This window comes from Phyllobates terribilis, unplaced genomic scaffold (assembly GCF_046119375.1).
Source record: "Phyllobates terribilis strain yellow unplaced genomic scaffold, ASM4611937v1 Scaffold_1__5_contigs__length_1240528914, whole genome shotgun sequence".
In the NCBI taxonomy this organism is placed as follows: Eukaryota; Metazoa; Chordata; class Amphibia; order Anura; family Dendrobatidae; genus Phyllobates; species Phyllobates terribilis.
The window spans coordinates 324250476-324322564 of NW_027362761.1; positions in this window are offsets into that span (position 1 = coordinate 324250476).

The following is a 72089-nucleotide window of genomic DNA, read 5'->3' on the forward strand; positions in this document are numbered from 1 at the left end:
CCGTGGGACTTGAAGTGGGGTACAATAGGGTCATTATACTGTGCATGTGGAGGTTAATGTGGAGGAATGCACCATAGGGGTATCATACTGTTTGGGGGGCACTTTTGTTGGCATCATACTTTATGGGGCAATGAAAGAGGAATCAACGACTTCAGAAGGAGGAAAATTACTATGTAAAGGCTGGAAAGTTATGAGATCTGCTCTTCTGTGACACAGACAAATATTTATTTTTTGGGGGGGGCCCAATTAGAGCTTCTGCTATGGGGCCAAATGACTTCTATGTACGCCCCTGCATGGGTAGTTTTATTCTATTCATCCAAATGTATATTTGAGACATAGCCCATAATTGTGATATAAAGCTTTTAGTCACTCTGTGCTTAGTTCTTGAATTGTCTGATTAAAAATGGCAAACTAGGATTTCCACATCAAATATAGAACAGCACCATTTATTTTTTTATAAATCAAAATACCCTTCTAATCTTGGTTTAATTGTTAGTTTTTTTACTTCTACAGTATGTAGACAGCAACAGCATCAGTGTTAATTATTCCATGAAGATCTTCTGTCATTATAATCCAAGCCATTACTTCTTTTCTGTATTATTCTGATTTACTGTTTTCTGTATGGCAGACACAATGCATTCAAATGATGTTATTGTGCTCTGCATTCATTGTCTCAGCTCCAATGCTTTGGCTGTACAGAGTCACTGCGTCAAACAAATGGGATTGGTTTATTTTGCTAAATCCCACAAGATTCTAAAGACTTATTAAATTTCCCCTCGGCTCCCTCCATACTAAATCTATGCATCATAGATAATATTCATTTGCTTGTATTGTGTTGTATCTTTTCAATTTCCAAGATACACTTCCTCTCCTGTGGAGAGCAGTACATGCTGATGGAATAAATATAACGACAACTAGATGTAGTCACAGTGGGAGAATTGTAAGCAATGGGTTCTGTGCGCCTTTGTTTCTGGTGAGCTGGATCATTTTTATTCCTCGCTCTTTATCTCTCCACCTTGTGTAACCCTCACCTTCCTGAGCTCAATGTGGGATGCTTTCCAAAAGCTGTGAAAGGAACAACTCTTGGTACAAATGAAATAAATCACAGTTGTTATGTTTGTAGGCTTGAGGGCTTCATTTCGTTTCACAACCAGCCCACAGAGGTGACTGTACAGTCTGTTCTCCTAATATGTATGCAATATTGCCTTTATGCGGTGCAGCCAGCAAAGAAATAACATTAGTTAAAATGTTGTAGAAAGCTTTATTTTACTTTATCGTGACATTGTTTCAATCTTTCACAGTGTGCGCCACTTGACAGGTCTTGAACCCTCTTCTCTCCTGTCTGCTTCACACTCTCGAATCCCTGTCAACGCCCGGTTCCGGCCCAGTGCACTCCCTGCTTCCATTTCCCCACAACTCATTTACAAGCCAAAGCAGCTTCTGGCTGTCATTTCACCCGTGTGATATTCCATTACAGCAGCATTCTCTTTACCAGAACTCTGCAGTTGATTTTCAGAGCTGACATAATTTCAGATCCCAAAAAAATTGTTATTCCTAACAATTAGGCTACCATTTTCAGGTATGAAGCATAATGTCCTAGTAACACATTTGTATCTTCTCTTCAGAAAAAAAGCTAATTAATATATGTAAAATGATAAACAGCAGATTATGACACTTTTTTAATATCAGGTTGGTGTGAGCTTTATTGATGTTTGACTTCTAACTGTGGCATATTAAAGGGAACCTGTCTTGTAAAATAACACTATTAACCTGCAGATATGGGGTTATTTCTCCTGGCAGTGTTCAGCTTCCAGTCACCGCTCTGTGTTTTGAGTGTGGAAGCTGTAACTGCACCCCGGCACTGACTGACAACACACTGAGCATTAGAGCTTATCATTAGAGCTGGTTGTCAGTCAGTCCCGGGGCATGGTTACATCCACCCTTCTCTATATACAGAGCGGTGACTGAGACCATCCCAACACCACTGCTATGACTGGAAGCCAAAAGCTGCCAGGGGGTTAAAGTCATTTGCCCCCAGCAGAGGAGCTCTCAGTGCTGGCACCACACTGTGTCAGAAAGCTTTAAACCTGCAGATTAACCCCATATCTGCAGGTTAATAGTGTTATTTTACATGACAGGTTCTCTTTAAACACAGATTGCTTGATTAAATTGTTGCATAGTTGGTGACTATATCAGCTCTTAAAGGGTTAAACACTAAAGTTGGCTAAATTTGTAAAAATTTATATGCAGCTATTTACTACTTGCAAAATATTATATTTTTGTTATATTTTTGCTATTTTCTCATTGGCCAATGACCAGCTAATGTTTTTTAATGTTTTTCATGTTAAATTTGTTTGCATGCACATTAATTTTTCTATTTGCACAATTTTCCTGTAATGCTATTAATATTTGGAGAGTTGAGGGGATTTTTTAAATTAATGAAAATTTATACTAATTGAAAGGGCTGTCTGGTCTAAATTGATAAGTCTGTAGTCATTCTGTGTGACTGCAGACTTAGGAATCTCCCCAGCGCACGCACTGTATGCTGCAAGGATTCGCGGCTTCTGAGACAGGACCGGCGTGTACATACATACAGTTCTGATTCTTCAAAGGGGGTTGTGGCAGCACCTACATTTCCTGAAATTTCCCTCTTTTTTAAAACCAAAGACAGTCTCACTGACACACAACATGTGATGTAATGCATTTCAACTGGAGACAACTCTGGATCATTTTCTTCCTGTAAGGTAGAGTTGAACCAGTCCTTCTCAGTAGGACTCCAGAACAGTAACAAGCCAAGTCCTTTAATCCAGTACTAGTCCATCGGATTTGTCTGGTCCTTATTGGTAAGGACCCCGGAACAGAACAAAATAGTCCATTTATTTGGAGATAGTCCATAGAACAGTCTTTTGGACAGGAGCACAGTTAGTTAGTTTTGGATATGGCTCAGTCAATAATTGAGGGTGTAGGACCCTCCAGTCACTTTAGCGCCTTTTACTCCAGCAAGAAAAGGTGCAACAGGCGCAACAAAACAAGGGGGGACAATAATAGTTCGGCCTCCCTTGGCCATCAGGGACATAGAAATCCGTTATCTCCATACTGCTCAGAGCCCCGGGCTATTGGACCAAAGGTCCGCTGGACTTCGCTACCCTGGAGCCTCAAACTACTCCAGGTACATGGGTGTGCAACAGGCAGTTTTCTGTTCACCTAGGTTACTTCTTCAGACTTTTCTCAGACTCAGGTTTTTCTGGGCCCCTCTCATGGGTGGATTAAGAGTAGCAAGGGCCCCGGGCAGTTTAGAAGGCGCGGGCCCCCTTCCCCACACCTGATGTATCACATGTCACATGATCCCCTGTGATAGATCATGTGATAGTTCACATGAAATTAATTTGGCACAATGTTAATTATAATAATTTTTTTTAGGCTGTGTGCCCACGATGCGTCTTTAAGCATTTCCGCAGCGGCAATTCCACTGCAGAAACGCTTAAAAAACGCTTGGTAGAAGGTCTGCCATGTTCCCCAATGATAATCCGCATGTGCTGTGCACATGCTGCGGAAATTTCCGCTGCGGATTATCATTGCAGAAAAATCCACAGCATTACCAATTATTTTGCGGAAACGCAACGTTTTCGCCGCCATTGACTTGCATTGGAGCGCATGGAATCCGCATCAATGTGCGGATGGTACCCGGGTCTGGAGAGGAGGAGACTCTCCTTCTTACGCGGGTACCATAGAACCTGTAAAAAAAGAATAAAATAAAAAATAAATATTATACTTACCTTCTGATGGCCCCCGGTGTCTTTATCCGATGCGTCCTGGCTTTCCGGCAGCTCGCGATGGTCTAAAAAGGACCTGCCGTGACGCCATTTAGTCATGTGACGGGGCACGCGACCGCTGACGTCGGCAGGCAATCAGAAAGTAATTATATATTTATTTTTTATTTTTTACCATTCTTTTACGGTCACACTATATAAATCCATGCTGGTTGCATGGATTTATATAGTGTGACCAAGTTGTCAAGCACTTTCCAAGTGATGCTAAAAATCGCTTGGAAAGCGCTTGTCAACCCGCATGCGGAAATGCATGTGAAGAACGCTTCACATCCGCATGTCCCTGGCAGGAAAAATGCATGTAAAATCCGCATGCGTTTTTTCTGCCATGGAGATGCAGAAACGCTCAAAAAAAATCCGGAGCATTTCTGCATCGTGGGCACATAGCCTTACATTAATTGCATGACTCAATATTGAGCACACATAGTCATTTATACACGGCGGGAGGCAGCACGGCACCATCTATACACAGCGGGAGGCCGCACGGTGCCATCAATACACAGCAGGAGGCTGCACGTAGCCATCTATAGAAAGCAGGAGGCCGCACGTAGCCATCTATACACAGCGGGAGGCCACACGTAGCCATCAATACACAGCAAGAGGTCGCATGTAGCCATCAATACACAGCGGGAGGCCGCAGGTAGCCATCTATACACAGCAGGAGGCCGCACGTAGCCATCTATACACAGCAGGAGGCCACAGGTAGCCATCTATACACAGCAGGAGGCCGCACGTAGCCATCTATATACAGCGGGAGGCCGCACGCAGCCATCTATACACAGTGGGAGACTGCAGGGCGCCATCTATACACAGCGGGAGGCCGCACATAGCCATCTATATACAGCGGGAGGCCGCACGTAGCCATCTATACACAGCGGGAGGCCGCACAGCGCCATCTACACACAGCAGAAGGCCACATGTAGCCATCTATACACAGCAGGAGGCCGCGCGTAGCCATCTATACACAGCAGGAGGCCACATGTAGCCATCTATACACAGCAGGAGGCCGCACGGCGCCATCTATACATAGCAGAAGGCGGCACGTAGCCATCTATGCACAGCAGGAGGCCACACGTAGCCATCTATACACAGTAGGAGGCTGCACGGCGCCATCTATACACAGCGGGAGGCCGCACGTAGCCATCTATACACAGCAGAAGGCCGCACGTAGTCATCTATCATCTATACACAGCAGGAGGCTGCACGGCGCCATCTATACACAGCAGGAGGCCTCACAGTGCCCCCCCAGAGATAGCGGGAGGCCGCACGCAGTCACGCACACACAATCATATACAGACATATACATACACGCATAAACACATTTGAAACTCAAAAATACATATAAACAGACATCACACAACGATATCTGCCTGCACACACACATACACACACTCACACACACTCTCACACACTCTCACTCACTCTCACACACTCTCACACACTCTCACACACTCTCACACACTCACCATCCCCCGGCTCGGCTTCAGTCCTCCTGCTCTTCTCCGGTTCAGCAGTGCAGGCCGGGGACGCACTGCGTGACGTCACAGCTAGGAGACACGGCCGCACACAGGGCCGTGTCTCCTAGCAGTGATGCGGCCGGGCCAGCACAGGGAAGTTAACAGCTGCAGTGCTGGCCCGGCCGAAGAAGAAGTAGCGGCAGTGCGCTGCTGCTGGGGGAGCGGTCCAGGGGGCCCCCCCATTGTCTGCCGGTATGTGCTGCGGCGCCGCACATATAATTAGGGAAATCTGGCCATAGACACCCCGGGGCCCCAGGCAGTAGCCCAAATTGACCTCATTATAATCCGCCTATGGCCCCTCTTCTCTCATATACATGGCAGAGTGGGCACCTTGAGGCACCTATACGGTGGCTGGGCTGGTCACTGTTAGTGGCAGTGCCTGGTTAACCTCTCCTGCAGCCCCCAACTCTTCACGATGGGTACAGAGGGTTGGCTTTTCCTCTTTAGGAGCCCATCTCAAGTGTACCCTTGGACACAGGGGTACTGGGGCCTCAGTGATTGGGACACTTCTGTCAGCAGCAGGGCTTCACCTTTTGGACCTTTTCCTGGTCATCAACCCCCATCAACACGCAGGAGACAACCACCGCATTTCATGATCTGGGTCCATCTTCTTTAAGGAAGTTCAAGATGGGCACAGGAGAGGGCAAGTAATCCCATATAATGGATTGGCAATTCACATAAATTATGTGACTGGTATGTTCTTCCTCAATGAAGCCATGCCCCTGCTCTTTGTTGAAGGACAGGGCCATCCCTTGCTTCAACCATTGAGCCAAACGTTCTGCTTCAGGGCTGTCAATCCAGGCTTTTGCCCACTCTTTCCTCCTTTTCTTCTCCTCTACCACTTCAGCAATCCACTGTTCCATAGCAGTAACTCTTGCTCTAGGGGGGAAGTGGTAGACAGTGGTGGGATACTCACTGGTAGTTCTGCCCCTCTTCTCTCATATACAAGGCACAGTGGGTACCTTGAGGCACCTATACGTTGGCTGGGCTGGTCACTGCTAGTGGCAGTGCCTGGTTAACCTCTCCTGCAGCCCCCAACACTTCATGATGGGTACAGAGGGTCGGCTTTACCTCTTTAAGAGCTCATCCGAAGTGTACCCTTGGACACAGGGGTACTGGGACCTCAGTGATTTGGACTCCTCTGTCAGCAGCATGGGCTTCACCGTTTTGGGCCTTTTCCTGGTCATCAACCACCATCAACACTCAGGAGACAACCACCGCATACCATCCTCTGGGTCCATCTTCTTTAAGGAAGTTCAAGTTGTGCATAGGAGAGGGCAAGTAGTCCCATATAATGGAGTGGCAATTCACATAAATTATGTGCCTGGTATATTCTTCCTCAATGAAGCCATGCCCCTGCTCTTTGTGGAAGGACAGGGCCATCCCTCGCTTCAATCGGTGAGCCAAATGTTCTCCTTCAGGGCTGTCAATCCAGGCTTTTGCCCACTCTTTCCTCCTTTTCTTCTCCTCTACCACTTCAGCAATCCACCGTTCAATGGCAGTAACTCTTGCTTTAGTGGGGACAGTGGTAGGCGGTGGTGGGATACTCACTGGTAGCTCTGCCCATAGGGTAACTAGTCTCCTCGCCCTTCCTTGGGCCACAAACCAGGCTGTGGTGAGAGGCTCAGCTTCTGACTCCTCAGAGGACCATGTAGGCTTCTCCACCAGACCACCCAGCCTCACCTCACTTTCAGGCCATAGACCTCAAACCTTTCCTGCCCCACGATCGTTCGGAACATTGGGCAACAGTATATCCCCCAGAGGCGCCTATATGCCTCTAGCTAAATGTGTAATCATTTCCTTCATGGTGTACCTTTCCAGTTGATTTTCCACTTGCTCTAATAGCTGGTGCAGCTAACTGCATCCTCCTCTGATGCCCCCATTAACGCCAGCTTCAGTCACGTGCCCCATCTTTGCCTGGGTCGCTTTTGGATACACGAAGGATGAAGGTATGTAACAGCCTTCGCTTCCCGGTTCACTGAGGTTGCTCCACTGGCCCTAGGGCTTGACTTCTCCACTGGATTCACGTCTTTATCCGGCTCCCACTTGCAGCACAAGGTTGCAAAATCCTCCAACATATCTGTAACTGCCGGTGAATACTCCAATATTATTACACCTCTCACTCTCACAGCACAGCGATGTTTATTCTCCGGCTCCCAGCAGAATAATGTCACCAAACTTCTCGTCGCTGCGCACTTCCTGGCATCGCTCCACCTTTCCATGGGCTAGGATTTCTTTGTTGCATCATACCGTTTCTCTAACACCTCTGCTTGTTTTCTTTCATCACATCCTGATGGGCAGGCCTTTTCCTTCCATCTCACCTTTCTTGGACGGGCACTTTCCATAACGGCTGGCTACTCTCTACATGACACTCCCTTCTTGAGGTGGAAGCTGTTAAGGACTGGACGATTCTTCGTGCCCCTTCGCATCCTCTATGCCCAGGTCCTTCTCTCTGTGTTGCATCATCAACCTCCATCTTTGAGTCTACTCTTGGTGCCACTTAATTCGCTATTTTCTATGTACTGTACGTAAGTCTTCCTCGCTTTCCTCTTCCATTGCGAGACTCAATCCTGCTGAGTACGCCAAGTATTACATGGAGCGGAATGGTAGTCATTGGCTAGGTACTCATCTTCCACACCCTGGCATGCTACGTGAAAATGGGTGTCCTGGCTGGGTGTGTGGACTTGTGTTACTTTGGAGATATGCTTCTGCAGACCACATGGTGCCATTGTATTCGGCTGGCCAAGACCAGATGTTAAGGAGTTAAGTGAGGGAGACCACAGTTCAAAACTAAACTTCTTTTTTCCTGAAGAATAATATATTAGCAACTGTATACAGCAGATATTAGGTATGAATCTTCATGGACGTTTATTTTTTTTATCAGAAACTTTTAGTGAAAAAACAAGGCAATAACAAAAAAAACATTACAGCTGTATTTTTGGCAATATATGGAAAAATATAATGCCAGAAATGTTATAAACCATATAAAGAGGCAAATACCCTATTTCCCAAAAATTATATACCCCCCCCCTTCTGTGGTGTGAAAAATACTACTATAGATCAATAACCTACCGTATAATAGTAGTACAAGAGAACCTTTAGCAGGTGTGGCCCGAACAGCCTAAACAGGGGTCAAACATGTCTCACAGGGCTAGTGTCATGCCCCCGGGGGCCTTACTGTTTGGGGACAGTATATATATGTCACGGTGGCTGGCCCAGGGCGGACAGTGCACAAAAGGGGTAGCGATTACTAATAAAGTTCAGAGAAATTCGTGACGCCACCTGTGGTGTCTGGTGAAGGTCACCAGCGCTGCAGCAGTCCTCTGAGGCAGGTGACAAGGCAGCTAAAGATGGTACAGCTCCCCATAGGTGGAGCAGGCCTCAGGGCAGTGTACATAGATAGATGGTGGGTGCGCTGGGCGTTGTTGTGCAGGTAGGGAATGCAGCAGGAGTAACGGACAGAGACAGGGGGTTTTGCTTCGTTACCTTTACTGGTACAGCTGGTAGATACGATTCAGGGTACTCTAGGTGAAGGGCGCACTTTTGGACTTCTCCCCGGGGAGCGGGTATAAGGCCTCCTGATCCGTGTCTGCCTCTGTGTAAGCTCCTGGCCAGCCTGCAACTGTGCCTAGCTTATGTGTCTTGCTTTTTCTACTCCACCTGTTGCTCTGAAGTAGGACCTCTGGTTGGTAACCACTTTCCCTGGACGTCGGGGCCTTCGTGGTTCCTGGTCCTGTATGTGTCTAGCTTCAGGTTTGCCAGGGACTTGTAGTCCTCCTGGGATTCCGGTTATCCCCACTGGGTGTAAAGGGTCCCTGTAGGCTCAGACCCGGTGTTCGGTGTATATATCGGGGTGAGCTTGTTATGCTCCTCTGCCCCCTTAATCACTCCTTCCTTCCTCTCGCCTTCGGCCACGCTCACTAGGCTTCAGTGCTGCTGGAGGCCTAGCTTGCCTCACACAGCAGCCTACGTGCTGCTCTCACTCTGTCTGAGCACACTGACTGACTGAAAACTATCCCCACTGCCTGGCTCCACCTTCCCTTTATATATCCCTATCAGGGCTCCCTCTGCTGGTATGAGGTGGAAGGTGGAGGTGTTTGCATGTAGTGAGGGCCTCTTGTGGAGAAATCCATCCGTGCACCCTTCTGGGTTCTGTGGCACCATGTGCAGCAGGGCGCCACACTAGCACATTACTAATCACACCTCTTCTAATATATACCTTTTTCTCCATCAAAACAGTGTTGTTTTTACCTTGAATTATTTCTTCTATTGGAGGAGGATCATTCGCCAGCTAATATTTAGTGATAGACCTCCTGGTGTGATAGAGTATTTTAGCCATGGTTATCTGTATCTGTGAGGATCCTCCCATATCTTCCTCCAGGCCCAACACATATTTTGCGGTTAAGTAAGATCTGATTATTAAAAATATCTTTAACTAGTCTGCCAATATATCCTCATAATCCCAACAGTCTAGGACACCTCCAGGACATGTGCATTAGGTCCGCATTTTCCTCCCCACAACGCAGGCAGTGATCATCAGCCTTGAGTCCCATTCTATAAATTATTCTAGTGCTCCTGTAAATTCTATGTATAAGAAACAGTTGTGACCTTCTGTGCTCTGTGTTAATTGAAACTACTCTAATGGACTCCAGTGCATCATCCCATTCCTCTGTGAAAATGCTACCCACATCTGTCTCACATTTAGCCTGAACTAATGCCATTGGGTCCCCCAGATTTTTTATCAGCAGGGAGTTATATAGTAGTGAAATTTTTCCCTTATTAGACTTAGCTTGTACAACAAAATCCACCAACCCATTAGATGAGATGGAGATATCAGAGATAGCCTCCTGCACCCTTATTGCATGTCTTAATTATATGTACTTAAAAAACTCATTATTACCCAAATTAAATCCCTGTTTCAAGTGATCAAAGAAGCAAAAAAGTCCACCAGAAAACAACTAATACACAAATTTCAACACTTTCTTCTCCATTCCTCAAAACCCTCCAGATGCTGCAGTTCCCTCAAATTAGGGTTATTCCAAATGGGTGTGTACTTCGAGCAATCTTTCATTCCAAGCCATTTTTGGCAGGTCCACCAAATCTTATGTACTAGATTGAGGGTGGGGTAGAGTTTCGAGTTACCTTTAAATTTGTGTGACTCTAACAGTGTTAATAAATTATCTACCCCTCCCCCTAGACATCTAAGTATACCACCCCATCCTCCTGAGTTCCCTCTAAAGCCTAACCTCTCTAAAGTGTTGAAATTGGGGTGCTTAGTAGTATGCCCAGACATGGGGCAATGCTAGCCCCCCCTGATTTTTCATTAGCTGGAGCTCCTTCAAATTTATTCTGGGGGATCCCTTGTTTCCACACAAGATCTCTGAATATGTTATGCATTTTTCTTAACCAATACTTGGGGATCAAGGTTGGGGAAGGAGGAGGAGAGGTGAGTATTGTATTTTTTTATGGTGAGTGCATTATACTGTATTAAGGACTAAGGGGAGTGCATCATATTATATAGAGGCCTATGGGGAGTGCATGATACTATATAGAGTCCTATGGGTAGTGCATTATACTTTATGGAGACCTATGGGGAGTGCATTATATTATATAGAGGCCTATGGGTAGTGCATAATACTATATAGAGACCTATGGGGAGTGCATGATACTATATAGAGGCCTATGGGTAGTGCATTATACTACATAGAGGCCTATAGGGAGGGCATTATATTATATGAAGGAATATGGGGAGTGCGTTATACTGTATGAAGGCCTATGGGGAGTGCATTATACTATATGGAGGCCTATGGGGAGTGCACTATGCTAAGTGGAGGCATTTGGGGAGTACATTATACTATATGGAGACCTATGGGGAGTGCATTATACTGTATGGAGGCCTATACGGAGAAAATTACACTGTATGGAAGCTTATGGGGAGTGCACTATATTGTATGGAGGCCTATGGGGAGTGCATTATACTGTATGGAGGCCTATGGGGAGTAAATTATACTGTATGGAGGATGATGGGAAGCATTATGCTATATAGAGGCCTATGAGGAGTCCATTATGTTGTATAGAGGCCTATGGTGAGTGAATTACAGTACAGACCAAAAGTTTGGAAACACCTTCTCATTTAACGATATTTCCGTATTTTCATGACTTTGAAAATTGTACATTCACACTGAAGGCATCAAAACTATGAATTAACACATGTGGGATTATATACTTAACAAAAAAGTGTGAAACAACTGAAAATATGTCTTATATTCTAGGTTCTTCAAAGTAGCCACCTTTTGCTTTGATGACTGCTTTGCACACTCTTGGCATTCTCTTGATGAGCTTCAAGAGGTAGTCACCGGAAATGGTCTTCCAACAATCTTGAAGAAGTTCCCCGAGATGCTTAGCACTTGTTGGCCCTTTTGCCTTCACTCTGCGGTCCAGCTCACCCCAAACCATCTCGATTTGGTTCAGGTCTGGTGACTGTGGAGGCCAGGTCATCTGGCGTAGCACCCCATCACTCTCCCTCTTGGTCAAATAGCCCTTACACAGCCTGGAGGTGTGTTTGGGGTCATTGTCCTGTTGAAAAATAAATGATGGTCCAACTAAACCCAAACCGAATGGAATAGTATGCCGCTGCAAGATGCTGTGGTAGCCATGCTGGTTCAGTATGCCTTCAATTTTGAGTAAATCCCCATCAGTGTCACCAACAAAGCACCCCCACACCATCACACCTCCTCCTCCATGCTTCACGGTGGGAACCAGGCATGTAGAGTCCATCTGTTCACCTTTTCTGCGTCGCAAAAAGACACGGTGGTTGGAACCAAAGATCTCAAATTTGGACTCATCAGACCAAAGCACAGATTTCCACTGGTCTAATGTCCATTTCTTGTGTTCTTTAGCCCAAACAAGTCTCTTCTGCTTGTTTCCTGTCCTTAGCAGTGGTTTCCTAGCAGCTATTTTACCATGAAGGCCTGCTGCACAAAGTCTCCTCTTAACAGTTGTTGAAGAGATGTGTCTGCTGCTTGAACTCTGTGTGGGATTGACCTGGTCTCTAATCTGAGCTGCTGTTAACCTGCGATTTCTGAGGCTGGTGACTCGGATAAACTTATCCTCAGAAGCAGAGGAGACTCTTGGTCTTCCTTTCCTGGGGCGGTCCTCATGTGTAGAGATGAGCGGTGTTCGACTAGAACTGTTCGCCAATCTCAAATTCGAGCTGTTTTGGGTGGTGTTCGAGTTGTTCGACGAACCCGAACGATTTGCAAAAAATTCGACTGTTCGAGGTTATGTTCGATAACTGTTCGTGCACCAAAAGCGTGTCCTGCATGTCTGGCGCTATTTAGAGCACCAATCATGCAGGGATTGTCTGCCACTCACTGTAATGCCACAGCCATGGTGGTTGTGGCATTACAGTGATTGCCCAAATCGATGGGAACAGTGCTCACAGTGAAACATGAAAAGCCGGCAATTCAGCAGCGGCATACACCGGTACCCGACAATTTAGAACCGAAAGAATAGAGCTTCACACATAGATTAGATAGATAGAAACATGTCAGTCACACATATAAGAAGCACAGTGACAGTGTTGCTTACTGTACTTGTCATTTAGTGTAAAGGATTTATCAAAAAAAATAATAGTGTTTTCATGCACCGTCTCTTTAAAAAAGCCGGCCGGCAATTCAGCATCTGTACCCGACAATTTAGAACAGAAAGAATAGAGCTTCACACATAGATTAGGTAGATAGAAACATGTCAGTCACATATATATGAAGTACTGTGACAGTGTTGCTTACTGTACTTGTCATTTACTGCAAAGGATTTATTAAAAAAAATAATAGTGTTTTCATGCACCGTCTCTTTAAAAAAGCCGGCCGGCAATTCAGCATCTGTACCCGACAATTTATAACAGACAGAATAGAGCTTCACACATAGATTAGATAGATAGAAACATGTCAGTCACATATATAATAAGTACAGTGACAGTGTTGGTTACTGTACTTGTCATTTACTATTAAAATAAAGGATTTATTATTAAAAAAAATTGGCGTGGGGTTCCCCGTAATTTTAGTCTCTAGCGGAGGTTAAGCAGACAGCTGGGGCAGATGTTTGAAGCCTGGGAAGGGGGTAATACCCACGGAGCTTCCCAGGCGACTAATATCAGCCCCCAGCTGAATACCTAGCCTTTACTAGCTATTAAAATGGAGGACCCCCCCAAAAAAAATGACGTGGGGTCCCCCCTAATTTAATAGCTAGCAAAGGCTAGGCAGACAGCTGGGGGCTGATATTAATAGCCCAGGAAGGGAGCCATGAATATTGGCCCACTCCCAGGCTAGAAACACCAGCCGTCAGCCGCCCCAGAAATGGCGCATCCATAGGATGCGCCAATTCTGGCACTTAGCCTCGCTCTTCCACGCTGCCCTGGTGCGGTGGCAGGGGGTAATAGGGTTGGGGTTGATGTCAGCTTATAATGCCAGCTGACATCAAGCCCAGGTTAGTAATGGAGAGGCGTCTATAAGACACCCCCATTACTAAACCCATAGTCAAAGTTAAAAGAAAACACAAACACCCAGAATAAAGTCCTTTAATTGAAATAAAGACACAATTCTTTATTGTTCTAAATTAAACCATACTTACCATCACGCCCATTCCAGCTGAAGCCAACGATCTCCTGCAATAAAAGAAAAATAATAAAGCAACCTCATCCTTACCTTTCCATGGTTCCCACGACAGCTTCAGCTCTGCTACATCGAGATGACAGGCTGGACCGCAGCAGAACGCTGCCATCCAGCCTGTCATCCCGCAGACACTGAGAAGCGCAGGCTTGCTTGCGCTACTCAGTGTCTGGCTGTGACGGCATCCAGATGAGCCGAGGTCATGTCCAATGAACTCGGCTCACCTCATGCACGTCACTGACAGCGTGGGAAAATTCTCACGCTGAAGCGCTGAGTGCAGGAGAATTTTCCCACGCTGTCAGTGACGTACATGAGGTGAGCCGGGTTCATTGTCGGCTCATCTGGATGCCGTCACAGTCAGACACTGAGGAGCGCAAGCATGCCTGCGCTTCTCAGTGTCTGCGGGATGACAGGCTGGATGGCAGCGTTCTGCTGCGGTCCAGCCTGTCATCTCGATGTAGCAGAGCTGAAGCTGTCCTGGGAACCATGGAAAGGTAAGGATGAGGTTGCTTTATTATTTTTCTTTTATTGCAGGAGATCGTTGGCTTCAGCTGGAATGGGCGTGATGGTAAGTATGGTTTAATTTAGAACAATAAAGAATTGTGTCTTTATTTCAATTAAAGGACTTTATTCTGGGTGTTTGTGTTTTTTTTTTTTTACTTTGACTATGGGGTTAGTAATGGGGGTGTCTTATTGACGCCTCTCCATTACTAACCTGGGCTTGATGTCAGCTGGCATTATAAGCTGACATCAACCCCAACCCTATTACCCCCTGCCACCGCACCAGGGCAGCGTGGAAGAGCGAGGCTAAGTGCCAGAATTGGCGCATCCTATGGATGCGCCATTTCTGGGGCGGCTGACGGCTGGTGTTTCTAGCCTGGGAGGGGGCCAATATTCATGGCTCCCTTCCTGGGCTATTAATATCAGCCCCCAGCTGTCTGCCTAGCCTTTGCTAGCTATTAAATTAGGGGGGACCCCACGTCATTTTTTTGGGGGGGGTCCTCCATTTTAATAGCTAGTAAAGGCTAGGTATTCAGCTGGGGGCTGATATTAGTAGCCTGGGAAGCTCCGTGGGTATTACCCCCTTCCCAGGCTTCAAACATCTGCCCCAGCTGTCTGCTTAACCTCCGCTAGAGACTAAAATTACGGGGAACCCCACGCCAATTTTTTTTAATAATAAATCCTTTATTTTAATACTAAATGACAAGTACAGTAACCAACGCTGTCACTGTACTTATTATATATGTGACTGACATGTTTCTATCTATCTAATCTATGTGTGAAGCTCTATTCTGTCTGTTATAAATTGTCGGGTACAGATGCTGAATTGCCGGCCGGCTTTTTTAAAGAGACGGTGCATGAAAACACTATTATTTTTTTTAATAAATCCTTTGCAGTAAATGACAAGTACAGTAAGCAACACTGTCACAGTACTTCATATATATGTGACTGACATGTTTCTATCTATCTAATCTATGTGTGAAGCTCTATTCTGTCTGTTATAAATTGTCGGGTACCGCTGCTGAATTGCCGGCCGGCTTTTTTAAAGAGACGGTGCACGAAAACACTATTATATTTTTTAATAAATCCTTTACACTAAATGACAAGTACAGTAAGCAACACTGTCACTGTACTTCATATATATGTGACTGACATGTTTCTATCTATCTAATCTATGTGTGATGCTCTATTCCTTCATGTCTAAATTGTCGGGTACCGGTGTATGCCGCTACTGAATTGCCGGCCGGCTTTTTTAAAGAAAGCGTCTTCTGAGCAGTTTGTCAGCTTTTGGACACCTTTGAAGGTGTTTTCTATGTGTTCCTATGTGTTTTTGTTTGCCTGCCATTGGTTTTAACGGTGTTCGACGGTGTTCTAAGGTGTTCGACGAACAGTTCGACGAACAGTTCCTCGAACATCCCGGTGTTCGACGAACCGAACCGAACCCGAACACTACGGGGGTGGCTCAACACTACTCATGTGAGCCAGTTTCTTTGTAGCGCTTGATGGTTTTTGCAACTGCACTTGGGGACACTTTCAAAGTTTGCCCAATTTTTCGGACTGACTGACCTTCATTTCTTAAAGTAATGATGGCCACTCGTTTTTCTTTACTTAGCTGCTTTTTTCTTGCCATAATACAAATTCTAACAGTCTATTCAGTAAGACTATCAGCTGTATATCCACCTGACTTCTGCACAACACAACTGATGGTCCCAACCCCATTTATAAGGCAAGAAATCCCACTTATTAAACCTTACAGGGCACACCTGTGAAGTGAAAACCATTTCTTGAAGCTCATCAAGAGAATGCCAAGAGTGTGCAAAGCAGTCATCAACGAAAAAAGTGGCTACTTTTAAGAACCTAGAATATAAGACATATATTCAGTTGTTTCACACTTTTTTGTTAAGTATATAATTCCACATGTGTTATTTCATAGTTTTGATGCCTTCAGTGTGAATGTACAATTTTTATAGGCATGAAAATACAGAAAAATCTTTAAATGCGGTGTGTCAAAACTTTTGGTCTGTACTGTATACTATATGGAGGCCTATCGGGAGTGCATTATATTATATAGAGGACTATGGGATGCATTATACTGTATGGAGGCCTAAGGGGAGTACATTATACTGTATGGAGGACTATGGGAAGCATTATGCTATATGGAGGCCTATGGGGAGTCCATTATATTGTATAGAGGCCAATAGGGAGTGTATTATACTACACTGTGTGCAGAATTATTAGGCAAGTTGTATTTTAGAGGATTATTTTTATTATTGATCAACAACTATGTTCTCAATCAACCCAAAAGACTCATAAATATCCAAGCTTAATATTTTTGGAAGTTGGAGTGGGGTTTTTTTAGATTTGGTTATCTTAGGAGGATATCTGTTTGTGCAGGTAACTATTACTGTGCAGAATTATTAGGCAACTTAATAAAAACCAAATATAATCCCATCTCACTTGTTTATTTTCACCAGGTAAACCAATATCAGTGCACAAAATTTAGAAATAAACATTTCTGACATGCAAAAAACAAAAAAAATAGTGATCAATATAGCCACCTTTCTTTATGATGACACTCAACAGCTTTCCATCCATAGATTCTGTCAGTTGCTTGATCTGTTTTCGATCAGCATTGCGTGCAGCAGCCACCACAGCCTCCCAGACACTGTTCCGAGAGGTGTACTGTTTTCCCTCCCTGTAGATTTCACATTTTATGATGGACCACAGGTTCTCTATGGGGTTCAGATCAGGTGAACAAGGGGGCCATATCATTATTTTTTCTTCTTTTAGACCTTTACTGGCTAGCCATGCTGTGGAGTAGTTGGATGCATGTGATGGATCATTGTCCTGCATGAAAATCATGTTTTTCTTGAACGATACTGACTTCTTCCTGTACCACTGCTTGAAGAAGTTGTCTTCCAGAAACTGGCAGTAGGTCTGGGAGTTGAGCTTCACTCCATCCTCAACCCGAAAAGGTCCCACAAGTTCATCTTTGATGATATTAGCCCATACCAGTATCCCACCTCCACCTTGCTGGCGTCTGAGTCGGAGTGGAGCTCTCTGCCCTTTACTGATCCAGCCTCTGGCCCATCCATCTGACCCATCAAGAGTCACTCTCATTTCATCAGTCCATATAACCTTTGAAAAATCAGTGTTAAGATATATCTTGGCCCATTCTTGACGTTTTATCTTATGTTTCTTGTTCAAAGGTGGTCGTTTTTCAGCCTTCCTTACCTTGGCATGTTCCTGAGTATCGCACACCTTGTGCTTTTTGATACTCCAGTAACATTGCAGCTCTGAAATATGGCAAAACTGGTGGCAAATGGTATCTTGGCAGCTTCACGCTTGATTTTCCTCAATTCATGGGCAGTTATTTTGCGCCTTATTTGGCCAACACGCTTCTTGCGACCCTGTTGGCTATTTGCCATGAAACGCTTGATTGTTCAGTGATCACGCTTCAAAAGTTTGGAAATTTCAAGACTGCTGCTTCCCTCTGCAAGACATTTCACAATTTTGGACTTTTCAGAGCCCGTCAAATCTCTCTTCTGGCCCATTTTGCCAAAGGAAAGGAAGTTGCCTAATAATTAAGCACACCTTATATAGGGTGTTGATGTCATTAGTCAACACCCCTCCTTATTACAGAAATGCACATCACCAGATTTACTTTACTGGTAGTTGGCTCTCAAGCCTATGCAGCTTGGAGTAGGACAACATGTATAAAAAGTATCATGTGATCAAAATATTCATTTTCCTAATAATTCTGCACACAGTGTATATGGAGGCCTATGGGGAGTGCATTATATTATATGGAGGAATATGGGATGCATTATACTATATGGAGGCCTATGGGGAGTGCATTATACTATATAGAGGTCTATGAGGAGTGCAATATACTAAATGGAGGACTATGGGGTGCATTATACTATATGAATACTATTTAGGGGGTCATCATACAGTGAGGGGATAACAGTGAAGGAGCCATCATACAGTGTGGGAGCTAATGTGGGGTCTTTGTACAGTGTAGGGCCATCATACAGTGTTGGAGCCATCAAACAGTTTGGGGGCTACTAAGGGGTCAGTTTACTGCGTGGGGGCATTAAATTGTGTATAGGAGAGCATCATACTGTGTAGAGGGGAGCTGTACAGGGGGGAGACTTGGGACATTATTAAATATTAATTGGGCACTTGTTGTTATAGGGGCACTCTGGTTATTGTCACTGTTAAAGGGGCACATAGAGGGCATTATTACTTTCTAGGGGGCAAAATGTGAGCTCTGTTTTCTATGGCACTTGCACATGGCATTACTATATTCCAGAGGTTTATTCTACCATCTAGAGGGCACACAGTATCACACAGCAGGTGCAGTAATAAAGACACATATGGTAGCAGTGGCTCAGTATAGGGGTATCAGTAGGATGAGGAGTTTGTGCAGGTCGCGAATAGATGAGGATGGGCCTGAAATGTGAGAAGTCAGATGTGTGTTTGTTGGAATCTCTGCCGATGAGTCCTGGCTAGAGAAGTCGTCATGTCAATCTTGGCCAGAAGGAAAAGACGGGAAAAGTGAACAGCTTCATCAGAAAGGACATCAGCAGTAACTTACTATATATAACTGTACATTAATCTCTTATATGTTCAGCAGAACAGGAATCTACCACTATATGGTCCCCATATGGAGGTAATTTCAGTGTTCGTCTTTTTATATAGTTACTTTTAGTAACAGCGCTGTCATCTGCTAAGGTTCTCCTACATCCACTATTGGAGTGCGCCATCATAGTTACCTAGGGGCCCACTCAGAAGCTTCATACCCCTTGAACCAAAATCTTAGCTACACCTCTGCAGGGCTGACAGCAGTGGTTTACTCAATGCACTTACTTTACCCCTGATCATGAGTACTAAAGGGCTAAGATTAAGAGGAATATACTCCTGCAATTGTCTGAATGTAAATCCCCAAATATTTAAACTTCTGTACCACTGGTATATTAGACAACCCTTCCCACAAAGAAGTTTCTCTGGTATCCAAAGGCAGTAAGGCTGACTTTGACCAATTCATAGTGAGACCCGAGAAATTCCCAAACCTTTCAATTACATCCATTAAGATTGGGATGGAGCTATCTGATTTATTCACAAACAAAAGCAGGTCATCCGCATACAAAGCAATCATCTCTTTTATGTTCCCATATTTACATCCCTCTATCCCGGGTTGTTTTCTAATGATACAGGCCAGTGGCTCAATTGCAATAGCAAAAAGCAGGGGTGAAAGGGGACAACCCTGTATGGTACCCCTAAATAACTCAAAACTCTCTGAAGTTTTCACATTTGCTCTTACTTTAGCACTGGGAGACTTGTACAAAAGTTCTATCCAGTTAATAAAGTTGGGACCAAAATCCATCTCCTTTAAGACAGCCCACATATTTCTTTCCACAATATTAAACGCCTTAGTTGCATCTAAGGAGGCAATAGACTTGCTCCTGGAGACGACTGCGCCAACTACAGGTTTACAAATACCCTACGCAGATTAATGGCTGTGGATTTGGAGGGCATAATCCCGGCCTAATCAGGATGAATAATTGAGGTAATGACCATACTCAGCCGCATTGCCAGAATTTTCACCAGGATTTTAACATCAGATGTTAGTAATTACATACCGTAGGTTTTGTAGTTCTTTCTTTTTTCCTTCTTTCGGAATAGCCACAATTATCGCCACCCGTAGGAATCTAGGAAGTCCCCCAGTGGTGAATACATCATTATTAATCATGTCCAGGAACTGTTGCCACAGTACCTCCTCGAACTGTTTATATATTTCAATAGGAAGGCCATCTGACCCAGGGGCCTTGTCATTAGGCATCTTCCCAAAGGCCTGCTGCACCTCTTCCAGTAAAATTGGTCTTTCCAAGAACTCCCTATCTTTATCTCTTAACCCCGGAAGATCTATCCCATCCAAATACTCCTGCGGATAAGTAGCCCTAGATGAGTACAGATTAATATAGAAATCCTGGAGAATATTCAGTATTTTATCAGTTTGAGGGCATACCCTCCCTACATCGTCCTTTAACTGATAAATATAGGCTTTATCCCTCCGAGCGCTAGCCAAGTTATCTAGTAGACACCCAGTTGTCTCACTCTCCTCATAGAACTGATGCTTTAAAAACATGTGTTAATTATCAGCTTGCTCAAGCTGAAAAAGCCACAACTCCTTTTGGTCCTCCTTCCATTGTGCCATATTTTCTGGGCTGCAAAATAATAAATGATATGCACTAAGGTACCGATAAAAAACTTGATATAAATTGTAAATATGAAGACTGAGCTGAAGATGTGAATCTGACAGGGCCTGCTGCACTGAAAAGATAAAGTATATTTCTGTGCAGATAGACGTTCTTATGCCTGATGGTAATGGATAGTGGTCAGTAGTCCAACAATGATTTCCACAAGTGTATAGTCATAGAGTTCTGTTCCACTTTAGACATATGATGGTCCTAAGTGGGAAAGATACCGTAAGTGATTAAAGGTGATAATTATTCCACTGAGTTACAGATGAGTCTTTTTCTGTCCTGTCCCAGTCAATAAATGAGAGATTCCCTGGTATGGGAGCATGGTAAAAAAAACTGACAGCCGCAGTTATGCACCGCCCTATCCACGATGTGAATAAAAGCTGCAAACTCGTGGTGCCAAGGTAGATCAGCGTGCCAGCTGGTTAGGCTGATCCAGGCTTCCCATAAAGTTGACACGGCTCTAAGCTTCAGTGACGTCACAAGCCATGTAACAATGGGTGTCCGCAATCCAACACAGACCTCCTTCCTCAGGGATTACCATTATACAGTGCACTGCTAGCTTTTATAGAAGGGTATCGATAGTGATTAGTAGATCTCTTAATCACTACCATTTAATTATCTACAAATGCAATTAGCTCTATTTCGTTATTTAACCCCAGGCATACTCATGCTGACTTGGCACAATATAATCTTGCAGGCACGCACACCAGGAGCAGTACCTGTGATCTGGGGGGTTTTAGGACCCAGAGGAGTTTACCGCCTTACACTCCTATGTGCCGCACCTCGCTTTTCAGGTGGCCCCGCACAGACCAGGATGCGTATCTCCCTCTGCGCCTGAGGTAAGTATCGAAGGTCCTCTTCTCCTGTTGTAAGTCTCTCTTCTTCTTCAGCATGCCGAGGCCCAATGCCTTAAATGGCCGCCCTCTCCACACAGGATGTCACATTGCCAGGATCCCTCTGTTGCAGCACTGCTCTTCCTGACCTTGAAGTCTGTTACCGACCACACTGACCATTTCTGCCCCTCCACCACCATCAGGGATCGCTTTGTTCAGGTAGGATGGGTTTTAGCTCAGGATTTTGAACCAGGATGCTGGGAGCCCTCTCTATATACTGCCACTCAGGGCCAGAGCATAGCCACTCCCCCATGAATGTTTCTTTAGTAACACACATCACACATGTTTCCTTCCTTGCTGAAATTGCTCTGCTCTTCTCAGTGCCTCTCTCTCTACTATCAACACAACCCAGCAAACTAACTTGGCGCTCCTATTTTCCTCAACATCACTAAAGTCCAGTCAGCAAGAGTCATAGACTTTATTCATTGCGATGCATCTCTCTCTTTCTCTGTAGGAGTGTGTGTGTCCTAATATGGTGACCATTTGGTATAGATGCTTTCTAACTAGATCGCTGTCTAAATTCACTTCCTTTTTGCTCCCCTTACCTGTAGTCTTCTGTTACCTCTCAATTAAAACTCCACACCATCCTGATGGGCTTCTTAGTCCAGACCTCAGTCCTCTTTCTTTCCTTTCACTTTTTTTAGGCTTCCTGTCTGCAATTTGGCTCCCCTCTGCATCTTTCCTCTCCTCAGAATATTACTATCTGGGTCTTTAGACTCCCTTTTGCCACACGAACACCCATTACATGTGGATTTGCCATATTCCGACCTGAGGTCTGCTACAGCTGCAAGCTGGGACCTATCTGAATACCTACCAGGAAGTTGTCTCCTGTATCCCTATGTAGCTCCTCCCATCCTGGGCTAGTCCAAACTCTTAGCTCTATCTATACCTACCAACTAACTGTTGCTGGGCAGAACACAACCTCATCACATGACAATACAAATCATTAGGCATGCAGTACAGTACATGTGCAAAACTACAGAATGCATCATATAATAATAATAATCTTTATTTATATAGCGCCAACATATTCCGCAGCACTTTACAATTCAGAGGCTCATATACAACAGTCATAAGTAACAGTTAAAGCTAAAGAAAACATAAAGACGACCCTGCTCATAAGAGCTTACAATCTGCAATGAGGTGGGGGTGACACAAAGTACGGGTGCTTCTCTACAATGATGGTCCAGCCATCTTGACGGAATGAGATATAGATAAAGGCTGCCTGAGCTAGACCCTAGAGATGAGCGATTATGTTCGAAAAACGATCACCAATTTCAAATTCGGCACAAATATGGCACATTCGGATTTATGATCGGACACACGAGCATTTTTTCTTAAAATCTACAAATTCAGTAAAAAGTTGGTAAAAGTGCGGGAAATTATTGCGTTGCCACTAAAGTATTTTTAGCACTTTGGCTAGGTTAGTGGTGGTGTATGATGAGAAGGGTAGGGGGGCATGTTTGATGAGGGTAGGGGGTGGGGAGACCTCAGAGGAGCGGCATGCTTGTAATCTTTATTTTTTTTCCCCTTACTTTATCTGTGCCAATCAGGGTGCAGGAACCATCCACAATGTCCAGACACAAGGGCTTGTGCCATTGGCTGCTAAATCACATGTCCCTCTCTATATAAAGAGCAGACATGTTGTTTTAGCGCCATTTTGTCAGTGGAACAGCACAGAGAGGAATGCTCCTTGTCTGCTCCTGGATTCATTAGAGATTTTAGCTAGTTAGCTAGGCGGTTGCTTCTAAGTCACTTAGTTTAGATAGCTAGTGTCCTGTGTGGCTGTGAAATCGACCTTTCAGCAGATTTTTTTTTCTTGTGCCATTAGTGAGGTCCAGACAAAGACAGCAGGGCACATTTCATAGAAGTCTGTTGTGCACTGCTTCTATTGTACTCTATGCATGAGTGCACCTTTAAAAATCTATTTTTTTCTGTGACTAACGTGATTCAGCACACCATATCTCACCTTCTCATTTTGTGGTGGTGAAATTCAGCTGTATGCAGAGTTCATGCAGAGTAAACAAAAATATTTTTCTCTGTTCCTTACGTAATACAGCATGCCATATGCCACCTTGTCATTTTGTGGCGGTGAAATTCAGCTGTATGCAGAGCTCATGCAGAGTGAAAAAATAAATTTTTTTCATTTGCTAACATGATTCAGCACGCCATATCTCATCTTGTCATTTAGTGCTGCTGAAATTCAGCTGTGTGCAGAGCTGTTGCAGAGTAAAAAAATCTTTTTCAGTTGCTAATGTGATAAATCAAGCCATATCTCACCTTGTCATTTAGTGCCGCTGAAATTCATCTGTGTGCAGAGCTGTTGCAGAATAAAAAAAAAATGTTTTTGGTTGCTAATGTGATACAGCAAGCCATATCTCACCTTGTCATTTAGTGCCACTGAAATTCAGCTGTATGCAGAGTAAAACAACGTATTTTTTTCAGTTGATAACATGATCCAGCACGCCATATCTCTCCTTGTCATTCAGTGGCACTGAAATTCTGCTGTGTGCAGAGCTGTGCAGAGTAAAAAATCAAATTTTTTGTTGATAATAGCGTGCTCTTTCCACACTATCTGAGCAACATGAGTGGGAAAAAGTGAGGTCATGGTGGAAGTGGGAATAGGCTTGGTGTTCAAGGTTTACGTGGGGTAGGTGGTAATGTTAGAGAAAGCACTAGTGAACCAACACCGTCATGTCCTATCCAAACACAACTGACAACTTCTGTTACTGGACGGGCTACTCCACTCCCTTTCTTTGGCAGTCGCACAGTGGTATGCATTGTTGATGAGGGCCAGAAAGAGCATCTGTTCCAGTGGATGGCAAGCGTTGCTTCAAGTGGCCTCTCCTCTTCTTCCTCCACCTCCAAGTCACACAAAGTACAGTCCACAGACGTGGCACCCCAATTACCCTTGCTTCCCTCGCATCACAACTCTCCAACCACCCAACTGACTGTAGGGAAATAAGGAACCACAGATGGGTGAGTCTGTAGAGCTGTTCACACATGCTATCCCATGGGCATCAGAACTGTACTCCAAAGATTCACAGAGTCAAGAGGAGGAAATCATCTGCACCAATGCCCAAAATTTTTTTAGGTTGGATCCGGGGCAGGATGAAGTAGGGTCTGAGCAGCATTCTGACCCTCGTCACCAGATGTTAACCCGCGGGGGAGGTGATCCTGATGAGACTCAGATGCCTGAGGCTCACGCGGACTGTACTGTGCTGTCAGGGCAGGAAGAGGAGGAGGTTGATTCTCAGGGCGAGGAATGGGATAACACAGAAGATGATGATGAGATTGTAGATCCCACTTGGTGTGAACCCAGAGGTATGCAGCTGAGTAGGTCATATGAGGAGGTGGAGGAGGAAGAAGACGAGGAGGTTATGTTGCACCCTAGGGTGCAGACATGGAGCGATGCAACCACAACGAGCACTGTATCCTTAGCCACAACTGTGGCTGTGGCCAGCAGTGGTCGCAGGTCTGCAGCTCGCAGGTGCGGCAAGGGTTTCTTAGCCTAGGCCTTTTTTGACACTGCAAAGGATGAGCCAACTGAAGTTATCTGCCAACTTTGCAAAAAAACTCAGCAGAGGGAAATAGTGCAATAATTTGACGACTACATGCATGAACCTTCAAATGTGCATTCAACATGCGTTACTCTGGCAATCTCACTGCGAAAAAATGGGGACCAGCGGATCTCAACAACCATCAGCCGCTCCATTATTATTATTTATTATTATAGCGCTATTTATTCCATGGTGCTTTACATGTGAAAAAGGGGTATACATAGCAAATACACTTACAATAATCTTGAACAAAATGAGTCAGCGGCTGGTACAGGAGGAGAGAGGACCCTGCTCGCGAGGGCTCGCAATCTACAAGGGATGGGAGAGGATAGAGTAGGTTAGGGTAGAGCTGATTGTGCAGCGGTATAGTGGAGTGGTGGTTACTGCAGGTTGTACGCTTGTCGGAAGAGGTGGGTCTTCAGGTTCCTTTTGAAAGTTTCCACGGTAGGTGAGAGTCTGATATGTTGGGGTAGAGAGTTCCAGAGTAGGGGGAATGCACGGGAGAAATATTGTATATGATTGTGGGAAGAGGAGATAAGAGGGGAGTAGAGAAGGAGATCTTGTGAGGATCTGAGGTTGCGCGCAGGTAAGTACCAGGAGACTAGGTCACAGATGTATGGAGGAGACAGGTTGTGAATGGCTTTGTATGCCAAGGTTAGGGTCTTGAACTTGAGTCTCTGGGTAATGGGGAGCCAGTGAGGGGAGAGGCTGGGGTGTAGCAAGGGGACAAGTGGATTAATCGGGTAGCAGAGTTTAGGATAGATTGGAGGGGTGTGAGAGTGTTAGAAGGGAGGCCACAGAGCAGGAAGTTGCATTAGTCGAGGCGGGAGATGATGAGGGAATGCACAAGTGTTTTTGCAGGGTCTTTGCTGAGGAATGTGTGGATCAGGGAGATATTTCTGAGTAGGAGTCGGCATGAAGTGGAGAGTGTTTGGATATGTGATTTGAAGGAGAGATCAGAGTCCAGGGTTACACCGAGGCAGTGAGCTTGTGTTACTGGGGAGAGTGGGCAGTCATTAACTTTGGTGGATAGGTCAGGTGGGGGGGTTGAGTGAGGTGGGGGAAAGATGATGAATTCAGTTTTATCCATGTTAAGTTTTAGAAATCTGGCAGAGAAGAAGGATGAAATAGCGGACAGACATTGTGGGATAAGGAGTTGATATCGGGTCCAGAGAGGTGCTGATGTTATCAGCATAGAGGTGATACTGAAAGCCGTGAGACTTTATGTGCTGTCCCAGGCCAAGCTGTAGATGGAGAAGAGCAGGGGTCCTAGAACTGAACTTTGGGGGTCAGCGACAGATAGGGGGCGAGATGGGGAGGTGGTGTGTGCGTGGGAGACGCTGAATGTCCGGTCTGTTAGGTATGAAGAGATCCAAGATAGGGCCAAGTCTGTGATGCCAAGAGAAGAGAGAGTCTGTAATAAGAGGGAATGGTCTACTGCGTCAAAGGCAGATGACAGGTCCAGGAGGAGGAGGACAGAGTAGTGCCGCTTGGATTTGGTGGTTAGTAGGTCGTTGGTAACTTTAGTCAGGGCAGTTTCAGTGGAGTGGTGCAGTCAGAAGCCTGATTTTAAGTGGTCGAAGAGGGAGCAGGAGGAGAGGTGGAAGGACAGTTCAAGATGGACGTGTTGTTCCATTAGTTTTGAGGCATAGGGGAGGAATGATATGGGGCGATAGCTAGACAGAGAGGATGGGTCAAGGGAGGGCGTTTGAGGATGGGTGTGGTTGAGGCATGTTTGAAACATGAGGGGAAGACACCAGTTGTTAGTAACTGGTTGAAGTGGTGGGTTAGGGTTGGGATAAAGACTGTGGTAAGGTTAGAGATGAGGTGGGATGGGATTGGGTCGAGTTCACAGGTGGTGGTGAGGTGTGATTTGGGGAGTAAAGAGGAAAGTTGATCTTCTGTAATGGTGGAGAAGCTGGTTTTGGAGGAGGAAGGTTAGGTAGATATGAGAAGGGGCTGTGGGGACTTAAGGCAAAAGTTTTATCTGATGTTGTCAATCTGATGTAAGAATGAGACAATGTCTTTTGCTGAGATGAGAGGAGAGGAAGGAGGCGGTGGGGGATGGAGGAGAGACTTGAAAGTGTTGAATAGCTGTTTAGGGTTGTGAGACAGGGAGGATATGAGAGATAAGAACCACATCTGCTGCTTCTTCCTCCCCCACTGTTACCATGCCAAGTATTGTCACACAGGTCTTGGACCGCAGAGTCTCCGGTTCTTTATCCGCTCCAGTTAGGCTGAGTGAGAGCCCATCAGCTGTAATGGAAGCGGACATGCCCTGCTGTTTTTGACCGATCTCAGAGAATGAGCACATCACAACTTTATCAATCCACCGTAACATCTCCACCTGCACCTCACTCATGGTCCAGCAGTTTGTCCAGCTCACTGTACTCCGCCCTCTCTCAGCACTACAGCCAGCACTCGGTCCCGCATTTGTGGTCATGTAAAAGATTGTTTTCTCCTACACATGTCACGGGTGTGTCAGAAGTGATAGACAGTCACCCTGCAGTTGGTTGACATTTTGTTGGGACCTGTCCTTCAATTCCTAAACAAAAAAAGACTAGATTAACTCTTGGTAGTCTGGAGTTGGATAAACAAGGGGTGCATTTGTTGCCAACCTGCAGTTCCCGCTTTGTCCTGACTGCAGTGGTGGTGCTAGAGAGCAAAACTTAGAAAATTTCTGTGTTTGTTGATAGTGGAGCCGGAGTCAGCATGGTTGATGCTGAGTTTGTGAAAACTCATGGCCTTGCTTGCTGTACTTTAGCTAAACCTATTTCCATCTTCGCCATCGACTCGATGTCACTTGCACGGAAAGCATTTACTCAGATTGTAGATAATGTAAAACTGAGGGTGGGGTCAGTCCATTGTGAAATAATTCCTTGCTATGTCCTGGACAATCTTACCACACCTATTATTTTTGGTATTCATTGGCTTGTTAAACATAATCCATTGGTGGATTTGCAAGCCAGGGAGATTATTGAATGGGGAGATTACTGCCATGAGAACTGTTTAGATATTTCCCTTGCTACAGTCTCTACAGAAATATTACCTGCTTTTCTGTCTGACTTTGAGGATGTTTTTTCTGAGAGGGGATATCAGGATTTACCTCCTCATCGTGCATATGACGGTCCTATTAACCTGACCCCCAGAGCTATACTACCGAAGTCCAGACTGTATAATCTTTCTGGCCCTGAGAGACAAGCCATGAAGGATTTCATTGCGGAAAGTCTGGAGAATGGACATATCAGACCCTCATCTTCGCCCATGGCAGCAGGGTTCTTCTTTGTGAAGAAAAAAGATGACCGTCTATGTCCCTGTTTAAATTTCTGGGAATTAAATCAAATTACCATCCGTGATCCATACCCTCTTCTTGTGATTCCTGATTTGTTCAGCCAGGTTGTAGGAGCTAAGGTGTTCTCCAAGTTGGATTTAAGGGGAGCCTACAATCTGATTAGAATCAGAGAAGGGAACGAATGAAAAACAGCGTTCAATACCCCGGGAGGACATTTTGAAAGTCTGGTTATACCTTTTGGTTTGACCAATGCACCTACAGTTTTCCAGCATTTCATAAATTATATTTTCCATCATTTGGTGGGGAGGTTTATGGTGGTATGTCTGGATGATATTTTGGTTTACTCACCTGATTTTGAGACACATCGGGGGAATGTTAATCAGGTGCTCCAGATATCAAGGGATAACAAACTTTATGCCAAACTGGAAAAATGTGTTTTCGCTGTTCAGAAGGTGCAGTTTTTGGGATACTTGTTTTCATCTTCGGGTTTTCGGATGTATCCGGAGAAGATCCGTGCAGTCCTTGATCCCGATCGTCCCCAGAACCTGAAGGCTCTACAACATTTTCTGGGCTTTACTAATTTTTACCGGAAATTCATCCAAAATTACTCTGTAATTGTGAAATCCCTTACTGACATGACTAGGAAGGGGTCTGATTTTTCCAAATGGTCAGATGCCTCCCTCCAGGCTTTTTCTTCCTTAAAGAATCATTTTGCCACTGCACCTATACTCAGTCAACCCGATGTTTCCCAACCCTTTATTGTGGAGGTTGATGCTTCGGATGTCGGGGTTGGGGCTGTGTTGTCTCAAGGTCCATCCCCTGGTAAATGGCGTCCATGCGCCTTCTTTTCAAAAAAATTGTCCTCAGCTGAGAGAAATTATGACGTGGGTAATAGAGAACTTTTGGCGATCAAATTTGGCATTCGAAGAATGGCGACATTGGTTGGACGGGGCTGTCCATCCTATTACTCTTATTACTGACCATAGGAACCTGTCATATCTCCAGTCAGCTAAACGTCTCAACCCTAGGCAAGCCAGATGGTCCCTGTTTTTTACTAGGTTCAATTGTGTTGTCATTTTCTGTCCAGGGGACAAAAATGTCAAAGCTGATGCTTTGTCCTGGAGATTCCCTGGTGGTGGTGACCATGAGAACCCTGCCCCGATATTACAGAAAGGGGTAGTCATTTCAGCACTGTATCCTGAACTGGAGGGTGAGGTGTTGGAGGCTCAGGGGGACGCCCATGCCTCCTGCCCTTCAGTAAGGTTATTTGTACCATCTAATCTGCGATACAAAGTAATTAAGGAGCATCATAACTCTATGCTTGCTGGGCATCTAGGTGGTAAGTCAACTGCGGCCCTTCCCTCTTGCCGTTTTTGATGGCCGCAGTCGGATCGGGATGTGATTGAACACGTAGCTGCCTGTAGTACTTGCGCGCATTCTAAGGTTTCGCATACCCGTCCGTCTGGTACTCTTCTTTCACTACCTATCCCTAGTAGGCCATGGACACACTAGTCCATGGATTTTATTACTGACCTACCAGTTTCTGCAGGCAAAATGGTGGTTTTGGTGGTAGTAGATAGGTTCAGTAAAATGGTTCACTTTGTCGCATTACCTGCACTTCCAAATGCCAAGACACTTGCTCAGGTGTTCACAAATGAGATTGTGAAGCTTCACGCGCTTCCCTCCGATGTGGTGTCAGATCAGGGTACCCAGTTTGTTTCCAGGTTCTGGAAGGCATTATGTTTTCGACAGGGGGTGCAGCTGTCCTTTTCCTCTGCCTTCCACCCTCAATCGAATGGACAGACCAAGCGTGTCAATCAGAATTTGGAGACCTACCTCAGGTGTTTCATTTCTGTAAATCAGGAGGATTGGGCATCCTACTTACCGCTGGCAGAATTCGCCATTAATAATCATAGTCAAGAATCCACTGGCAGGTCACCGTTCTTCGGTGCATACGGTTATCACCCACAATTTGGTACCTTTAGTGGGGGAAGAGCTTCCGGAGTTCCTGAGGAGGAACGGTTTGCTTTGTCGCTCTCCTCGGCATGGCAGGGTGTTCTGAGTAATTTAAAGATCATGGGAGACAGGTAGAAACGTATGACTGACAGAAAACGCTTGCCAGGTCCGGACCTGAATGTGAATGACTTTGTGTGGTTGTCTACCAGGAATATAAGATTGAAAGTTCCTTCTTGGAAAATGGGACCTAGGTTTATTGGTCCCTATAAAATAACCGCTGTCATTAACCCATCAGCGTTTCGTCTTGAACTTCCTCAGGCCCTTAAGGTCCAAAACGTGTTCCACGGGTCCTTACTTCAGAAGTATGTGGAACCTCTTGAGCCCTCACCTCTTCCACTGCCCCCAGTAATGGTTGATGGTAATCTGGAGTTCCAGATTTCGAGGATTGTAGATTCTCGTCTCCAACGTCGTTCTCTGCAATACTTGGTGCACTGGAAGGACTATGGTCCAGAGGAGAGGATGTGAGTTTCAGCATCAGAGGTGAATGCTCCCAGGTTGGTTCATTCATTTCACACTTCTTATCCTGAGAAACCCGGTCCTGAGTGTCCGGAGGCCACTCGTAGAGGGGAGGGTACTGTTATGGGTGTGTCAGAAGTGACAGCCAGTCACCCTGCAGTTGGTAGCAGGAGATCTCTTTGTTTGGCATTACAGACAACTTCTTAGAAGCTGTATCTCTAGGACCCAGCGGCTACCTTCCTCTGGCTAATTAACACCCTGGCCTGGGTTTATAAATACCTGCTGTGTGGCAGAGGGAGGTACCGGCGATATTCAATACTCCTTGTGAAGACTTGAGCAAGAGCAGTACTTCTTCCTCTCTTGTGCTAGAGAACGTGTGCGCATTTGCCTTGAGTCAACTAAAGCTAAGCAATTTTCCCTTGTTTGTCCCCTCTTGTTGTCTTTAGTGTTCAGTGGGGATCGACTAGTGGTCATCCACTCCCTTCCCTAGCCTGAGCCTAACGCCAGGGAAAGAAGGGCGAGGTACGCATTCGGGTGATTGGTAAAGAACTAATATAGGGACGTTAGTGGGGACAGGGTGATATGAGATCAGCCTAAGAGGTGTCTACTCTCCCCTTTCCCTAGAGTCTGGGCTCCCTTTTCCTCTTCCCTTTGTGTTGCATTTAGTCTTTCCCACACATTGCGTGACAACACATGACAAAGCTAAGAGGTTGAACTCCACCATCTCCAATCTGTTGGCCACAGAAATGCTGCCTTTCCGCCTGGTAGATACAGATGGCTTCCAAAAACTGATGGCCATAGCAGTCCCCAGTACCAGTTGCCAAGTCCCCATTACTTCTCTAAGAAAGCTATTCCTGCTCTACACCAGCATGTCACAGACAACATCATCCTTGACTAAATCTATTTTAGTCTGTCAGAGTGCATTTCACCACAGACACCTGGATGAGTAAGCATGGCCAAGAGAGTTACATCTTTCTGACTGGGCACTGGGTTACTCTGGTGGCTGAGGGGGCAGGTGTGGAAGGGGCTACTCCACAAGTCTTGGAATCCCTAAGACTTGCAGAACAAACCTCTGTATTTCACACTTCTCCACGGCTTCTGCCTCCTCCACCTCCTCTAAGGCCTCCACCTGCGCACTCAACCTCTGCCTTAACGTTCCAATAGTGCAGGGCGAATCCATACCACCTCCGTACTGTGCAGCCAGGGCTCACCACAATCAGGCAGTGTTAAAATGAATATCACATATAGTAAAAGGAAAGCCAGCTCACCCAGTACTTATAATCCAGCTTGCACGGAACCAGGTGGATCCACACCAGAATATGCTCAAAAAAAAAAAAAAGAGATTGTTGTTCCAGCGTCTGGTAAAATAATTCTTTCTTTATTTTTCGTCCATTAAAAACTTGCAAAAATTACAATGGTTACATAGACAGGGTAGGGTAGCAAGACGCGTTTCGAACACTCACTTGCGTTCTTTATCACTGCTTAGCTACACATTGAAAAGGATTTTCTAAAATAATAAAAATGTGTCAATGAAAACAGTTGGAACAAATCACATGTTAGTGATACATAGTTTCTCTCTTCAGATTAAAACCCTTTGGGCTTCTTGAATCCAGATTAAGTATCCAATATGCTTCTTTTGTCAATAATTTGGATTTTATATCTCCACCTCTTGCATGTGGAAAAAGTTTTTCAATACCTAAAACTTGAAAAGAAGACATGTCATGATTGTGCTCAATAATAAAATGCTTTTCAATAGCAGAAACATTTCTACTGGTGTTATTTGAATTAAGTATGTCATTATAATGTTCATTAAACCTAGTTAATTTACGTGTAGTGCAACCTATATAAAATTTATCGCATATAGTACAATTCATTTTGTATACCATGTTCTCTGAATCACAATTAATATACTGTCTGATTTTATATTCATTTGAATGATCAGAAAAACAGAACTGCACAGTGTGTATGAACACATGCGACATTTCAGTGAACCACATTTAAACTGCCCTTTTCGCAGTGCTTTTTTATGTCTGAATCAGAAAAGAATGTTGGAGAAAGTGAGTCACCTAGTGAAGGTGCCTTTTTTGCCACAACATTACAGCCTTTTTTCAAAATGCATGCTAATGTTTCATCTTCAAAAAGTATTGGTAGATGTTTGGAAAACAATTTTTTTATTTCTGAAAATTGTGCACTATATTGCAGAGAGATGACAGGTTTACTTTTCAAAAAATCATTTTTTACTTTTGTTTTAGGATGTAATAGATCAGTCCGTTTTTTTTCAGAAATTAATTTTTTACCCCTGTCCAATACCCATTGGGGATAACTCCGTTGTTTTAATCTTTTTGAGGTTGATATTACTTCATTTTCAACAACTATGGGATCAGAACAATTTCTGACAATTCTTGTGAACTCACCTACTGGTATGGCTTTAGCTACATGCTGTGGTTGACTACTAGAAAAATGCATGATGGAATTACCTGCAGATGGTTTGCGATGAATAGCAGTGGATAGAATTTCACCTGGAATGCCCATAAGAATCAAATCTAGGAACACCAAAACTTTTGAACTATAAGAAACAGTAAAGCCAAATTAAATGAATTGTCATTCAAAAATGTAACAAATCCTGGAATGGCAGACTCATCTCCTTGCCAGATGAATACCATATCATCAATAAATCTACCATACCAGTACAAACTAGGTATATAAGGATTACTGTCTAGAGATGAGCGGTGTTCGACTCGAACTGTTCGCCAATCTCAAATTCGAGCTGTTTTGGGTGGTGTTCGAGTTGTTCGACGAACTCGAACGATTTGCAAAAAATTCGGCTGTTCGAGGTTATGTTCGATAACTGTTCGTACACCAAAAGCGTAACTGGATTTTTTCACAGTAATACTGTTAATCAATGTTAATAGACAGTTTCAGTGTAGAGTGGGCGGGGGGAGGGGCAGGGGATGGATCTCTGTAAAAATAATGTCGACCTCCATTTTTTTTTCTTTCCCGCATTTACAGTGGGGCAGAGCAGTCTATCAGCCTATCAGCAGCGCACACACGCAGCGAAGTGCTTTTTTTTCACACAAGCAAGGGCATGTGTCATTGGCTGTGTATGTCACATGTCCTTGCCCTATACTTTCTCACTGCTGCAGATGAGTGTTAGACGGCACCGCTGCTGCTGTGGGCGCTATACAGTATAACTGTGTGAATTGCGAGCGAATTTCCAGTTACATAGAGAGATAGGTTTAAGGAGTAGGGACTAGTTCTAATTACAGCCCTTTTGAGGGCTAGGTTACAGCAGTTCATAGAACTTTTTGGCAGGCAGGTCTGTGCCAGTGCTGTGCTAGTGTTTTTCACAGCATTTGGCGAAATGTAGCTCAGCCAATCCTTTTGGGCCTGTAGCAGTGTCTGTTAGTCATTGGAGTAGCCTATCTGTGTTGCAAGCTACACCACCTGTGTATCTAATACCAATTTTTTACTGCATCTAAGCCAGCCAATCCTTTTGGGCCTGTAGTAGTGTCTGGTAGTCAGTGGAGTAGCCAATCTGAAGCAAGCTATACCACCTGTGTATCTAATAACAATTTTTTACTGCATCTAACCCAGTAAATCCTTTTGGGCATAATAGCAGTGTCTCGTTGTCAGCGGAGTAGCCCACCTGTGAAGGAAGCTACACCACCTGTGTATCTAATTCTAATTTTTTACTGCATCTAACCCAGAAAATCTTTTTGGGCCTAGTAGCAGTGTCTGGTAGCCAGCGGAGTAGCCCATCTGTGAAGGAAGCTACACCGCCTGTGTATCTAATTCTAATTTTTTACTGCATCTAACCCAGGAAATCCTTTTGGGCCTAGTAGCAGTGTCTTGAAGTCAGTGGAGTAGCCCATCTGTAGCAAGCTACACCACCTGTGTATCTAATAACAATTTTTTACTGCATCTAACCCAGTAAATCCTTTTGGGCATAGTAGCAGTGTCTCGTAGTCAGCGGAGTAGCCCACCTGTGAAGGAAGCTACACCGCCTGTGTTTCTAATTCTAATTTTTTACTGCATCTAACCCAGGAAATCTTTTTCGGCCTAGTAGAAGTGTCTCGTAGTCAGTGGAGTAGCCCACCTGTGAAGGAAGCTACACCGCCTGTGTATCTAATTCTAATTTTTTACTGCATCTAACCCAGGAAATCTTTTTGGGCCTAGTAGCAGTGTATGGTAGTCAGCGGAGTAGCCCTCCTGTGAAGGAAGCTACACCGCCTGTATATCTAATTATAATTTTTTACTGCATCTAACCCAGGAAATCCTTTTGAGCCTAGTAGCAGTGTCTGGTAGTCAGTTGAGTAGCCCATCTGAAGCAAGCTACACCACCTGTGTATCTAATAACAATTTTTTACTGCATCTAGCCCAGGCAATACTTTGGGCCTAGTAGCAGTGTCTGCTAGTCAGCGGAGTAGCCCAGCTGTTAAGCAAGCTACACCGCCTGTAGATCTAATTACAAATTTTTAACTGCATCTAGCCCAGGTAATACTTTGGGCCTAGTAGCAGTGTGTTAGGAGGGTGGTTGCAAACAACTTTATTATAATGGAACGCAACCGACCCCGGGGTCCGCGATGCAGCCTGGTGGACTGCTGCTGAACACTTTCCGGGTGAAAAGGAAAGCAACCAACTTAAATGATAAACCCTTCCGTGTTACTGCACACGGGAACGGGTATAGCAATTTGCACAATCTCCATTAGCAGCACGAGAGATGTGCGGTGAAAAACCTGTAGACCTGTTTCTGCACAGGGACGACACTGGCGGCGCAAGGATGCGTGTGTGACTACGCCGACGGGTACACGTGCCTCCAGCCGGCGTGCTACCGGACTGAAGGGTACTACTCCATGTGGCTGATGGGCGATAGCTGTGGATAGGACGTCTGCAGGCTGCTCGGGGTGTTAGGCGACCCTTTTGGCAGAGCCAGATTGCTAGACGAAGCTACCTGCCTATTTCAACTAGCCTGCCTATTTCCACTAAACCTGCCTATGGAAACTACGTGGAACACCGTCGTCCACACAACAGCATCACATGCTCTATGATCAGAGAGCGTCGCCATGTTTGTGGACAGGCCTTTTAAAGACTAAGCCCTGCCCACCGTCGCACCATTGGTGACGGCACCCGTGGACTCCAAGAGCCCTGTCGCCCTCCGCAACCTATGCTTAACATTGCTAGGCACAAATACCCGAGAGACAATCTGTGCATCTCGTGGACCAGGTAGGCGTTGAGGCTGACGACGATGCTGAGCAGCATCAGCCCCAGCTGGACCGGAATGGGAGACCACAGAAGGTTCTAGACCCATTTAGAATCGAGCAACAGCCTGACGCCTAACACAGTGTCTGCTAGTCTGCAGTGTAGACCATCTGTTAAGCAATCTACACCGCCTGTAGATCTAATTACAAATTTTTAACTGCATCTGGCCCAGGCAATACTTTGGGCCTAGTAGCAGTGTCTGCTAGTCAGCGGAGTAGCCCAGCTGTTTTGCAAGCTACACCGCCTGTAGATCTAATTACAAATTTTTAACTGCATCTAGCCCAGGCAATACTTTGGGCCTAGTAGCAGTGTCTGCTAGTCAGCGCAGTAGCCCAGCTGTTAAGCAAGCTACACCGCCAGTAGATCTAATTACAAATTTTTTAACTGCATCTAGCCCAGGCAATACTTTGGGCCTAGTAGCAGTGTCTGCTAGTCAGCGGAGTAGCCCAGCTGTTAAGCAAGCTACACTACCTGTGCTTTGGACACTTAATTTTTTCAAAGGAAATGTTTCGGGTCTGCGGGACACTCAGTCAAGAGCATCGGGGAGGCGCCCCAAGGCAAAGTGGCTGGGACTGGCAGCAGCACGCCTTGCGGTGGACCGCCAAGCTCGATCCTTATAAAAGCTTTTTGACTGCATCAGCTTTAGTGGATGCTACTGGAGCTGGAATTACCACGGCTGCTGGCACCAGACTTGCCCTCCAATAGATCCTTGTTAAAGGATTTAAAGTGTACTCATTCAAATTACAGAGCCAATTTAAATTGCAGAGCTTAGACCTGCCTCCACCGCGGGGGGTCTCGACCCACCAGCGGACGGGCACCAGTATTTGGAGAAGGGGACTGGCCGTCAGGGTCCACCGCGGCTCTGGCACAAACCCGGTGACACGGAGGTCGCGTGGGCAGGAACGGCCTGGCCATGTCGGCTTCGCACTCCAGCGTAGTCCCTCTGCCCGCTCGCGCCCGTAACCTTAAAGGGATGCGCAAGCGGATTTTCTTCCCAGGGCTGTTCCCCGCCCAGCAGGAACATGGGGGAGCTCTGGTCGGCCTTCCATCATACTCCTTTACCTCCCTTGCCCTCTTATCTTCTTCCTTTCTCCATCTAACTCCTTGGCTCTGTGGTGTCCGCTCTCCCTCCAGCTCTCTCCTTCTCACAGGTGGATTGCCGCGTGTATTCACACTGTGGCGAATCTTTTGGGCCCAGGCATAAGAAGTCCTTGAGGTAATGGATAATATGTGCCCCCTTAGAAAAGCCCATGACGACCCATTGGAGGAAGCAACTAAACGCCTCAAATAGTGAGCAGGATATGGAGCACCCCAAGGGCAAACAGCGATCAATATAGTATGATCCTTCCCAGAAGCAGCCCAATAGGCGGACATTATTCGGAGGCACAGGTAGTAAGTAACCGGAACGCCCCCTCAGTGTCTGTTTTGGCCATTAGGGTGCCCCTTCCCAACTTCTTGACCCGCCTGATTGCCTTGTCAAAGGAGGTACAGTATATAGTACTGTACTTGGTTCCGCATCGATGTTGTCGTTTACTGACCTGCCCCTTGGATATGACAAATGGTGGATTAGTCCGAATGTATTGGGTTCCATTTTTGGCATGACTCCCAACGGGGATACCACTACGTCTTGTAAGGAAAGTATTCTGAATGGAACCGCCATTCTACCTAAAGATATATATTTTTTTTATTTTCTTGTCACGACGTCTGGGTGTTGGTAGGCTGACTTTAAATTTTTACTCCAGCCTTTCTTGATTTTAGAAGGGCATGACATGCCTATATCTGTGTCTCCTCCTCCTTTTACTCTTCCACCTCTTTTCTTTTTACATGACAATATGTACTTGTCACTTTTCCATGTGTTAGTTGTGTCTTCTGAGCAGTTTGTCAGCTTTTGGACACCTTTGAAGGTGTTTTCTATGTGTTTTCTATGTGTTTCTATGTGTTTTGTTTGCCTGCCATTGGTTTTAACGGTGTTCGACGGTGTTCGACGAACCGTTCGGCGAACATGCTGGTGTTCGACGAACCGAACCTAACCGAACCCGAACACTAGGGGGGTGGCTCAACACTATTACTGTCTGAATACAAAAAACAATGTTCCCAATATGACATCGTCAAATTTGCCAAAGAAGGTGAGAAACGAGCACCAATTGAGACACCTTGGATCTGTAAATAAAAAATTCAGTCAAAAACAAAATAATTATGATTTAATAAAAAATTGGTCACATCTAATATATATTCTTGCATTACATCAGGATACGGACTGTACTTTTCCAAATGGAATCTCAATGCTTCCATAGCTATATAACATGGTGTACAAGTATATAAATAATTAACATCACAGCCTATCCAGGTGTAATTTGATGACCATCTTTTGTTTGACGACTGATCTAAAATATCCTTGGTGTCTTTGATATATCCAGGCACGTGCTGTACCAAAGGTTGTAAGATCGAATCTAACCACTCACCGAGACGTTCATTACATGATCCAATTCCATTGATTATTGGTCGCATTGGGGGTGGAAGGATGTCTTTATTAGTGTTGAGCCACCCCCGTAGTGTTCGAGTTCAGTTCGGTTCGTCGAACACCCGTATGTTCGCCGAACTGTTCGTCCAACTGTTCGTCGAACACCTTTGAACACCGTTAAAACCAATGGCAGGCAAACAAAAACACATAGGAACACATAGAAAACACCTTCAAAGGTGTCCAAAAGCTGACAAACTGTTTAGAAGACACAACTACCACATGGAAAAATGACAAGTACATATAGTCATGCGAAAAGAAAAGAGGTGGAGGAGTAAAAGGAGGGGGAGACACAGATATAGGCATGTCATGCCCTTCTAAAACCAAAAAAGTGTGAAGCCGACACGGCCAGTCCATTTCTGCCCGTGCGACCTCCGTGTCGCCGGGTTTGTGCCAGAGCTGCGGTGGACCCTGACGGCCATCCCCCCTCTCCCAATACTGGTGCCTGTCCGCTGGTGGGTCGAGCGAGCCCCCCTGCAGTGGAGGCAGGTCTAAGCTTTTTAATTTAAATTGTCTCTCTAATTTGAATGAGTACACTTTAAATCCTTTTACAAGGATCTATTGGAGGGCAAGTCTGATGCCAGCAGCTGCGGGACTTCCTGTTTGGTCAGTGGGAGGATTGCTGCTGAGGAATAAGGACGTGTTCCTGTGGAGCTCCCGGGCCGAAAGGCCTTTTGTTTACTCAGAGGGCCCCTCTTTTTTGTCCCAGGAGAGGGAGGTTTTTTTTTGGACTACAGTAGGGGCTTGTCCCCGTCTCCCACCCCTCGGTTGATACCGGGGGTGGGAGTCCTGCTTTGTTTTTTCTGTTTTTTGTTTACTTTACAGCAAACTCTATTTGAACTTTTATTTAACTAAGTCCTGGCCATGAAGGGCAGCTCCCTCAGGGCCAAGCGGGCTAAAGAGGCCAAGGCTAAGCAAGCCAGGCAGGCACAAAAGGCCAAGGCCGGGCCACAGGCGGATGAGATCTCTCCTCCCGGAGAGGAGCCCGGTGCTTGCCGGGGCCCAGCAGCCGTCCATAAGGACTGGGGAGTCCAGGCTGAGGGGGAGCCAATTTCCACCTACAGCTCCCGCCTGGGCCTCTACCTCGGTGAGCACAGGGAGGCAATGAAGTCCCTGAAGCGGCTCAGAGAGGAGCTGCGGTGCGCCCAGCTGGCGGTGAAAAATGCTCCCCGTGGCCCAAGGATGGGCCTGTCAGCGAGGGTGAATGAGCTGAAAAGCTCGATAAAGATCCTGGAGGACCGGAAAAGCCAAATTGTCGCCAATGCGGGGCCCTTCCAAGAAAAACTGAGAAATGATGAACGTTTCATGGGCATGACCACCACCACCGCCGCCGCCGCCAGAGGGGCGCCAGAGGGGTCTGGCTGCCCAACCCAGGCAGAGGAGGAAGAGGAGGCCGAGGAGTCTGGTGTGGTGGAGGAGGAGGAGGCGAACTTGGACAGCCTGCCTGGGGACCTGGTAAGTGCACAACAGCACCAGGTCACACACAGTGGGGAGTTAAAACCTCACCAAATTGCGCTCCCATCGGACGCCAGTAGTGGGGAGGAGGAGGTGGATGATGGGAGTAGTGATAGCAGTGACGGGGGGGGGGTGCCTCATGCGCCAGATCCGGCAGCTCGAATCCCCGGGAGTGGATTTCTCCCAGTTTTCATTTGGGGACGAGGGCTGTCCGGATGAGGCATCAAGGAAGAAGAAAAAAAAGGGGAAGAACAAGATTTTGGCAGAGGAAAAGTACGTTTATCTCCCCCTTGCTGGGTCCCCCCGGTCCCACTGTGTGCCCACTTCCCACCCCGGCCTGGGTTCTGAGGTGGGCCCAGTGCATGGGGGCGGGAAGAGTAATGTCATCAGGGTTAAGGCAATCGTCCATGCTGAGTGTAGCATGGGGGAGGGCAAAGTACCAAACAGAAGGATGATGCCGGAGGTCCGGCTGACCCGGACCCCCACCTCAGTGGGAGGGGGTGTGCCTTTGGGACCCCCGGCGTATGTATTATCTGCTGGGTCTGCGGGGGCCCTGGGGCAAGAGTGATGGGTCGGCTGTGATAGCTGTCGCTGTCCTACCCCCGCCCGCACCATTGGCGGGGGGGGGGCGACCAGCTGGGGCCCCCTGCGAGCCCACTTCCTGGGGCTATGGGGGCCTTGGCGCCGGTATCGGCAAAGGGCGGAAGGAATGCCGCGGCTGGGGTGCAGCTGGCGGTATCCCGGAAAGCACCACCGGCGGTGGCGGCGGTGACATCGGGGTCCCCTGTGTGCCTGCCACCATCGGGGGCTATAGGGGCCTCGGCGCCGGCAGTGAGTGAGGGCGGGTGTGTGGGGGTGGCAACTGTGGCTATACAGCCGGCCGTGTCCCAGTCTACCACCTTAACAGGGGGCACAGTGCCGCCGGGGTCTACAGGGGTTCCGGTGCCAGTTGTCATACCCAAAAAAGCAATAAAAGCAATAAAAACATCTAAAGTAACCACATCTAAAGCAACAACAGCAAAAACATCTGAAGCCCCGCCCCCAGCCGGGGGGGGGGGGAGTGTCGCGTAGTCGGGGGCTCCTGCTGGCAGTGTCTCACCTGGGTCAGTGGGGTCCTTGGCGGTGGCTGGTCCCCCCAGGGGAAGCTTTCAGCGGGCAGAGATGGAGGAGCAATGCTCTGCAGCAGCTCCCATTGTTGCTGCAAGCCAGGCTAAGGGAGGGGGCGTGTCCGGCTCGAGTGGCAGCAGTGAGGGCTGTGGAAGCACAGCACACATCCCGCCTACACCAAAGCCCAGGCTCCATAGAGGAACTACAGCTGGCCTCAATCAGGTCAGTGAAAGTAAAGGGAACTGTATGAATAGCAAAGGAGGGGGCAATGGAAAGGGGTCTGGAGTGACTGCTACAGGGTCAGTGATAGGGAAAAAACTGGATGTGATGGGGGGGAGGGGAAAACTGCAGGGCCAGGGTGTGAATGGTGCCAATGGTGTGAATGGTGTAAATGGAGCAAGTGGTGAGAATGGTGATTGTGTGGAAATGGAGGAATGGCCACCTCTGGGAGGTGGCAGTGTGAGTGGTGAGGCTGGCTGTGTGGGTGGAGAGGCTGGTGGGGCCAATGGTGTGAATGGTGGTGTGGGGCCCAGTCCATCGCCCCCGCAGGTGGTGCCGGCGTTGGTAACGCTGGCATGAATTATTCTGGTGCAGTGTCGGGGCCCTCCTCACCCCCAGGCTCAGATGGCGGAGATTTCCACCGCCGTTTCGTACAGGCCCTGAGGCATGGGGAACGGTCGATCAATGTAGAGGGGAGGAATGTGGACCTGTCCTTTTGGCTGGATAAGCATGGACAGGCCGCCTTCCAAGAGAAAAGGGGGGGTGAGACCATATGGTCTCTCCCTACAGCTGGGCGAGGGGTGTCCAGAAGGAATGTGGTCCGTCTTCGGTGGAGGGGCGATGAAGCGTGCCCCACATAGTTACATAGTTTATAAGGCCGAAAAAAGACAAGCTTCCATCCAGTTCAGCCTATTTCTTGTGCACTGCAGCCCACAAGATCTAGGGTGGTGAAGCTCCTTCTGGAGATGGGTTTCAGGGCGGGTGACATCATTGCCCTGATACATCCTTTTGGTGCCCCTTTTTTTGATGTCCGTTTCGTTCGGCCGGAGGGCATGGAGCTGTTCTGGTAGAATTACGAGCTGGCAAAGGAAAAGCCTGACTGGCGGGGTCTCGTCGCGGAGGCGATATCCCGCCAGAATGGGCCAAAGAGAGTGACTGTGCTGACGTGTAACGAGTCACTTTCTGGGGTCGACATAATGACCTTGCTCAGCCGGCATGGTGAGATCACAGAGCCGCCCAAGAAAATCATGGACGAGGGCATCTGGTAAGGGGGCAGGACCTTCATGGTGCGATTGAAGAGGTCTGGCGGCACTGTCACCCACATCCCTTCCTCGGCTTTCCTTGGGAGGGATAGGATCCTGGTCTTCTACCAGGGTCAGCCGAAGGTGTGCCACAGGTGCGGTGACCCCACGCACTTTATTGCAGCATGCAGGGTGCAGAAATGCACTTTGTGTGGTGGGGTGGGACATCTCGCTGCCTCCTGTGGTACAGTTAGGTGTCACCAGTGTGATGCCGTCGGGCATCCGTTCAGCCGCTGCCCTCGTTCTTTCGCCAATGCCGTCTTTGGTCAGGCGGAGGCTGGCCATGTCGGGGTAAGCCCTGGCAGTGCGCCCTCTGCTGAGCCGGAGGCTGGTGAAAGCGGAGGGGCTGAGGGGCCAGTGAAGAACAGTAAGATCCGGGGCCCCTCTTGCCAGCGGAGGCAGGTGGGGCACCTGGTGGGTAAAGGGCAGGGGGATCCTCAGGCAACTGGGGTGATGACTGTCCCCCCTCCGGGTGCCTCAGCAGGGGCCACTGAGGCCCTGGGGGAGGAAGCACTGAACGAGGAGACCAGGAGGATGGAGAGGGAGGAGGCGGCTGTGCTTTCGGATTCCTCCCAATATGAAAGTTTTGGTGAGGACGAGGAAGCGCAGCCTACAGCAAAGGGTGACAGTAAAACCCAGGTAAAGTGGCGTAAGAGGAAAAAGAACAAAGGGAAGGGGGTTATAAAATCTGCCCCCCCCCCCGACCAGGGTGGTGCCGACGGAGGGCTCCGCGATCTCCCCTCTGGTCCCAGTCTCCAACCGGTTCACAGCCCTTGAGGACCCTGATGTGGCGGGGTTCAAGGGCAAAGAGCCGGGGGTGCCACCTGAGGGGCCTGTGGGGGGTGGCGAAGTTCCTCCCTCGGGGGGAATACCGTCTTCCTCTGGGGGAGGGGCTGCCCCTGGACTTGGGGGTAAGGAGGGCCGAGGGGGCTCTATGGATGTATCGGTGTGCCTCAAGCGCCGGGAGCGGGAGGATAGGGTTTTTTTCTCAGAGGGTGAGGGGGGTGGTGGTGGGAAAAAGAAGGCCATCTAATTCGATCACCCAATGGCTGCACCCGCCCCATTGACGCTGGCGTCCATTAATGTCGCCAGCATAAAATCAGATGCGGCTAGATTCACGGCCTTTGACTTTCTCACCCGATTTGAGGCTGAAATTTTATTTTTGCAGGAGACCAGAGTAACGGACATGGGGGCCATTCACAAGGCAAGGAGTGAGTGGAGGTGTGGGCCCTCATACTGGTCTCTTGCGGCCGAGCCGTATAGTGGGGTGGTGGTCCTTTTTAAGACCGCAGCGGTAGAATGCCGGAGGGTTATTGAAGTAGAAATGGGGAGGTGCTTGGTCCTAGACATCTTCATGGGGGGACAGGAGCTTCGGCTCATAAACATCTATGGTCCCCAATCAAAGTGGGACCGTAAGTGTCTCCTCTTGAAGGTCAAGCCCTATCTTTTTACTAGTCGGCAGGTGGTCTTTGGAGGGGACTTCAACACTGTCACAAGATTACGTGACCGGGGAGGCTCCAATGGCCGGCTGGCTTACGATAGCATGACCCTGAATAGTATAGCTAGTGATGCTCGCCTGGTGGATGTCCACATCCGGTACACCCCGGGTCACAGTGGTATCACCTATTATAGGGGAAGTTGTAGGTCTAGAATAGACAGGTTTTTTTTTAAGGAGGAAGCCGTCTCCTCAGCAGTGTCCGCTGTCGAGGTGGAATTCTCCGACCACTGTTTAATTTTCTTTTCCTTGAATGTTTCAGAGACCCCCCAGATGGGGAGAGGACTGTGGAAGCTGAATTCATCCCTGCTGGAGGAGGTGGAGGTGAGACAATCTTTTGAGGACTTTCTTCAGAGCCAGGTACCATTAGTGGATCTGTGTAGCGCTAAGTCTGAGTGGTGGGAGATGTTCAAAGATCGGGTTGCTAGTTTTTTCCGCCAGCTCTCCAGCCTCAGGAGCCTTAACAGGTACCGCCTGTACCAGAGCCTGAGGAGGAAACTCGAGCAGCTTGTCTCGACTGGAGGTGACCGCGAGGAAATCTCCAGAGTGAAGTCTTTGCTCAAGAGGAGTCAGTATGATAGGCACACATCTTTTTTTTTTAGAGGGATTTCGGGAAGTACCGCTCGCCTGACCCCTACAGAAACTGTAAGATGTCAGTGAATCGAAAAGTAGTGACTGGCCTGATTGATGGTACGGGTTCCCTGAACAGATCCAAATCAGTGATCCTGGAAGTCGTCAGGTCCTTCTACTCATGCCTCTTGGGAAAGAGGGAGCTAGATCGAGACGTGTCATCGGCTTTCCTGGCTGAAGCCGTTCCTGAGCCAGGGGATGACCCCTCTCTTGGTGTTTTGACTGAGGCAATCAGGGAAGAGGAAGTGAGACTGGCCATTGATGAGCTTCGGCTCAAGAAATCGCCAGGTCCAGACGGCTTAACGTCTGAATTTTACAAGACTTTTAGGGACTCTTTGGTCCCCCTCTTAGCGGAGGTGTTTAATGAGTGCCTCTCCTCGGGTACTCTTCCCCGTTCAATGAGGAGGTCGGCCCTGATTATCCTGTCAAAGGGTAAGGACTAGTCCCGTATTGAGAACTGGCGTCCCATAGCGCTTCTCAATACGGACCGGAAGGTGCTGGCAAAAGTGCTTTTCAATCGGTTGGTGAAATTTGCACCCGGGCTCCTTTCGGGGTCCCAGCATTGCTCTGTTCCAGGCCGCAGCACATTTAGTGCTGTACTCGGTGTCTGAGAGGCAGTGGAGCAGGGTAGGGCTGGCCTCTGGAAGGGGTTCTTGCTGTCCCTGGATCAGACGAAGGCTTTTGATCGGGTGAACCACGACTACCTCTGGTCCATCCTTTTGAGCTACGGTCTGCCTGGGGCGTTCGTAAATTGGTTAAAGGCATTATATGCAGGGGCTGAGACGTTCCCACTGGTGAATAGTTGGTCTGGCCGACCTTTAGAGGTGGGATCTGGGGTTCGCCAGGGCTGTCCGTTGAGCCCGCTGTTATACGTGTTTGCCATCGACCATTTCTTAAGGAGGATCGAGGGTGGACCGTTGGCGGGAGTCCGGATGGACCGGGCGGCCCCGGAGGCCACCTTGAGGGCAGTGGCATACGCCGATGATGTCTCCCTGTTTGTATCCTCGAGAGAGGAGGCGGACTGGGTGATGTCTGAAGTGGTCCGTTACTCAGAAGCATCTGGGTCAATGATCAACCAGGAAAAGTGTGAGAGTCTCTGGCTGGGAGGGGGAGACCCTGGTTTTGGTCTCCCGGACACCCTCCCAGAACCCCAAGCCACAGCAAGGATCTTAGGCATCGAGTTCGGCCCAGGGGATTACCCCCTAAAAAATTGGGAGGGCAGGCTGAATATTGCCGCCCAAAAGGTGGACCAGTGGAAGGGTTGGACCTTGACCCTCAGGGAGCGGGTGAACCTGATCAAGGGTTACCTTTTGCCTTTGCTGAGCTATTTGGGCAGCATTTGCATTTTGCCAGAATCTCTTTGGACAAAGGTCTACGGCCTGTTTTTCCAGATGTTATGGGGAAACAGGCTCAACCTAATCAAGAGGGAGGTCACGTACCGTACGAGGAGACTAGGCGGGTTGGATATGGTCAACCCGGTGGTATTCCTAGTGAATGCCTTCCTTAAGACCAACATTGCCAACCTCTGGCCGGAGAAGGCTCCTCAGTGGGTATTCTCCTGCAGGGGATGGCTTCAGCCCTTCTTCCAGGAATGGGAGGCAGGGGGGCGAGTGAAGGATCTGCGCACGCCACACGGGCACCTCCCGGCTTATGCTGCCCTGGTTTTGAAGGTAATCCGCCAGTGGGGTCTGGGAATGTGGGAGATCAGAGCCATGCCGAGGAAATTCCTTGACAGGAGGGTTCTGTTGACCCGTTTCCAGAAGCCTCTGGTCCTCAAAGATTGCCCAGGTCGGGATCTGGAGGGGGGGCTAAGGTTGCTGAATTCTACCCGGATCCCCTTGAAGTTTTGGGACTTGGCCTGGCGCTGCTTTCACGGGAAGCTGTATGTAAGGGGCAACCTGAAGTACAGGAATTCCGATGATCGGGGTTGCCCCCGTGAGGAATGCTGCGACGTGCTGGAAAGCATGGAGCACTTCCTTCTCCAGTGCCCCTTTAATACAGGGGTCTACAAAGGGGTGGGTGCTTCCATTGGCTGGCCTAGGCTGGCGCGCCTCTCCTGTCCTGAGTGGGTGTATGGTGCATTTGGGTCCCTTGGTGGCCGAGATCGGTGCACGTTATTCTTAGTCAGCATAGTGGTTAGGTTTTACACGTGGAATGCACGCTGTCTAGTGTCTACCCAGCAGAAAACCCTCACCATGGATGAGGTGGTTAGGAACATTCTGGGTGACCTTGGAAAAGTGTGCTCGCTGGAGTTCGACAGGCTGGGCGCGAGGAAGGCCTCCCCCCTCTGGAGGGGTCTCACCTTCGACGTGTCCTGAGGGACAGGTAACTTTTTTTTTTCTTTTATGGTTTTCAGATGAAGGGGCAGGTATGAAGAAAGTAGTGAGAGATAACCATAGGGTCAGTTAGGGACAGAGGAGGGATAGGTAGTTTAGGCACGTGGTGAGGCAGATAGAGCAATAGGGGCAGGGAGGGACAGATAGGGACAGGTTTTTATGTTTAGGGACAGTTTTCAGATAGCAAGGGAAAGATAGGTTTGTCTTATGTGTCAGGGCAAGTGTCTGTCGCTCCGGCTCCTGGTGGTGGGCTGTCAACTTTCACCGGTAGATTTTTGTTTTCATGGGATATTGAGGTGTATGGGGCTTGCAAGCACCGAGCCATGGCTTAAGTAAATGCTTAACGTAAGTAGGTGGTCATGACACAGTACAGAGTAAGTGCTGTATGGCATATAGTATCATGCTGTTATATTGTGTGGGGTTGGGTAGGGGGTTGTGGAAGGGTATGATATTTTTGGGTGTTATTTTTTGGCTTTTGGGTTTTCAGTTAGCATTCCGTTTCAGTTAGTATTATTTTCTTTTTCGGTCAAATCTTTTCTATTATGTTGGAGGGGGAGGTAAAAAAAAAAAATATATAAAAAAACTAAAAAAAAAATAAAATAATAAAAAAAAAGGAAAAAAAAAAGGGGGTTTCTTTTTGGAGCGTAAAACAAGACATAAGTTTCAGTTAGGGTTTTTTTTTTTTTTGGCAGATAGCCATGGTATTTAAGTTAGGGGCGGTGGACTGGGAGTTATAAGTTGTCAATAGAATGAATGTGTATGTAGTGTGTAACGGCCCCCTTTTTTTCTCTTGCTCTCTCCCTGTTCCTGCGCCGGAGCCTGGGGAGGAAGGGAAAGAGAGAAAAGGTAGCGAAAGAAGAGGAGGAGAAAAAGAAGGAGGGGAAAGGTTGGCACACTCTGAGGAGAGAGGAGCAGAGCCAAGTTGAGGAAGGAAGATGGACTTTGTTTTTCCACCCTCGGGACTGGTAAAGGACTCAGAGACTCTATGGGACTCCTGTGCCTCTCCTTTATAATGGACTCCTGGGACTCCTGTAGCTTCTGGACGCTGGTAGGTTTCCTACTTAATGTTTGGAATTAAGCAATATGGTTTCTGGACTATATGCGTGTGTTTTCCTTTTCCTTTTAAGACGGACTTGGGTTAATTTTGGGCACGTTCCTTCTTTTTTTTTTCCTATGTGGTAGTATGTATGTTTTTATGGATAGGTTTTGATATGGGGGGGGTTTGTGCTGGGAAAAAGAATGTAGGGGTTTCTTTTACTTTTATAATAAAAAAGAGTTCCGCTCCAGTAGCATCCACTAAAGCTGCTGCAGTTAAAAAGCTTTTATAAGGATCGAGCTTGGCGGTCCACCGCAAGGCGTCCTACCGCCAGTCCCAGCCCCTGTGCCTTGGGGTGCCTCCCCGATGCTCTTCACTGAGTGTCCTGGGGGCCCGAAGCATTTCCTTTGAAAAAATGAAGTTTCCAAACTACAGGTGGTGTAGCTTGCTTAACAGCTGGGATAATCCGCTGACTAGCAGACACTGCTACTAGGCACAAAGTATTTCCTGGGCTAGATGCAGTTAAAAATTTGTTATTAGATACTCTCGTTGGATGCTGAGAAAGCATTCCATAGAGTCTCCTGGCACTCCATATATTATTCTCTTAAAAAGCTTGGGGTAGGGGTCTAGGGGACCCTTTTATAGCCAAAATCACAGCCCTGTATCGCAATACGTCACCTAGGCTGAAGATAAATGGAACATTTTCATCACCTTTCATAATCACCAATGGGACAAGGCAGGGATGTCCTCCGTTCCCTTCTCTTATACATCCTAGTGACGGAGCACCTGCTCTCATCAATTCGCCATAACCCCAATATTAGGTGGATTGAGGTGGGAGGCACCGAGTACAAGTGCTCTGCATTTGCTGATGATGTCCTAGTATATATCACTCAATCACATATATCCATCCCTGCTGTTATGGCTGAAATAGATCACTTTGTTACATGGTCAAATTTTAAAATCAATGCAGCGAAGTCTGAGGCCCTCGATGTCTCCCTCCGCAAATCTATACAGGATTCTATCCAGTCCAACTTTCCCTTTGCCTGGCCCTCACAGGGTATCAAATACTTAGGAATTTGTATTCATAGAGACCTCTCCCATCTATGTTATCTTAATTTTGGGCCCTTTATTGAACAACTCCATACAGACCACGGTTGGCAAGTTAGAACTGTAAGATTCACTACGTGAACCACTGGTGTTTTGTGGAAAAGCACATGTACACTGTGTTCCAAATTATTATGCAAAAAGTGTTTAGGAGTGATAAGGTAAGAATTTTTTTGTTTGTCAGTTAAACTCATTGATGGTGATGTGTGTCAGGGCTCTTTATATCACTGTAAGCAATTGCAGACAACAGTGCTAATTAGTTTGGCAGGTGTGTCCAATGAAAGGCAAGACTACTTAAGAAGGCTGTCCCACATTATTAAGCAGCCTACATTTTCTGCCAAAATGGGAAAGAAAAAGGATGTGTCGGCTGCTGAGAAGCAACAAATTGTGGAGTGTTTAGGTCAAGGCATGACTACAATCAACATTGCCAAGACACTTCATCCTGATCATCGCACAATCAAGAAGTATGTAGCATATTCACAGTACACACGTGTGCATGCTGATAAGGGAAAATTGAGGACTCTTTCCTACAGGCAATTAAGTCAGGTTAAAAGAGCAGCAGCAAAAAAGCCTTGTCATAGCAGCAGACAAGTTTTTGAAGCTGCTGGTGCCTCCAACGTCCCCTGAACAACAAGATGCAGGGTCCTTCAGAGGTTTGCAGCTGTGCGTAAGCCATCCTGTCGACCTCCTCTATCCACTGTACGCGAGCAGAAACCACTCCAGTGGGCCAAACAATACATGAAGACTGACTTCAAAACTATTTTGTTCAACGATGAGTGCCGTGCAACGCTCGAAGGTCCAGATGGATGGAGTGGAGGATGGCTGGTTGATGGACACCCCATGCAAACACGGCTACGGCGCCAACAAGGAGGAGGTGGAGTAATGTTTTGGGCTGGAATCATGGGGAGAGAGATTGTCGGCCCCTTTAGGATCCCTGAAGGGGTAAAGATGAACTCCATAATGTATGTGGAGTTTCTCAAACAGCACTTCCTGCCATGGTTCAAGAAGAAGAACCGTGTATTCCACAGCAAGATCATTTTCATGCATGATAATGCACCGTCTCATGCTGCACATAACACATCTGCATCTCTGGCTGATATGGGCATAAAAGGGGACAAACTTATGGTGTGACCCCCATGCTCCCCTGACCTCAACCCCATTGAGAACCTCTGGAGCATCATCAAAAGGAGTGTCTATGATGGCGGGAGGCAGTTCACATCTAAGCAACAGCTCTGGGAGGGTATTCTGTCCTCATGCAAAACAATTGAAGCAGAAACCATCCAAAACCTGACAAATTCAATGGACGAGAGAGTTCAGAAGCTCCTTTCGAACAAGGGGTCCTATGTGCAAATGTAACATCACCTAGAATAAAGTTTTGAGTCGAAAACTGTTTGATTTCAGTTTCTAATAACCTGCTAATGCTTATAATTTCAAAAATGACCATTTTTTTGTTCTTTATTAAAATGAAAAGGTTGATCGAAGAGTGTGGGGGATTTAAGAGTGTGGCAACCCAGTAGTCAGGATTACTTCGAATTCTGACAATCTGAGGGTCATGTTGCAGGTAGTGCAGCAAGAAGGCACTCATGTGTCTTGCGCATCTAGGAGCCCCAAAATTATTTTCCGGGCTAGATGCAGCTAAAAATCTGGTGGAGTTTAGTATAGATGGCCTAATAGAATCAGTACTGCAAACTGCTACAAAGCCCAAATTATTTTCCAGCCAAGATACAGATAAACATGATTAGTAATTTTAAATCTGATGGAGTTTAGTATAGATGGCCTAATAGAATCAGTACTGCACACAGCTACAAGGCCCAAATTATTTTCCAGCCAAGATACAGATAAACATGATTAGTAATTTGAAAGCTTAAAATGGTTGGTGAGGTGATTTTAACAAATCATCAAGCTTTTACTCTCCCCAGGATGACACAGGGGTAGAAAAGTCCTTTCGGATCCATGATTTGTACATCTTTATGAACGTGAGTCTGTCTACATTATCAGTGGAGAGCCGCGTGCGCTTATCAGTCAGCACACCACCAGCAGCGCTGAACACACGTTCAGACAGAACGCTGGCTGCGGGGCATGACAAGATCTCCAAGGCGTAAATGGCGAGCTCCGGCCATTTATCCAGATTGGAAGCCCAAAAAGAGCAAGGGTCCAGTGACACAGTCATGGCTTCAATGGTTACTTGGAGAGACTCCTGTACCATCGTCTCTAGGCGTTGACTATGTGTCAGACTTCTTGTCTCCTGTGGCCTTGCAAAGGATGGGCTAAAAAAGTGGTGAAATGATTCATCAAAATTGATGTTACCAGCAGATACTGTGTTTCTGTTAATTTTTGAGTGCTGAACACTCGACGGTCCCACGGTTGGCAAGTTGGAACTGTGAGATTCACTACGTGCACCACTGGTGTTTTGTTGAAAAGCACATGCAAGATTCTGCAACAGTCTCTGCTGATACTCCTGCATGCGTGCATCCCTTTCTATGGCAGGAATAATTTCTGCAAATTTACTTTTGTACCGGGGATCTAACAGTGTGGCAACCCAGTAGTCAGGATTAATTCTAATTCTCACAATTCGAGGGTCATGTTGCAGGTAGTGCAGCAAGAAGGCACTCATGTGTCTTGCGCATGCAGGAGCAGCAAGTCCCTGTTGTGTTGGTGAGGTAATAATCATGCTTCCTTCCTCTGCCCTCTCCCGCCAACCTCGCACAAAAGAAATGTGATCAAGGTCTCCCTCATCTGATGAGTCTTGCATCAGTTCGTCCTCCACTTCTTCCTGGGCTCCTGCACCTTCCTCACTAGTTTGGCTGCTAACATGCGCCCTGGTAAAACCATCTCCTCCACCCTCACATGCCTGCCGTCTTGGTGCTGCCGACTGTCTGGAACTTGCAGATGTTAGCCCTTCCGCATACAACTCCTCCTCCTCTACTTCCTCCACCTCCTCTTGTGCCACCAGCTGACTCTGAATTCTTTTTAACATGTGCTCCAGCATGTAAATCACCGGAATAGTCATGCTGATAATGGCATCGTCAGCACTAAACATGTTCGTCGCCATTTCAAAACTGTGCAGAAGGGTGCATAGGTCCCTGATCTGAGACCACTCCTCCAGCGTGATTTGCCCCACCTGTGGATCTCGTTGGCCCAGGCTATACGTCAGAACATATTGCACCAGGGCTTGTCGGTGTTGCCACAGTCGCTGCAACATGTGCAGAGTTGAATTCCACCGGGTAGGCACATTGCATTTTAGCCGGTGAAGTGGCAGGCCCAACGACTTCTGTAGAGATGTAAGTCGCTGAGATGCGGGATGCGAACGTCGGAAGTGAGCACACAGCGACCGTGCCCTTTGCAGAAGGCCATCTAGTCCGGGATAGTGGGCTAAAAATTGCTGGACAACCAGGTTCAACACGTGAGCCATACAAGGCACGTGTGTGACATTGCCCCGGCGAAGGGCCGCACCAAAGTTTGCAGCATTGTCGCACACGGCCTTCCCTGGTTTCAGGTCCAGTGGAGACAACCATTCATGACACTCGTTCTCCAGAGCTGACCACAACTACTCAGCTGTGTGACTCACATTTCCCAGACATTTCAAAGTAAAAACCGCCTGATGATGTTGAGCCCTGCTGCCAGCATAGTAAGGAGGTGTGCAGGATCCCTTCTGCGCAGTTAGAAAGCTTGTGGCATGACCAGACAGGCTTTGGGTGCAGGACCGAGAGGAGGTTGAGGAGGCAGAAGCAGTGGAGGAACTTCGAGATAAAGAGGATTGACGCACAACTCGTGGGGACGGCAAGACTTGGACAGCAGCCCCTTGTCCTGCTGTCACCATAGTTACCCAGTGCCCAGTCAGCGACATGTAACGCCCCTGTCCATGCCTACTCGTCCAAGTGTCTGTGGTGAAATGCACCCTGTCACACACAGAGTTTCTCAAAGAAGCAGTGTTGTTGTGTGCAACATGCTGGTGGTGCGCAGGCACACCTTTCTTTGAGAAGTAGTGCCGACTGGGCATCTGGTACTTGGGCACTGCGACGGACATAAGGTCTCAAAAATCCTCTGTGTCCACCAGGCGGAAAGGCAGCATTTCTGTAGCCAAGAGCTTGCAGATGGTGAAATTCAACCTCTTAGCTTTCTCATGGCTAGGAGGAAATGGTCTTTTACTTGTCCACATCTGAGGGACCGAGGGCTGGCTGCTGTGCTTAGACGGGGTTGAGAAGGGTGTCCCCGGCAAACTGCCGGTCTGTGAGGAAGATACAGGCGGACATGTTAGGTTGCCTTGATCCAAAGGTGGTGCTATCTATGTCGGACAGCGCTGAACACCAGCTGGTGTTTCCACCTCCAAAGAAAATGATAACCTGCCAATCACGCTGGCTGTTGCGGGTAAAGAGGTGGCAGGTCTGCATCCCAAAACAGGTGTGACTGCTGTCCCCCCAGTCACAGAGGATGAAGAGGCCGTGGATGCACAAGATGTGGCAGACGGTGGATGGCCCGGCCGGCTAGGCCGCATAGTAGCACAGTGAGCTTCCCACTGCAACTTATGCTTCATATCCATGTGCCGGTTCATGCATGAAGTACTCAAACTATGTATTTTTTGGCCTCTACTTAGCTTTTGCTGACAAATGTTACAGATAACATGAGTTGGGTCATCCTTATCGATCTGAAAAAATGCCCAGGCTATGCAAGACTTAGCACCCATGCGACCTGAAGAGCCACCACGACTTGTGTTCAGAGGCAGAGTTGTGTTTGAGGATGCAGTTGTTGATGTGCTTCCAGTACTACGTGTCTGTCCAGGAAGGCGCAACCTGACCTCGTCGTCACTAGCATCCTCCTCCACCTCCTCTGCTGACCTCATCGACTGGCTGACTGTGGGTTGACAGTAAGTGGGATCTCCAACCTCGTCATCATCACCCTGTGTGTTATCACACCCGTCGTCCTCAGAGCCAACCTCTTCCTGCCCTGACCGAAAAGTCAAGTTGTCGCTCCAATCAGGTATTTGAGTCTCATCATCGTCTTCATCATTGTCTCCACCAACAGGAGTTACAGTTTGGGAACGAGGGTCTACATTATGGTCAGAACCTTCTGCTTCTGGTCCTGGATCTGACTCATAAAGATTCTGGGCATCAGTGGAGATTATTTCCTCGTCTGGATTCACAGAAGCTCTGGAGCTGACCTCTGATTCCCAAGCTATAGTATGAGTAAACAGCTCTACAGACTCAACCATCTGTTCTACCCCATACTCAGACGGGCAGCTGGAGACTTGGGAGCTGTATGGAAGCAAGTGCGATTGGGGTGACACCTCTGAGGACTGGAGTATTTGTGATGTTGAAGTTGAGGTGGAGGCGAGCCCACTTAAAGGAGCACTTGATATCCGTTGAAGCACCTGCTGTTTTTATGCCTCATCTGGAATTTGTAGCGATTGGCGTGGCAGTAAGAAAGGGATCGTATCACATTGTCCGCTAAAAGAAGTAGACATCTTAGTTTGGCTGGAAGATGGTCTTTCTTCTGCAGATGTTACTGTTGCTTTAACACCTACCCCATGGACACAACCTTTTTTCCCCTTTCCAACACTCCTATTCCCCTTTCCACTAGCAGCAGGCCTTTTTCCACTCATTTTGGTGGTTAACTAATTGACAACTCTGGAGTTGTTTGCACAAAAAACAATGGATGGGAACCGAGCAGAGCTGAGTGGCCAAACTGTGGTATTAGCCCAAAAGTATTGGCTGGGTTAGATGCAGTAAAACAATTTTATTACATACACAGGTGGTGGAGGTTAGTATAGATGGACTAATAGAACAAGTCCCACACACTGCTACAAGCCCAAATATTTTTTCTGAGCTAGATGCAGATAAAAATTATTTTGAATTTGCAACCTGGTGGAGGTTAGTATAGATGGATTAATAGAATGATGCTATGCCCAAAAGGTTTTACTTGGCTAGGTGCAGTAAAAAAATTTGTATTCTATACGCAGGTGGTGTAGCTTGCAACACAGATAGGCTACTCCACTGACTAACACACACTGCAAGAGGCCAAAAAGGATTTGCTTAGCTAGATTGAGCCAAATGCTGTGAAAAAAACTTGCACAACACTGGCACAGACCTGTCTGGCAAAAAGTGATAGGAACTGATGTAACCTAGCCCTCAAAAGGACTGCAATTACAATTAGTCCCTACTCCCAACCTATCTATTTAAGAGCACAGACCTGCCTGATAAAAGTCGTAGGAAATGATGTAACCTAGTCCTCAAAAGGACTGCAATCACAACTATTCCCTACTCCCAAGCTATCTGTAGATTTGTGCGAAAATTGGCTTGAAATTAACACTCAAAGTATAGCGCACACAGCAACAGCGGTGCCGTCTAACACGCAGCTGCAGCGGTGAGAAAATGGTGGCTACGTGGAAAATGGCTGGGTCTTATAGGGCAAGGACATGTGATATACACTGCCAATGACACATGCCCTTGCTTGTGTGAAAAAATGCAGTTCGCTCCGTGTGTGCGCTGCTGATAGGCTGACAGATTGCACCTCCCCACTGTAAATGCGGGAAAGAGAAATAAAAATGGAGATCTTCATTATTTATGCAGAGATCCATCCCCTGCCCCTCCCCCCGCCCCGCTGTACACTCAAACTGCGTATTAACATTAATTTTGAGCATTACTGAGAAAAAATCCAGTTATGATTTTGGTGCACGAACAGTTATCGAACATAACCTCGAATAGCCAAATTTTTTTCAAATCGTTCGTGTTCGCTGAACGGCTCGAATTTGAGATTGGCGAACAGTTCGAGTCGAACACCGCTCATCTCTAGTCTTTACTGTATCTTTGGCAGAGAGAGCATTGTAGGTGTTACAGGATTCAATGATATTAAATATTCACTGATTTTTTTTTGCTAATATGACTAGTTTTACACCCTCCGCTATTAAGATGTTGATTTGCTCACTAAATTTTTTCTTGGATTGAATTTTAAGTGGGAATATGTCTTTTCATCAGATAAAAGCTTCAAAATCTGTGTTCTATAGGTTTCAGTGTCTAAAACAACTATCTTGCCACCTTTGTCAGCCCTTTTTACTGTGATGTCTTTCATGGATTTTAATTCATTGAATGCTTTAACTAAATCTGGACTCAGGTTTTTAGGGGAGTTATTTTTATTAAATTTTAAGCTTAAACTACGCAATTCCCTCTCCAAAACCTCCTGAAACCGCTCCATACAATCAACCCTTGAGTTGATAGGATAAAAATAAGGATTTTTTTTTTTATGTTGTCCAACTTTAAAGCATCTTCAGATGAAGTTCCATTTAGTTCTTCCAAATTCAGTATAGCAATCTGTTCAGAAAAATCCAATCCTCGATAAAAGTTTTCCCAGACATTTTCATCCTGTTCAGAAACCTCATCTTCTTCACCAGCAAAATGTTTTTTAGCCGTAAGATTTCTTATAAAGCGGTTAATATCCATGATTGTCCCAAACAGGTCAAAAATTTTTTCAGGTATAAAATTAAGGCCTCTTGACAGCAAAATAAGTTGTTCATTAGAAAAATCACTAGAAGACAAATTCAATACACTTGATGTTGCATTAGTTATTTCTTATTTCTTGTAGTCATGCCAATTCATGTGTACCTAACATATAAGCAGACGGATGTCCCTTAGAGAGGTATTCACATTGGTAGGGTCCTGACATTGAGACAAGTGGCTGCCACTCTTAACTGTATTTTCATGAATGGTGCGCCAATACAATTAAGTTCTGTGGTAAAACAGGGAGAAATGGTCTCCCTGCACTACTGCTCTCTATTCTATAGGCCACAGGTCGCTTTTTGCAGAATGGCAGGGTGACGCACTGGACAAATCTCAGGTGGAGCAGCATGATGACATCATCATGCTGGGACTCTTACTTCCTGTACATGCCCCACCGCAATGACAATACTGTGGAGTCCACCTGCAACTTGCTTCTGTCTGCCAGTGGAATTGCCAGGATTGGGGGTTAGATGAATATATGATGTCTTTTTTTATTGTAATACTACGTATCATACAGTTTGGAGGCTACCGTAGGGGCATCATACAGTGTGAGGGCTACTGTGAAAACCATCATACTGTGTGGGGACTACTGTGGGGACCATCATACAGTGTGGGGACTACTATGGGGGCCATCTTACAGTGTAGAACTTTTGAGGGGGCTGTTACACAATGTGGGGGCTATTATGGGTGCCATCATACAATGTTGAGACAACTGAAGGGGCCAACATACAGTGTAGGCCAATACTGTTGGCCCACCAATGTGGGGACGTCTCTGGGGACCATAGCACAGAGTGGGGAATTCTGTGGGGGACATCATTCATGGTGTGAGGGCATTATACTATGTATAGAGGAGCTATGATGACATCATACTGTGTTTAAGGGAGCTGTGGGCCCAATATACTGTGTATTGTGGAGCCATGGTGGCATCATATTGTGTTTAGGGGAGTTGTGGGCCCATTATACTGTGTATAGGGGAGCTGTTGGTGGCATCATTCTGTGCATAGTGGAGCTGTGGAGGCATCACACAGTGCGTAGGAGAGCTATGGGTGCATCACATTTTGTATAGGGGAGTTGTGGCTTTATACTGAGCATAGGGGAGCTGTGTGTGAATCATACTTTGTATAGGGAAGCTATGGGATATCATACTGTGCATAGGGGAACTGCTGGCCCTTCATACTGTGTATATATTGTATGGGGAGCTGTGTGGCCATCACACTATGAATAGGAGAACTGTGTGAGCATCATACTGTACATGACAGAATTTTAGACCCACCATTCTGTGTATCTAGAGCTGTGGAGACATCATAGTGTGTATATTGGAGTTGTACATGTGGGGGGCTTAGGAGACATTACTACTGTAAATGGGGTACTCAGGGGACATTATTAAATATTAGGTGGGCACTTAAGAAGCATTATTGCTATAAGGGAACTCAGGATATGGTACCTGTCAAATGTGTACACAGCGGCCACTATTACTTTCTAGGGAGCAATATGTGGGCACTGTTTTTTAAGGCACTTGCACAGGGCATTAATATTTTCTAGGAGGGCAATTTTATCATTTAGAGGGTACAAAGGAGGCATTTTACTTTGTAAGGGGCACAGTGGTGGGCATTAATATGCGGGACACTAAGAAGAGACACAGCAGCAGTTTCAATATTGTAATAAGGAGTTTGTGCAGGTTGGGAATAGATGGGGAAAGTGCTGGAAATGTGAGATCATAATTGTCTATGTTGTAAACTCTGCAGAAAAGGCGTGGCTGTAGGAAGTTGTGTTGGCAGTCTGGGCTAGACAGAAAATACAGGAAAATGAATGACTCCATCAGAAGGAACATCACCTGTAAGTCACTATCTATAACTGCAGAGTAATCCTTTATGGTGTGCAGGACTGATATCTACCACTATATGGTCACCGTTTAACAGTAATATCAGTCTTGGTCTTTGTATAGAGATTTATATTCTGTAACACCATGGTCATCTGATGAGGTTCCCTCATACCCACAATGAAGTTATACAACCATAGTTGTAAATATGGTTACCTGGTAGGGAACCACCCAGAAGTTTTGCATCCCCTGTGCTGAACCCTTAGTAACACCTATAGCTGTGGGTACATATAAGTACAAATGTCAGAAATTGTTAGAATTCTAAACTTGTGACCTTTAAAATACTTGAAGGAGTTCTTTTATAGAGACAGCCTATTAGCCTGCAAATGTTATGTATAGGTACAATTTCAATGTCAATTGTTTATGACATGCATTGCTCTTTGCATTTTGTCAATTTAAAGATTTTCTACACTCAACCAAATTTCTACATAGCTCTTCTACAATGTTACCTAAAGTATGAAGCTTTCAGTTATAAAAACAATGACAATAGGCATAGTTTTTAGCTGATGAGTAATGGGTCAAACAGTTATGAATGAGATTGGAGAGTTGTTTCAGCATTATCTTGTGCCATGCAGGTCTGTCTTACTGCAAAGTAATTTCAGAAAAGCTCCCTAGCTCTCTGATTGCAGTGTTGGATTACTGCTTCAATCATGGCTTATCGTAGGTTTCCACAAAAGGCAACTCACCAGCGGTGTCCTCCGGGGAAGCCAGATTTAAAAGCCAATTTTCAGCAATACCTACCCCTTTTCCAATGTAATCTTACAAATAGGAGGGTGTAATAATCTGTGATATTACACATCATTTTATGGAAGCAGCTGAAGCAGAATTTTTAATCAACAGGGAGCTCAGGTTGTCATTGTGGAGATTACAGCAGGATCACACTTTAACATGTTCCTTGCCCTAGGATGATTCCCATGTAAGAAGTCTGTGTTCACAGCACTGATTCCCATCCATTAGATATGTTGCAGTCTAGGACTCAACCTGGTGATAGGATGTTTAATGTTTAAAATGTTACTTTTGTTGTTTCTTCTTGAGTCTTTCTTTTATAAAAAAGATATGAAGGATACAGTATATAACAGGAGAGAGAGTAATAAAAAATAAAAATAATTTTAGTTTTATAGCGCCAACATATTTTGATGCACTTTTTAAATCATAAGGGATAAGTACAAACAATATAAGACATTACAGAATAACAAATAATTCATCAATTACCAAAAGGAATGAGGCCCCTCTTACAATTCAACAGGGAAATAGTCATGACACAGAAGATAAACAGCGCTTGTAGTGTATGGTCCAACCATCATTATAATAAATAAGGGTATTCAAATAAAGCTGCATAAATCGGTATCTGTAAAACTACAGATACAAAGTAATATTAAGTGCATGGATAGTGTGAACACAGATGATAGAATGGACCTAATTGTAAGGCATTTTTAAGGAGGGAGAACAGGGGACATTTAGATTTGTTAGGGTGAACACTTTGATATGTTCACTAGTTGCCTGCTCCTGGCCTAATGGATATGATCAAGTGCATGCAAGAAAGAATAACATCAGACACACACACACAGTCGGATGTAAGCTCTCCTTGATCAGCAATGGCACAGCTCCAAGTGACCTTTATTCAACCCGAACATAGACTTATATAAACTCTGTAAAGGGGCTCAGTTAGCCCTAGAATGGGAGTAACCAGATGTATTCATTGGTTAATGGATTGGGCAATGTGCAAGTCCATGGGTGGATCCATGAGGTCGTAAGGGTGGGTTGGTCCATGAGGTCATCAGGGGGCATGGTCTCGATTGGGTGTCTTCAAGCGACGTGTCGCTCTGTGATTGGTTAGTCTTTCTATAGAATTCAACTTCCTCCAGGAAATTCCTTGTAAGACAGGGTGTAGTCATAAATAAAGTCTCCACCTTTGCCACATGTACAACAGGATGTAGTCATAAGTCATCTTGCATACCAGAGCATGGTGTGATGAAACAGGAAATGGCAGCCATCTTTTGATCTAAACAAGCTTATGTAAGGTAAAATAATACATTTTATGGGTCTTTTCTCTCAATCTTCTATGTCTTGAGGTTAATTAAGCATTTGATCCTATGACTCTCCTCAACAGGAGAGGAAATACGAATAGTAAATGGGAAACCTTCAAAAGAATTCTGAATACTCAGTGCGAGAGGTATATACCGTATGGGAATAAAAGGGCCAGAAATAAGAGGAAACCAATATGGTTGAATAAGAACGTAAAAGGGGCGTTAAATAGCAAAAAAGAGGCATTCAAGAGATTAAAACAGGAAAACAGCAAGGAGGCACTAATGTGTTACAAGGAAAAAACGAGAACCTGCAAAAAACAAATAAAAATAGCAAAGGAGGAAACAGAGAGACGTATTGCTAGGGAAAGTAGATCAAATCCCAAACTGTTCTTTACGTATATAAATAGTAAAAGGATTAAATCGAATAATATTGGACCGATAAAAAGTGATGAAGGCAAAATCATAGAGAAAGATGAGGATAAAGCTAATCTATTAAATACATTTTTTTCGTCAACTTTCACAAAGGAAAAAGAACTAACAGGCGAAATGAGAAGTGACAAGCTTAATCCTCCACTAAGTATGACAAATCTAACCCAAGCTGGGGTACAGAAACGCCTCAGTAACATTAAAATAAACAAATCACCAGGACCTGATGGCATACACCCACGGGTACTAAGGGAACTAAGTAATGTGATAGACAGACCGTTATATCTTATATTTAAGGACTCTGTTGAGACTGGGTCTGTACCACTTGATTGGCGACAGGCGAATGTAGTGCCAATATTCAAAAAGGGAGCAAAAAGTGACGCCGGAAACTATCGGCCGGTGAGTCTGACGTCCGTTGTGGGCAAAATTTTTGAAGGCTTTATTAATGAGGCAATCATGGAGCATCTTGACGCTAATAATCTATTAACCCCGAACCAACATGGATTCATGAGGAATCGCTCCTGCCAAACAAACCTGATTGACTTCTACGAGGAGGTTAGCTCTCGAGTAGATCAGGGGGAACCAGTGGATGTCGTGTATCTCGACTTCTCAAAAGCGTTCGATAGCGTGCCACATAATAGGTTGGTATACAAAATGAGAATGATGGGGCTGGGGGAAAATGTCTGCAAGTGGGTAGCTAACTGGCTAAAGGATAGAAGGCAGAGGGTGGTTATAAATGGAATATACTCAGATTGGGTAAGCGTCACTAGTGGGGTACCACAGGGGTCTGTACTAGGCCCAATGTTATTTAATATCTTTATTAACGACATAGTCAACGGGATAAATAGTAAAATATCAATATTTGCAGATGACACAAAGTTATGTAAAACAATTAAAAAGAGGATAGTGAAGACCTTCAGAGGGATTTGGATAAGCTGGGTAGGTGGAGCATTAAATGGCAAATGAGGTTTAACGAGGAGAAATGTAAGGTCATACATATGGGAAGGAAAAATGGAAGTCACCAGTACTCACTGAATGGGAAATCATTGGGGAATTCAGAGATGGAAAAGGACTTGGGCATCTTGATTGATAGCAAACTAAATTGGAGTGCCCAAAGTCAGGCCGCTGCTGTAAGGGCAAACAGGGTAATGGGATGTATCAGAAGAGGTATAGCTGCAAAGGATGAGAACATTGTTCTTCCACTGTACAAAGCACTGGTCAGACCACACTTGGAATACTGTGCTCAGTTATGGGCCCCAATATATAGAAAGGATATAAATGAGCTTGAAAAGGTACAAAGGAGGGCAACAAAATTAATAAAGGGAATGGAGGGACTGCAATACCCAGAGAGGTTGGCAAAACTAGGACTATTCAGCCTGGAAAAGAGAAGGTTGAGGGGGGACATAATAAATGTGTACAAATATGTTAGGGGACAGTATAGAGACCTTGCCCGGGATTTGTTCAAAAGGAGGGATATTACGGTAACAAGAGGGCACTCACTAAGACTGGAAGAGAAAAGGTTTCAGCACCAGCATAGGAAGGGGTTCTTTACGGTAAGAGCAGTGAGAATATGGAATTCACTGAGTGAGGAGACGGTAATGTCGGATTCACTACACCAGTTCAAGCGGGGACTGGATGCTTTTCTAGATACCAGGCAGATTTCTGCATATACTTAAAAATAGAATAAAATAGTAGGTTGATACAGGGATTTATTCTGACTGCTGGTTTCAGAGTCGGGAGGGAATTTTTCCTCAGGTGAAGATTGGCTAAATCATTTGGGGTTTTTGCCCTCCTCTGGATCAACTTTAGCAACTACAGAACTTACAGGTCGAACTTGATGGACGCAAGTCTTTATTCGGCTTTACAAACTATGTACTATGTAACAGTCCCCCCTAAATACTTTATTAACCTTCTGTCCCTACTGTGGTTCCCTCACCCATCAGTGTTAAGTGTCACTCTGTAAGTCATATTGGTTACTGGATAGGCTTCAGGCCATCCCGAGAACATGTCAGTCACTACCAGTACATACTCGTACTTCCCTACTTTTGGCATTTGAATATGATCGATTTGAATTCTTTGAAAGGGATAGAGTGGTTTAGCCAAATGTTTTTGAGTAACTTTCTGAGGTGGTGCTGGATTGCATGTTGCACATACAAAGCAGGACTTGCAATATAATAATCCCAGGTGCCATATAAGTCTTCCAAATCAAGTCATTCATCTGATTCTTGCTGCTATGGGTGATACCCTGTGCTCATTCTGTCACCGAGGGGTACAGATTACGAGGTAGACAGGTCTTTTTTTACTTCCTACAGACTCCATCTTCATCCTTTTTAGCCCCTGCTTCTTGCCACGACTTCTTTTCATCATCTGGTGTCTTGTCTTGATGTAAATGGATAAACTTCATAAGAGAGCTTTGAGGCCCTCCTTCAGTGTCTTCAGACACGTACACCAATGCTTTATCTTTCCTAATTGAATCCACAGCATAAGTTTTTGCTGTTTTGTCAACAAAGAAGTTCCCCCTTGCCTCTAGAGAATCCAATCTCCCATGGGCTTTAATCTTGATCACCGCAACCTCCTAAGGTAGATCTAGAGCTGCCACAAGTTTTTGTATGGCAGCCGCATGCTTTACAGGAGTTCCACTGGACGTTAGGTATCCTCTGGCTGCCCAGATAGTGCTGAGTCATGAGCCACTCTGAAAGCATATCTTGAATCCGTGTAGATGTTGCCAACCTAGTCCGCCGCTTCCCGACAAACCAGTGTCAAATCCTTAAGTTCCGCTTCTTGTGCAGACATGTGTGGTGGTAGCGATCCAGCTGAGACAACCTGGTCATGTGTAACCACGGCATATCCCGTATGGAATCTACCTGTTTCATCTGTAAATCTGGAACCATCGGTGAAGAACGTCAGGTCAGCATGCGGGAGTGGGTCTTCAGACACATTTCTCTTGGAGGCTGCTTCTTCCTGCATCTGTTTGAGACAATCATGATCCTCTGAGTGTGTAAAGGCATCTTAACCGAGAGCATCAGTATCATCATTCACATCCCCCCTGAAAAGAGGAAGTAGTATGGACGGGTTGAGGATGGTGCAGCGGACAAGAGTGACAGTATCCGGAATCAAGAGGGAACATTGGAGTCTCTCATATGACGCTGCAGCGACAGATGTTTAGGTTGAGTTTGGTCAAGAATAGCTTTTTTGTCGTGTGGAGCCATTAAGAGAACCGGATGTCCTAAGATGATATCAGAAGTTTTGTCCAGAAGCATATGTGCAGCATGTACGGCTCTGAGGCAAGTCGGGGAAGCTTGAGACACTGAGTCCAGGCAGGCAGAGTAATAGCCAATGGGTCTTGTTCATCCCCCATGCTTCTGTGCTAGGACTCTGGAAGCATGTCCTGCTACTTCAGTGACAAACAAGTAAAAAGGTAGTTGATAATTTGGGATTCCAAGAGCTGGTGCAGACTGTATGGTCTGTTTAAGAGCATAGAAGGCTTCCACGGATTTGGGATGTAGTGGAAAAGCTGACGTCTTGAGGTCATCGTACAACGGTTGCATCAGCTTTGAGGCATCTGGAATCCATTGGCGACAATATGTAATATGTCCTAAGAAAGCTTGTAATTGCTTAGGTCCTTTTGGTAGAGGAACGGTCTCAATAGCAAGTTTCTTTCACCCGTGTTTCAGGTTTGGAGAGAGACAGTGGCCTAAAAACATTGCGTCGAGGATAGTTGAATCTGCGATTATCCTCATTGTGGTTCCTGAATCTTCATCCTTGAAGAGGGGCCTTACAATCCCGTCTTTGGTGACCCACATAACCACAATTGAAGCAGACATTTTTGGTACAAGGTGATGGAGTTTTCTGGGTTTGATGTTGCACATCAGTCCATAAAATATGGATCTTTTTGTTCGAGGTTGTCATAGATTTCTCAGGGAGTGTTTTTTCGAATCCCTTAGCTATCGTTAAGACATCCTTGGAATTCAATTTGGCATATTCAGGTCTAATTGCTTGAAATTGCTTCGTCAGAGCTTCCCGAAGGCCCTCAACAAAAGAGGAAGCAAGCAGTGTCCGTTGAACTTTTATTTGGTTACTGAAGCCAAGGTCATTAAACATTTGAGTAAGACGAGCATGATATCTCTCCATTGATTCCCCTGGTTCTTGTGTGACGTCCTTGAAAGATGTTGACTGATCAGCCAACTTATCCGAGGCCCATGTCTTAAGTTGATGGCAGAACTGAAAACCAGATTCCCATGTGGTGTCACTGACAAGTGAGGCATCATTAAATGCAGTGTCCATAACAGGCCAATATGCATCGCCTGCTTTAAGATTTGCCAGGGAAATGAGATCTTGCTGAGTAATTCCTTTGGATTTGAAGCATGCTTCTATAGAAAGGCATCAGCTGTTTTTCTGGATCTGGGAGTTGGTTCAACAGAGTAGCAGCTTGCTGGGGTGTAAACTTGACATAAAGGGTCGGCTCCTCAGAAGTGGGCGTTGACACTGTTGGTGGTGGCACCTGAGGCGGGAGTAGAGATGGCACTGGAAGTACAGGTGAAATCACTTGTATATGAGGAGAAGGAGGAGGTAACAGTCCTGGAATGAGGAGCTCTATTTGGGCAGCTCCAATATCTTGGGGTGGAGTCCAGGTGATGCAGGCAGTCTTAAAAGCTTTAAAATTCCTGTCCTCATTACTAATTAACCTGATTTCGGAAAGGCAGAAAATTCTTGGGGGGCTACACTTGTTCATTATAATTCCAACAATCTCCCATGCACACGCATGAACAGGGAACTCGAAGATGCCAACACCAATGGCAGGAATTGCCAAGGTCCCAATCTGCTCACTAATATTCGCATACTCTAAGATACGAGTTATTGCAGCGAGTAGTTGTCGAGCACTGACATCTGGATGAATAGGGTCAAAAGTAGGGATCACAGCGTGTATGATCATTCTACAAGAAAGACTGCCAGATTTAGTCACCGCTATGTCCCCAACATCTATCTAACAACGCGACTCAACAATGATTTGACTGTCAGTTTGAATAGTCGCCCCTCCTGCTTCCACTATAGCTCTAGCCGCACCTCCATTGTGCTGTAACCGAGGGTTGGCAGCATTAACAATAGCGTCCGTTTCCATTGTTGTTATGTCACCCTTACCCACCACTAACAAGGGTCCCTCAGGAAGTTCTTTTTCAAGAATGGGTTTCCAACATTCCCTTCCCTTTCTGCTTCCTGTGATGTTGGTGTGCCCCCCCCAAGATTAAGCCCCTCCTTGATTCAGTGGCCCCCGCTCCATACAGGTGTGCGCTCGGCTGCGATAGAGACTGTGAGGTACTGGGAATACACTGTGTGCAGAATTATTAGGCAAATTAGTATTTTGATCACATGATACTTTTTATACATGTTGTCCTACTCCAAGCTGCACAGGATTGAGAGCCAACTACCAATTAAGTAAGTCTGGTGATGTGCATCTCTGTAATGAGGAGGGGTGTTGACTAATGACATCAACACCCTATATAAGGTGTGCTTAATTATTAGGCAACTTCCTTTCCTTTGGCAAAATGGGTCAGAAGAGAGATTTGACGGGCTCTGAAAAGTCCAAAATTGTGAGATGTCTTGCAGAGGGATGCAGCAGTCTTGAAATTTCCAAACTTTTGAAGCGTGATCACCGAACAATCAAGCGTTTCATGGCAAATAGCCAACAGGGTCGCAAGAAGCGTGTTGGCCAAAAAAGGCGCAAAATAACTGCCCATGAATTGAGGAAAATCAAGCGTGAAGCTCCCAAGATGCCATTCCCCACCAGTTTTGCCATATTTCAGAGCTGCAATGTTACTGGAGTATCAAAAAGCAAAAGGAGTGCGATACTAAGGGACATGGCCAAGGTAAGGAAGGCTGAAAAACGACCACCTTTGAACAAGAAACATAAGATAAAACGTCAAGAATGGGCCAAGAAATATCTTAAGACTGATTTTTCAAAGGTTTTATGGACTGATGAAATGAGAGTGAATCTTGATGGGCCAGATGGATGGGCCAGAGGCTGGATCAGTAAAGGGCAGAGAGCTCCACTCCGACTCAGACGGCAGCAAGGTGGAGGTGGGGTACTGGTATGGGCTGGTATCATCAAAGATGAACTTGTGGGACCTTTTCGGGTTGAGGATGGAGTGATGCTCAACTCCCAGACCTACTGCCAGGTTTTGGAAGATGACTTCTTCAAGCAGTGGTACAGGAAGAAGTCGGTATCGTTCAAGAAAAACATGATTTTCATGCAGGACAATGCTCCATCACATGCATCCAACTACTCCACAGCGTGGCTGGCCAGTAAAGGTCTAAAAGAAGAAAAAATAATGACATGGCCCCCTTGTTCACCTGATCTGAACCCCATAGAGAACCTGTAGTCCATCATAAAATGTGAGATCTACAGGGAGGGAAAACTGTACACCTCTTGGAACAGTGTCTGGGAGGCTATGGTGGCTGCTGCACGCAATGTTGATCGAAAACAGATCAAGCAACTGACAGAATCTATGGATGGAAGGCTGTTGAGTGTCATCATAAAGAAAGGTGGCTATATCGATCGCTATTTTTTTTGTTTTTGTTTTTGCATGTCAGAAATGTTTATTTCTAAATGTTGTGCACTGATATTGGTTTACCTTGTGAAAATAAACAAGTGAGATGGGATTATATTTGGTTTTTATTAAGTTGCCTAATAATTCTACACAGTAACATTTACCTGCACAAACAGATATCCTCCTAAGATAGCCAAATCTAAAAAAAAAAACACTCCAACTTCCAAAAATATTAAGCTTGGATATTTATGAGTCTTTTGGGTTGATTGAGAACATAGTTGTTGATCAATAATAAAAATAATACTCTAAAATACAACTTGCCTAATAATTCTGCTCACAGTGTAGAGTTAAGTAGACTACGTGAGAGTGCTGTTGTAGCAGAAGTGTTGGGAGGAGAGGTCGCTGCTTGAAGTAACTCGTGTGGACGTGCGGCTGAGTTGCCAGTGGAAGTGACAGTGGAAAGGGTCGGTGCTGGGGATGATCCAGGTGGGAGAGTAGCTGGACTCACGGTGGGAGTGTTAGGTGAAAGGGTCGGTGGCCCACTGGACACCTTTGTGACAGGGAACATGGGTGAAGCCTGTTCACTTCCCAAAGGAGTATAGTACTGGCCATTAGTGGTCATTACTGGGTAAAAAGGATCTGGTCCTGTGGTGTGTAGCATTGGCCTAGTATGTTCACCACTGAAAGTGTGTGTATATTCCTTGATTGTGCCTCACTCAATTTAGCCACATCTATGTCAGTTACATGATGATATGGCTCAGTTTGTATGATCTGGGGCAACGTTCCAAGATGGCCACTACCGGAGGCAGCACATGTGCCATCCACAAAATGGCTGCCGCCAGACGGAGCACTTTTGCCATCCACAAAATGGTCACCGCCAGAAGGAGGACTTTTGCCATCCACAAAATGGCTGCCGCCAGAAAGCAGCACATGTGCCATCCACAAAATGGTCGCCGCCAGAAGGAGCACTTTTGCCATCCACAAAATGGCCGCCGCCAGAAGCAGCACATGGCAATGTGCCACCATCACCACCATTATACGGCGGTGGCCGCTCACAGGATACATTTTTGTAAAACACATAACTCAAAACTCTGTCCTTCTTTTTCCTTTCCTCTTCTACCCAATTTTCTCTATACAAGCTTTCAGCGACTCTTTCCCATGCCCTAGCAGTAGACAACAATCCGATATCTTCTAGAGTACCTTGTAAATGAATGGTTTAACTCAATTCATAAGTACAACTCGTCCCACAAAAAACAAGTCCTCATATGTCTATATGGACAGAAATATAAAAAATGCTATGGAGCTTGGGAGGAAGGTAAGAAAACAAAGCAAAAAAATATAAATTGGCCACGTTCGGAAGGGATAAGTACATGTACAACACATACACCATTCCAGAGATAAGAGGGATTATGGAAAACAATTAAAGTTTCTATCTTCTTCATATATGGCAATCATCTTATTGTATAGCACTGTGGACTTTCAATTGCTCATTTTGCCCTGCTACCCAGTTAATTCGTTTCCATAAGGTCTATGACATCACATGATTAAAAACAGACTAGCTGAATCCTTCTAAGTTCTATGTAGAAACAGGAATTCTCTTTTCCCTGAATAAGTCATCACTGCAAAGTCCTGCCAGGGGAGAGAAGTGGATCAGCTGGGTCTGGAGTTGAAGAGGGTGATGACTCATGCAGGTAAAAGAGATCTCCTGTTTCTACATAGAGCTTAGAAGGATACAGCTTGTCTGTTAATTTGATGTCATAGGCTTAATGGAAAAGAGAAGAATTAACTAGGTATAAAGGCAAAGTGAGCAATTGTAAGTACACAACCCCGGCAGAATTTTTCCTTTCTTGGTCTTGTTTCAGAGAATATGAATGATAACAAAAAAACTTTTTCTCCACTCATGGTTATTGGTTGAGTGAAGCCATTTATTGTCAAACTACTGTGTTTTCTCTTTTTAAATCTTAATGACAATCAAAAACATCCAAATGACCCTGATCAAAAGTTCACATACCCTGGTGATTTTGGCCTGATAACATGCACAGAATTTGACACAAATGGGTTTGAATGGCTACTAAAGGTAACATCCTCACCTGTGACCTGTTTGTTTGTAATCAGTGTGTGTGCATAGTGATGAGCGGGCATGCTTGCTACTGCTCGGTGCTCGCCTGAGCATCTCACTGCTCGAGATGCTCGGCGCTCGCAGAGTATTTCTGGGATTGCTCGGCGGGAGCTCGGGTCTCCTCCCTGCATGTTTGGCGCTCTTTACAGAGCCAATGAACATGCAGGGATTGCCTGCCACTCACTGTAATGTTGCAGCCATGTTGGTTGTGGCATTACAGTGATTGGCTGGCCGCGCAGCGTCATCAGGTCTATATCAGACCTGGCGCCGCCATCCTCGTCACAGTCACTCCGGAATCAGTGTAGGGAAAGGTGCTGCTGAGATAGGGAAAGATTTGCTTGCTTCTAGTTAGTGTAGGTATACCAAACTATATTAGAGACACATATCCATCTCAACAAACAGTCCTTCTGAAGACTAATCCATCTGCAGAGATATCAGGCAGGCTGTGTATATAAGCAGGCAGGCAGGGTATATTGAAGACAGCAGTGCATATAGCACAAGAGTCTCCATTCCAGTTTTGGCTGCTGCTGCTGTTAGATATTTCTAGAAATAGGCCCAGGTCTCAGGGGCCAGGAATACATTATTTTTTGGACCTTAATTTTCATTATTTGCTTAAAAAGCAATCCAGAGAACACTGTTTTTCTGCGCCATTTGCTTGTTGGCACAGCAGAATACAGCCAGGTTCTTCCCATATTACAGCGCTAAAAATCCAGCTATTTAAAACTGTGGTTTGTCCGTCACACCAATCAGGTATAATTGCGCTGAAAATACTGACATTTCTGGCCTCCATTAAAAATTTGAGGCCAGAAAAATTGAAGCTATTGACACCAGTTTGCTGTTCAAAATAGTTACCTACAGGCCAGGTATTTAAAACTGTGGTTTGTAAGTCACACGGATCACATATACATTTTCAGAAAATACTGCCATTTCTGACCTCCATTAAAAATTTGTTTCAGTGTGTCAGTGAAGATATTGACACCAGTTTGCTGTTCAAAATAGTTATCTACACGCCAGGAATTTAAAACTGTGGTTTGTCCGTCACACGGATCACATATACATTTTCAGAAAATACTGCCATTTCTGACCTCCATTAAAAATTTGTTTCAGTGTGTCAGTGAAGATATTGACACCAGTTTGCTGTTCAAAATAGTTATCTACACGCCAGGCATTTAAAACTGTGGTTTGTCCGTCACACGGATCACATATACGTTTTCAGAAAATACTGCCATTTCAGACCTCCATTAAAAATTTGTTTCAGTGTGTAAGTGAAGCTATTGACAACAGTTTGGTGTTCAAAATAGTTACCTACAGGCCAAGTATTTAAAACTGTATTTTCTCCGTCATACGGATCACATATATGTTTTCAGAAAATACTGATATTTCTGGCCTCAATTAAAATGTTTTTTCAATGTGTCAGTGAAGCAATTGACACCAGTTTGCTGTTCAAAAGAGTTACCTACAGGCCTGAAATTTAAAACTGTGGTTTGACCGTGACACGGATCACATATACGTTTTCAGAAAATACTGCCATTTCTGACTTCCATTAAAAATTTGTATCAGTGTGTCAGTGAAGCTATTGACACCAGTTTTCTTTTCAAAATAGTTACCTACAGGCCAGATATTTAAAACTGTGGTTTGTTCGTTACACGAATCACATATACGTTTTCAGAAAATACTGCCATTTCTGACCTCCATTAAAAAATAATTTCAGTATGTCAGCGGAGCTATTGAGACCAGTTTGCTGTTCAAAATAGATACCTACAGGCCAGGTATTTAAAACGGTGTTTCTCCGTCACACGGATCACATATATGTTTTCAGAAAATACTTCCATTTTTGACCTCCATTAAAAATTTGTTTCAGTGTGTCAGTGAAACTATTGACACCAGTTTGCTGTTCAAAATAGTTACCTACAGTCCAGTTATTTAAAACTGTGTTTTCTCCGTCACACAGATCACATATACATTTTCAGAAAATACTGCCAATTCTTGCCTCCAATAAAAAATGTTTTTAGTGTGTCAGTGAAGCTATTGACACCAGTTTGCCCTTCAAAATAGTTATCTACAGGCCTGGTATTTAAAACTATGGTTTGTATGCCATACGGATCACATATACGTTTTCAGAAAATACTGCCATTTCTGGCCTTCATTAAAAAAAATATTTCAGTGTGTCAGTGAAGCAATTGACACCAGTTTGCTGTTCAAAATAGTTACCTACAGGCGAGGCATTTAAAACTATGGTTTGTCCGTCACACGGATCACATATACGTTTTCAGAAAATACTGATATTTCTGACTTCCATTAAAAATTTGTTTCAGTGTGTCAGTGAAGTTATTGAGACCAGTTTGCTGATCAAAATAGTTAC